Consider the following 55,673-nt stretch of genomic DNA (forward strand, 5'->3'; position numbering starts at 1 on the left):
ACCCCCCCCCTTTAATCCTGTTACAATGCCTTTCCTGAGAAGATTACCCACAAAAGTGGGGAGGAGATCCTGTTCTAATGTCTTTCAGCCCTGAAAAGATGACTCTGCAACTGTGGAAGCAGAGCACATGGTTCCAGATGCTGCCCCCAGAGGAGACCTTCCATTTGTTGGAGCCAGGAATTGAGTTTGAATCCAACCCCCACTGAAAGTCATCACAGCAACCAGATTGGAGCAGACCTTTCCAAACCTGACTGACCAACAAGCATGCCACCCAAAAGATATGAAAGAAAGGACCCTGAGATGTACAAGTAAAGACTAAAAGACTCTTTTCAATTCCCAGAAGACAGCTAGAAAGACTATGGGGGAGGTGGAAAATTCATTGTAAGGTTTTCTTTCTTGTCTCATTTATATTGTAATCAGTCTAAAGTACTCATGTAAGGATTGTATTTGAGTGGCTACCACAGCAAGTTCTGAACACCTTAGATTTCTGTCTAATGGTAGGGAAATTTGTCCAGCATGTTTGTATTGTTTGTATTGCCTGAATTGTAAAAGTAGCTGCATACACAGGCACACACAGAGAGACACACCATTCAAAATTAGTCTATTCCCTTCACTTACCTCCACACAAGACTTTTAGGTTGATTTTTGCTCTGTGGCACTAAAAGCCCAAGGAGTCAGATCTCCCTGCTAATTCCATGGGGAGGCATCCCCTCAGCCATTTCCTCTCTTGAAGAGATAGCAGAAAAAGTGAAAAACCCAAGCCCTGACTATGACTCACAAATGATGCTGCCCAGTTGCCCAGTAAAGCAAGATATGTTGCACTGGTGGTCTCATGAGTAGAAGTCCCAGGGCTCATTGTGTGTAATTTTTTTAAAAAAGAAGAAAGGAAAAAGCCTGGATTGCACACTGATTAACCTCAATTTGGACTGGAAAAAAATCTTGGATAGACTAAAGTAAGAGCTAGGGCAGGTTCAGTAACCAACCCTTGAAATGGGCAGCCTGTAATTTAAAGGAAAACCATGGCTGTGAAAATTTTGGGATGTGTGCTTGCTTGACCTGACTGGAAGCTCTCAGAAAGTGATATCTAACAGCTGAAATTAATTGGCATAGAAAATTGGATACTGTAAAATTCTTACCAGAACTTTTCCCCTGGCTGCTAGACCTTCATGGTTGAAAGCTTTTGGGAGCCACTGAAGGAATCTTTTTTTCTGTTGTCTCTATCAATGGCTTCCTTTGCATCAGGAAAATTAAAAGCACCCACTGATTTGATCAATTTTAATTTTTGCCAAGAGCATGTTTCAAAACTCACGTTTTGAAAAAAAAAAAAAGTAGGGATTGTAGGAATTTAGCACCCGCCCACCTCCTAGAAGAATGAAATATTCTAGGAAATATTTTAAAAGCAGAATATTATACCTTCCTGGATGAGAAATGGAGAAACATATTTTAAAGACAAAGGAGCTCCTGCAACTTCCTGACTCCCCCACCTTTGTCAATGGGCCATTAAAAGCCTCAGCTAAGCTCACTCATTCTCCCCACCTTTGTCAATGGGCAATTAAGGCTTCAAGCAAGCTCACTCAATCCCCCCATGATTTGCAACACAATACAACTGAAACTCACCACATGGCAAGGCTCAAGCAAGCTTGAGAGACAGCCAGCAAGGCTAGCTAAGACCCCCACCCCCTGGGAGTCTGACAACCAATCAGGATACTCTTCCTGTGCCCCAGAAAGGTCAAAGCTCAGAAAAATCATAAAACCAGGGAGCACACAGGATCTCGGGCCCTTTTTCTGTTCAGGAACTCAAGCCATGTGATCCTGACCACCATTAAACCATCTTTCCAAGCAGCCTCCATGTTTCCAGTGTCTTTGTCCCCACTTGGAACTGAACCCAGATGGATATTTCTTCCAACAACATGATGGACAGGAATTTTGAACAAACTCATGGAGCTCTACTAGGTATTGCTGAATCACAATTCCCAGCATCCATCACCCTAGGCAATACTGGCTAGGGCTACGGGGATAAAGAAATCACGGATATAACTTCAGATGTCTCATTTCTAATTAAAATAATTTTTTTCTTCTCACCGCACCGCTCCACTATGTGGATTCCCCACCCCCACCCCCGTATCTTGGGCCGAGGATCTTTTTTTTTCCGGAGTAGCTTTTCCCCTCCGGAGCTTATTCCCTGTAACACCGGAGTTTTGCTTTCTGGGAAGCGCGGTGTGTATTAGAGAAGGTTAGCGATCTGATCTCTTTTTTTCCCCCCGCGGTCTTCTCTCCGATGTTGCTAGCACCTTGTTGCTAGACACTGGGCAGCTTAGATTTTATTTTCTCTTATGGGCATTACTGAAACTCAGTTGCCTTTTCTTACTTGTATTCTCTGTTTGTCTGTAGTAGTAGTTTTGCAGGATCGCTCAGTAGTTCATTTAATGCAGAGGTCTTCAAACTTGCCAGCTCTAAGACTTCTGGACTTCAACTCCCAGAAATCTCCAGCCAGCATAGCTGGCTGGAGAATTCTGGGAGTTGAAGTCCAGAAGTCTTAGAGCTGGCAAGTTTGAAGACCTCTGATTTAATGCATGTAACATTTCTGGTGGGAGGTTAAAAAGAACTTGATCGACTAGACCCGGAGGGAACAAAGTTTATTATCTTTCGTTTTGAGTTTGTTTCCTGTAGTAAAATCGTCTGTGTGTATCTGTGTGACTCCTAGTCTAATGGGAGACCAGACTGGCAAAATCATACTCCGCATAAGCTCGGGGAAAGAGTTGAAAATGAACCGCTGTGCAATATGGGTCCCCAAATTAAGTTTTGTATTCATGAAGGAAGAGAAAGAATTGAATATTTTTTTCTGTCGGGCTGTGTGCGTGCGTGGATGTGTTTATTTTCCTATATTATTATTGTGCTTTTTATTCTTTAAGCTTCTTGATTATAATTACAAAAATGTGGTTATGCAGCGTAATGATCGAGAGATGATAGATGCATGGAGCTCTGAAGTAGTTTGCATGAGAACGGAAAGTCTTTTTTGCTTTGGAAGGTACAGTCCCAAATTAAATCTAATTCAGAAGTATGTTTGTGCTAGGTAAATTTGTCTGCAGATCATCTGGAGACTTTTACAGAATAGATTGCATGGAACAGTCTGTGAAGACCTGATGTTCTGAATCTGATGAGCCTAATGACTGAATGAGGTATATAGCAGCTTGGAACCCATTTGATGAGATGTTATCAGGTTGTGATGTACTGTAATAGGATGTTTTATCAAGATGCAGTAATAAGGCTGGACATATACTTAGGGTACTTAGGAAGCTTCAATGATGCAGTGGAACTTACTTAAAATAAATGCAGACGGGATAACTTTATAATTTGAAGTTTGTCTTGTCATTTGCTCAGGAATTCTTCTTTTCTCTTTCTATTAGTTTAAAGATAATTAGAGTTGATGGTACAAAAATTGGTTTCTTCAAGCATATCCTGAGGCTGTTAACGAAAATCTTTTCCCTTGGAGTTTAATGTGGGAGGATTTGACAGTTAAATGTCTGCATGTGGTGTGTGCATAGAATTGTAATCAGTATTGGCAAGAAATTCTAACGTTGAATTTTATTATCCAACTTACTGTCAGTCTAATCCATATAAAGCACTGATTATTTCTGAATTGACCCTGGTTTTGAGTCTCATCATAAAACTACCGTGTGTTTATAAATATCAGGGGCAGGGAAATGATGTTGAAAATAATATAGCCAAATATTTTGTTCAAAATATAATATGATATACACAAAAATAATCTATCTGTTTCCTAATAAAATAAGATGGTTCATCATTTACTGAGTGTATGAATATATTTTTATATTTATAAAAATGAGAATTTCTGAAAGGTTGAGTTGCTGAAATTTACAAAAGAGAAAAGAAGGATAGATAATAGCTAACATTTTCTATTAACATTTTTGATGTTTACTTATTAAAACATAAATTGCATTTTACCTTGGATGTTTTTGAAAGTAGAGATTTATAAACATGACAATTTTAATAGAAAGGAAAAAGCTGACAATTCTGAAATATTGCATATATATTGATTTTCTTGGGAATTCTAATAAGTAGATTTTAGAGGGAGATTAATGACTTGGCTGCTGTTTTTGTTTAATAAGTGATATAGTTTCATCATATAAAGAATATCTAAGTTGATTTTAGAGGCTTAACAAGAATCAATCCTATTAAAGTCTGGAACTGCTTTCTAAAAATACATATTTAAGATAGCATTCTCATAAGGAATATTATGCGTCTAAAGTTCCCAAAACTAGGCCATGTGCGTAAACTATTTCTGTTGGCTAATATAGGGCATCATCCAGAAGTTCTCAAACTATTCAGTCCAAGCTCCAAGTGAATTTGAAGGGTATTGCCAAATTTGGGGGGCTTGCACTTACAAAGCAGGATTCCTGTCAGAACTTGTTCCTGTTTTATCTGGCAGCTGCTTTTCCAAACAAAATTTGGAATGTATATTGAGAAGATCTCAGCTTTGGGTACACAAGCAGCGTATGCTCTCAAAGCTGTATTGCTGTTAGAACTCACTCCTGCTTTGACTGCGGGAATTGATAATAAAGTCAAAATTGTTTATAATTTCTACTTTTAGTGAGCAAATATCAATATAAGATAAATGTAGAATAAGAAACTGGAATGGCTTTAAAAGAGATATGTCAGAAATTATGCAAAATTAATCAAGCCCTTCCTTCCTGTTAGCGATAATGATTTTAAATTTGATTGGATTGATTATTTTCAATGGCAAAGTTGCATCTTTTAAAGTAAAAATGCCTCATTGTGTAAAAATCATTCACATTCATTTATCATTTTAAGGAATTATGGCATAGCGAAGTTTAAGAAGCTCTGCTACAGTATATATTAGTTTTTATCAAGTTAGTGGTCTCCAGGTGTTAAGGGCTATAATTTTCATTATCCATGAAGATTGTAGTCCAATATAACTAAAGTGCACCATCTTGAAAAAAGATGGTCTATTATAAGCATTGATTGATTGATTATATGGCATTGTCAACTCTTAATGACCATATAAATTTTCTCCATCATAAGCAATATGGTAAGCAATTAATTTAGTGTAAATTGGAAAACACTTGATTAGCCAGCCAAAACATTGAGCTCTTCAAAGTAATGTTTGAACAACAAAAATCATATGTAGTTAGAGAAATGAACTTACTTAGTAAGTTTTGAAGGAAAGCAAAAATTGTAAAGCACATGGATTTCATTCTGGTATGATTACTGCTATTTTGGTACCCCTGTCCCTTACTTCAAAAGAAAGGTTGAATTTGTAAAAAATAATAATACTTCTGCACATTTCAGTTCTTATTTGTCTAAGAGCTTAAATATTTTATTACGGGAATTGAAAAATAGAGTTTTGCTGCCTTCTAATGTAATTCCTATTAAAAACAGTAATATAGTACTTTAGAAAAGAGTACTGGTTTGAGAGTTTAAGGTATTTCACAGCATAAGGGTAGAACAGAATTATGCTCTTCATTAGTAACTAATTGTTCAGTTATAATTTGAGATAATGTTAATTAAAGTGAAGTTGGCTTTGAGCATACTTAACCTTCCTGTTCTCTAAACTATCTGTGATATTTATTTTTTCCTTCTTTCTGATTATTTTTATTCCACCCATACCCCTTGTAGGTGCTCATGAAACTGAGAAGGTGTGGCAGTATGAAATAAGGGTGCCCACTTTCAGCCCATTAGATACTGTTATATGTCCAGGTTTTGTTGTCCATCACCGCTGCCCATAAGTCTAGGAGCTGGTGGAATTAGAATCCAGTAACAATTGAAAGCAACTAGTTTCTCATTTGATAGAACATATGGTTCTATATGAAGAAACAAGTTAAACCAGAGTTGCTCTATATAAGTTCAAATGTTATCAATATGGTTTTTTTTTCTTCAGCTGATTATAACATTCCCATTCTTTCTTTCTTAATATGAGACTGAGTTTAGGGGCAACATACAACCAGAGCTGTATGTTGCCCCTTAACATTTATTTTTGGCTATTGGAGTATACCTTCTAACCATATTTGCTTCAAAAAACTGATAACATGTTTCCATATCATGAGATGGGAAATAGAAGGAAACTAATATGAGCAGTAAAAATGATTTAACATTTTTCAATAAAAAGCCTCTTATCCACAAAATTATTAAATGTATGGCTACCAAAAAGGCAGTTCTCTCCTCCATTATTAGAAATTAAAAAAACAGCAAAGCAATAAAACAATTAAAAATGATAATAACAATTCATAAGGAAAACAATTAAAAGATTATAGTTTTTAAAATAACTATATTGTTGAAAAGTCTTCCAAGATATTCTAGTCCAATTTCCTGCCTATACAGGAAATCCAGTGTTACAATTTTCTTGATAAGTAGCCATCTGACCTCTTCAAATATTCTAATGAGGAAAGCTTTCTTTCCAGTATAGTATTCAAAAATGGCTCAGTCAAGCTCCTCTCTGATTCGCTAGGCCAGTGATGGTTAATCTTTTCCAGACCGAGTGCCCAAGCATGCGCACACGCAAATGCGTGCACGCACGCCCAAACCCCCAAAACGAAATGTGTGCGTTGCCCCACACATGTGGCGTGCATAAGAACATCAGCGTGCCTACCGTCCCTGTCCTAATGTTCCCTTTAATTGTATTCATTTTATGTATTCAATTCATGCTTATACTTATATATATTATTTAATATGTATTCCACAAAATAAAATAAAATAAATAAATAAATTAAAAAAATGTGCCCAGCACTCCGTGCATGTGCAGGCACCCCATGCATGCGTGCACAACCTCCCTGCATGTGTCCCGCCCCCCCCATGCATGCGCAGCAGAGACCCAAAGATCAGCTGGCCGGTGGGAGACACGCAGAGCTGAACTGGGGTGACGGCTCACGTGCCCACAGAGAGGGCGCTGTGTGCCATCTCTGGCACACGTGCCATAGGTTCACCATCACGGTGCTAGGGTGTAAGTGGGAGGGGAGGTAAAGCACAATCAGGCCTGCAGGATTCTATTGCAGGTAGTCCTTGACTTACAACCATTCGTTTAGTGACTGTTCGAATGGCACTCCCAAAAATGACTTACAACTGTTCCTTGTGCTTACGACTGCCACAGAATCCCCATGATCATGTGATCAGAATTTGGGTTCTTGGCAACCAGCATGTATTGACGGTGGTGGCAGCATCCTGGAATCACATGATCACCATTTGCAACCTTCCCAGCCAGCTTCCGTCAAGCAAAATCAAAGGGGGAAGCCAGATTTACTTAATGGCCACATGATTCACCTAACTGCAGCGATTCGCTTAACAACCGTGGCAAAAAATTGGGCCCTAAACCGGGCCATAAAATTTAACTCATTTAACAAGTGCCTTGCTTAGCAAACAAAATTCTGGTTTCAATTGTGGTCGTAACTTGAAGACTACATGTAGGGTAGCTTATCTTAATAAAATGTACCGTATATACTCGAGTATAAGCCGAGTTTTTCAGCACGTTTTTTGTGCTGAAAAACGTCCCCTCGGCTTATACTCGGATCGGCTTATACTCGGATCGGCTTATACTGAGTTTTTTTTTTTTAAGCCTCGGCTTATACTCGAGTATATACGGCTTATACCGAGTTTTTTTTCTTTTTCACATTTTACCGGACGGCGCTGGGAAGCCCTGCGGTGCAGTGAGAGGGCGGGCGGGGAGCCGCCAGCCTTCTCAGCTGAGGGAGGAGGTTTCCCCAACCGGTAGGTGCCTCATTTCCCACCCTCGGCTTATACTCGAGTCCCCAGTTTACCCCAGTTTTTGGGGTAAAATTGGGGACCTCGGCTTATACTCGGATCGGCTTATATTCGAGTATATACGGTAGTTCTGATCTTCCTGTGGAATTGGCTTCCTGAAATGGAAAGCAGAAGAGAGCAGGGATTTGCAGAGATCTCTCTCCCTGCTCTTCTGAACAACCGACAAATTGGTTTTGTGTCCATTGCCACTATTCAATGAGCTAGAGAGGGTGGCTATCCTTACTTTTCCTAATCTCAATATCCCTCAAAGGTAATCTGATTGTAAAAATGCTTTATTTTAAACGGAAAAGGAATAAGATTCAATATTATACTTGCCTTACTCTCTCTTTGTGGGGTCTTAACTTAGATAATGCCGTGCAGCGACTAGCATAATAGAATAGTGGGGAAAGGCAATTCAGCAGTAGAATCTGGTCTAAGTATTTCATTGTGATTCATAGTATCAGTTGGTGTAAAGCCCAATTTATCACCTGCCTTTTCAATTCCCATAGTGATTACCATAGTGATGTTGCTAAAAAGCCTGTGAATCACTGGAACTCTATATGCATTTTGAAGAGCCCTTCTCTGTTGCAGACTGCACTAGTCTTGCCTTGTGCAGTTGAGTGAATTCTGCGTAGAAAGTGAGTTTCATTCCAGACATAGAATGAGTATTCTTGGGTTTAATTCTTCCTATAGCCCCTTTTCACTTCTCCAACCCCAGAGAATTAGGGAACTTTGATTATACCTTGGTAACTGTCAGACTTCTGACATTTCACAAGAAATTGATGCAACTTATTGGCAATTAAATCTACTGACCTCTATAGATTCAGAAATTAGCCTATTCAATATGGGACTGAATCTGAAACAAGAGTTGGACATTTGAATCTTCATATTTCTTGGTGGCTATTATGGAAAGTCTGTGGACTGCATTTTTTTCTCTGTCTCTAGTTTTCAATAAAATTGGGTTCTACTGTCAGGTTCTTATTATATCAATTTTCTGACAAATTGCTGCAGGACTTTCTACAATTTTTATATTCACCCATATGCATATTTACCCATATGCATATTTACCCATATGCATATTTACCCATATGCATATTTACCCATATGCATATAAATTATGATTTTTAAGTTATCACCACACATTGTGTGGAGGTGAATACCCTATGGCAGGGACATCTGGCCTGCAGTTCCAGTTGACTTGTTACTGAAAAATATTCTCATGTTATTTAAATATTGGGAAAAACTTCAGCCAGAGGGAGACATATGGACACATTCACAATTCTGATTTCTGAATTCTTGATTCAGATAATTTTGAACTCATCCTAAATCAAGGAGGCTTCTGACTAGATTTAGACTGCCATGCTTCATGTACTCCTTTTGATTGGATTCTCTCTACATGAATAACAACATGTTCCTGCATTTGTCTGTTCGACCTAGACTCCTTTATAAGTATGATGTGTAGAATTAATGTTGCAAGTTAGGGTTTCTTATGGTAGAAATGATGGTTATGACAGGAGTCAGAAGTAGCCTAGCTCCAAGTGCTATAGGTATAAGAAGGATCTCCATGTTGACAGAGGGCAAGTGATGCTTAAGTGTCTTCAGCCTAGTAAAGTTTTTAGTCTTTCCATATCATTTTGTGGGATTTGGGAGATGTATCTTCCTTGCCATGGTGTTTGTCTGTGGAACAACACACTTCTAAAGATCGTGATGTCTGTGACATTGCTAAAGCTTTGGTCTTCCTCAGGTATTTGGGCCAGGATGGTAAATATCAGTGGTGAAATGTAAAATTCGTTACTACCGGTTCTGTGGGTGTGGCTTGGTGGTGGTGGTGGTAATGTGACTGGATGGGCATGGCCAACTTTTTTTTTTACTTTTAAAAGCATTTTTCCTCTGTCTCTAGTTTTCAATAAAATTGGGTTCTACTGTCAGGTTCTTATTATATCAATTTTCTGACAAATTGCTGCAGGACTTTCTACAATTTTTATATTCACCCATATGCATATTTACCCATATGCATATTTACCCATATGCATATTTACCCATATGCATATTTACCCATATGCATATTCACCCATATGCATATTTACCCATATGCATATAAATTATATAAATTATGATTTTTAAGTTATCACCACACATTGTGTGGAGGTGAATACCCTATGGCAGGGACATCTGGCCTGCAGTTCCAGTTGACTTGTTACTGAAAAATATTCTCATGTTATTTAAATATTGGGAAAAACTTCAGCCAGAGGGAGACATATGGACACATTCACAATTCTGATTTCTGAATTCTTGATTCAGATAATTTTGAACTCATCCTAAATCAAGGAGGCTTCTGACTAGATTTAGACTGCCATGCTTCATGTACTCCTTTTGATTGGATTCTCTCTACATGAATAACAACATGTTCCTGCATTTGTCTGTTCGACCTAGACTCCTTTATAAGTATGATGTGTAGAATTAATGTTGCAAGTTAGGGTTTCTCATGGTAGAAATGATGGTTATGACAGGAGTCAGAAGTAGCCTAGCTCCAAGTGCTATAGGTGTAAGAAGGATCTCCATGTTGACAGAGGGCAAGTAATGCTTAAGTGTCTTTAGCCTAGTAAAGTTTTTAGTCTTTCCATATCATTTTGTGGGATTTGGGAGATGTATCTTCCTTGCCATGGTGTTTGTCTGTGGAACAACACACTTCTAAAGATCGTGATGTCTGTGACATTGCTAAAGCTTTGGTCTTCCTCAGGTATTTGGGCCAGGATGGTAAATATCAGTGGTGAAATGTAAAATTCGTTACTACCGGTTCTGTGGGTGTGGCTTGGTGGTGGTGGTAATGTGACTGGATGGGCATGGCCAACTTTTTTTACTTTTAAAAGCATTTTTCCTCTGTCTCTAGTTTTCAATAAAATTGGGTTCTACTGTCAGGTTCTTATTATGTCAATTTTCTGACAAATTGCTGCAGGACTTTCTACAATTTTTATATTCACCCATATGCATATTTACCCATATGCATATAAATTATATAAATTATGATTTTTAAGTTATCACCACACATTGTGTGGAGGTGAATACCCTATGGCAGGGACATCTGGCCTGCAGTTCCAGTTGACTTGTTACTGAAAAATATTCTCATGTTATTTAAATATTGGGAAAAACTTCAGCCAGAGGGAGACATATGGACACATTCACAATTCTGATTTCTGAATTCTTGATTCAGATAATTTTGAACTCATCCTAAATCAAGGAGGCTTCTGACTAGATTTAGACTGCCATGCTTCATGTACTCCTTTTGATTGGATTCTCTCTACATGAATAACAACATGTTCCTGCATTTGTCTGTTCAACCTAGACTCCTTTATAAGTATGATGTGTAGAATTAATGTTGCAAGTTAGGGTTTCTTATGGTAGAAATGATGGTTATGACAGGAGTCAGAAGTAGCCTAGCTCCAAGTGCTATAGGTATAAGAAGGATCTCCATGTTGACAGAGGGCAAGTGATGCTTAAGTGTCTTCAGCCTAGTAAAGTTTTTAGTCTTTCCATATCATTTTGTGGGATTTGGGAGATGTATCTTCCTTGCCATGGTGTTTGTCTGTGGAACAACACACTTCTAAAGATCGTGATGTCTGTGACATTGCTAAAGCTTTGGTTGTTCCTCAGGTATTTGGGCCAGGATGGTAAATATCAGTGGTGAAATGTAAAATTTGTTACTACCGGTTCTGTGGGTGTGGCTTGGTGGTGGTGGTGGTAATGTGACTGGATGGGCGTGGCCAACTTTTTTTTTTACTTTTAAAAGCATTTTTTCCTACAACCTCTTTGGCTGAAGAGATTGTAAAAAAATGCTTTTAAAGGTTCTGACGATCCCAGCTGAGTTGCCTAATCGTCAGAACCCTTTAAAAGCATTTTTTACAACCTCTTTGGTTGAAGAAGTTGTAGAAAAAATGGTTTTAAAAGGTTCTGACGATCCCAGCGAAGCCGCACGATCATCAGAGGCTTTTTTTTTTAACTTTTAAAAGCATTTTTTCGGTGGAAGAAAAAATGCTTTTAAAAGTAAAAAAAAAAAAGCCTCTGATGATCGTGTGGTTCAGCTGGGCATGGGTGGGGGGAGGGCAGGAATTTTTGCTACCAGTTCTCCGAACCACCCGCCGCCATCGCTACCAGACCGGGGATCCGGTCCGAACCGAGAGCATTTAACCCCTGGTAAACACCCTTGATTGCTGTAAAGGTGAAGATAAAGGTTACCATGTCAGGTGTGTCTGACTCTAAGGCACCGTGCTCATCTCCGTTTCTTGGCCAAGGGAGCCAGCATTTTCTAGAGACAATTTCCATGATCACGTGGCCAGCATGGCTATACGCCAAAGGTGCATGGGATGCTGTTTTCTGTAGTTTCTCAGTAATTGTAAGATGGAATGATATATTTGTTAACCAGCAGAATCACAGTAGTGAGATGGAGAGCCATAGAAATAGTTTAAGTAAATAAAAACCAATGAAAATAATGTATCTGGATAGCTTCTGCTGAATTCAGACAGGGGTCTGACCTGTCCATGTCAGAGCCAGTGCAGCCTCTCTGACCCAGGTTTGTGGTGGAACAATAATAGAAAGTATTTGACAGCAGGGAAGATGTATTTGAGCAGCCAGTTCTACAGGTCAAAGCAGTCCACATAAGACTCAGATCTTTCTGGAAAGTAATGGGGATAGGAAGCAAAACAGTGAAAGTAGTCACAACAGTTTCATCTACTGTAAAAGTGGAATTTCAGCCAGCTTTGGTCCAGCCATGGTGACAAAACTGCATGGGTTGGGACTGGGCCACATATGGTAGTGGCCAAAATTGTGGAAACCTTTTGGGAAAAGTGTATTTTCTAAAACTAGGTAATAACACCACTTTTTTTTTGAGTAGTACCATAAAATAATTTATCAATGGAAAGATAATTTAATCAAGAATGGAATGCAATAATTTTTATGAAGGATTTGCTATTAGAATAGCAGCTACAGTATAAAGAAGAAAAGTGAAATATGTATAAAACACAAAATATACAAAATTTATCACCATAGAAAAAATGAGATATACAAAAATTATAAAGGTAACCTTTATCATGAATTACGGCTTTACAATGTATTCCCATGGAGTGAACCAAGTATTTTAGTTCTGCAGCTGTTATAATGTGAAACCAAGATTAAATGTTTGTTTCCATTAACTGGGTTTTATTGCTGGGTTGCTTCTGACTAAGTTTCTTTAGTTGGCTCCATAGATTTTCAATTGGGTTAAGGTCTGGGCTATTCCTAGGCCATTCCAGCAGTGGAATATGATTAACTTGAAACTCCAAAAAAAAAAAAAAAAAAGTGGTGTTATTAGCCATCAAACCTCAAAAATACACTTTTCCCAAAAGGTTTCCACAATTTTGGCCACTGCTGTAAGGGGAATTTACACCTAGATTTAAAACATTAAACAAAAACAAGTGTTTGTGTATAAAATTATCATTGTGTACAGCTCTCTATAAAAAGAATTCACATAGAGATCAAGTATGGAGTTAATAAAGCTGATTGCATCCTTCCATGCACTCAGTAGACTGAGGGTTCCTATATAATTTTTTCTTCATTGTGTGGATTTGTTTCAACTGATAATAACAAGGGCAGCAACAGTGTAAAAGCTGGGCTTGTTATCGTTGACCGAGGACTCAGAAACCTGCCTGTTCCTAGCATGTTTATCCTTAGCCATTTGCCTACATAGAAGATAGTCTTTGTTTCTCCCCTAATCAGTTCTCCCTATTAGTTTGTACCAGTTTTTGTTACTTCTTTGTTCGCTGTACCTAGGACTATTTTGAGACCTTGGTATTAAGTTGAAGGAGGTGTTGATTTTCTTCAGCTGATCAAGTTGCTTGATTTGGAGAGACATTTGAGAGACACAAGATTGCCACTGCCTGCCTATGTATTCCTTTTCAGATATGAATATTTTATTATGGAAGAATTTCCACAGGGTTCCTAAGAGCAGGTTGTTCCAGCAAAGAATGCTGTGTCTGTATAACAATACTCATGGTTTTGAAGAAGATGAAATAAAGAAAAAGCTTCAGCAGTTTATGGGTGGCTCTGTTAACCTGTCCAAAGAAGATGATGGGATTGGAGTACTTACGCTGAACAATCCAAGGTTTATGAATGCATTTACAGGTAATAACAGGTTTGCCTCTGACAGCAGGCAAACTTAAATGTGAAAAGTGACGCCTATAAATTATGATGGTGGTGGTGGGGAATTTAATTATTCAGTTGTATGGTGGCATTCTGACTTCAACACGGACATAGTAAAGTCTCTCTCCCTCCCTCCCTTCCTCCTCCCCTCTCTCTATGTCTGTCTCTCTGCCTCTCTTACACACACACAAACTTTCTGGAGTTTGCAAGAGCATCCATTTTTGGTTTTGATTTTTAAAAAATTTTTTTTTAGGACAAACCACATACAGCATTTTTTTGAACAAAACATCAATCAGGTACATAGTCAACCCCAATTCCATTTCCCACCACCCTCCATGTATATTTTATCCAATGTAATTCCCCTACCCTCTTTAAATTTCATTGTTTGCATACCACTAACATAAAATTCTTTCTTTACCCTGAATTTAACTCTTAAATACATATTGGAAAAAAGAACCTAAACACTAAGTACAAGCTTGATGGACATTACCTTATAGATGACCCCCCACCCTGTTAAAGACCTTGGAGTTTTCATATCAAATGATCTAAGTGCCAAAGCCCACTGCAACTACATAGCAAAAAAGGCTCTAAGAGTTCTAAACCTAATTTTGCATAGCTTCTTTTCCAAAAACTCTACACTACTAACCAGAGCGTACAAAACATTTGCTAGACCTGTTCTTGAATACAGCTCACCTGTCTGGAACCCATACCACATTTCTGACATCAATACAATTGAACGTGTCCAGAAATATTTTACAAGAAGAGTTCTCCGCTCCTCTGAAAACAACAAAATACCTTATATCACCAGACTTGAAATCCTTGGTTTAGAAAACTTAGAACTCCGCCGACTCCGACAAGACCTGTGTTTAACTCATAGAATCATCTATTGCAATGTCCTTCCTGTTGAAGACTACTTCAGCTTCAATCGCAATAATACAAGAGCAAACAATAGATTTAAACTTAATGTTAACCGCTTCAATCTTGATTGCAGAAAATAGACTTCTGCAACAAAGTTATCAACACTTGGAACACACTACCTGACTCTGTGGTCTCTTCTCAAAATCCCAAAAGCTTTAACCAAAAACTGTCTACTATTGACCTCACCCCATTCCTAAGAGGACTATAAGGGGCGTGCATAAGAGCACAAAAGTGCCTACCATTCCTGTCCTATTGGTTCCTTTCATTATATCAAATTAATATAGTTATTACATACTTTTGCTCATATATATGCTTATATGATATGTAGTTATTTTATGTTGATGCTTGTGTATATTGTTGTGACAAAATAAAAAAAAAATCAAATCTAGTCCCCCCACTCTTTGCCCCTTTGCAAAAAAAGAAAAAGAAAAGAAACAATAACAAGAAATAAAAAACAAGGTAATACTAACCAGCATTCCTTATTTCAAAAAATCTCTCATATATTTAATTCTCATCTTAGTATTAAAAAAAGAGAAAAAGAAATCTCTTATGTATTTAATTCTCATCTCCTTAGTATTTCAATCTCAATCTCTGTTAATTCCCTTCTTGTTCCATTTTAAAATTCCTTGCTTTAAAACCTTATATTCTTGTATTTCAATAATTTCTACTCATACATTTCATTAAACATAAAGATAGTTATTCTTAATTTTATCATAAAGAAAAAGCAGTAACAAAAAAGAAAAAACAAGATAGTTCAAGTGACATTCATTATTTCAAGAAATCTCTCATTCATTTAATCCTCACTTCTTAATATTTCAGAAAAATCTCTTGTATATTTAATTCTCATTTCTTTAATATTTCAACCTTATTTAAAGTTATCTATTCTTAATAAACAAAAAACCAAAGTGAAAAGGAGCCAACATTTCTCTTATTTCAAAAAGTTTCGTGTTTATGCTTATATATTCTCTTAGAAGTATTAATCTCAAATTATTACAGTTTAATTGTATACGCTTAAAAATTCCATATTTTCTTAAATTGTCTATTAACTCTCCTTTTCCTCTTTCCCCCCTTCTTATATCACTCTTAATAGCCTCTGTATATTCTTTTAAGTATATGGTTCAACATCATAGATTCTTTATTTGCTGTTACTGCAAGAAGCGGCTCTTATTCTTTTTTTTCTTATTATTCCAGTCATAGAGTTGTTTCTTGTGTTCCTTGCTTAAAAGTCATTTGTGTATTTCTCTTATTATCAGTTGTTCTCTGCTTTGTTCTTTGAAGTTGTAAGTCTTATTCATTTGAAGGTCAAACATCTTGTTGATAGAAGCCTCCTTTAAAATTCTCACAGTTTCTTGTCTTAGCCATAGAGACTTCAGTGATGACCAAATGCTTGTAGTTACACTTCCACCTTTAGATGTCAGTCTTTAGGCCACAGTTGCAGTTCATAGTTAACAAAGTATCCATTTTGTTTCTTTTGATTAGAACCACGCCTCAATTATTTCAGTTTATTTTCCCTTTTTAACCAATTTAAAAGAACAATTTCAGTTTAATATCTTGATTAATCCAAATCTGTAAAAAATAGAGGAGCTCAGAGATACTCCACTTAAGTTTTGTTTTAAATCCACCTTTATTTTCTTGTTTCCTGTTTATAGACCTTAATCAATTATTAAAAACTTCTAAGATTGTACAACATTCCATTTTTAATTAAAAGTTCTAATTTTCTCTATTTGTTTGAAGGCTCTAGATTTCAATTCCAAGCCAAATTCATGTCAGGTTTTAGGTATTGTTTCCATTTCTTCCTTCCTTCCAATCTTTTTCAATTTAGCCGCTGTTTCAAAAAAATTTAAAGATCTTGTTGCAAAAATCATTTAAGAGCCTCTCATGAGTTGGTGTTCACTCACCCGAATTTAATGTCCAGTCCAGTTCACCGCTTCAACCTCCTACACGCTCTTGAGTGGCCGTCCCAACTTTTGGCAGCTTGTAATGGCTGCGGTCTACCTCGCTGGGTCGAGGGAAACAAAAGCTGGAGCTGCAGAGAATTTGCAACTTCCCTGTTCGGCAAGAGCATCTGTTTTTCATACTCAGATCTCAGCAGTGTCACTTGCTGCTGGCAATATGTTATTTGATGTGTGGATGTAGCCGACAGTTATACTGCTTTGGTGGAGAAACTCTCCTACGTCCTCTGTCCCTTTGATTTAAACTTTGCCTTGCATCTTTCCTTTCCAGAAATAATAATTGCTTTTATAAAAGGATAAATTATAAATGTGTATTCAATTGCTGTTATAAAACTGTACCCTAAAGGTGTTCTTTGACTGCTTCCCCCCCCCTCTTAATGGCAGGAACAATGATGATAGAACTACAGGAGAGAATTACTGAACTAGAAGATTGGAAGGATGGGAAAGGACTTATTATCCGTGGTGCGGGAAATACTTTTTGCTCAGGATCTGATCTGAATGCAGTGAGAGCACTTTCCAGCTCTCAGGCAAGTAATGGCACAAATTAATTTACAATACAGACCTTAAACTTTGGACACATTTTTTTCCTTTAATGAAAGTTGGCCCTGAACCATAGTTCTGCAAAAAGTAATAATAACAGAACAGAACATAAAGATTTTGTGTTTGGTGATAAGTTTGCAGTTGGCATACCAGAAACAAATGGCAATTTGCAAATCTTTGAGTTATTGCCCCTTTTCTTCAGTGTATTTCATTTGGATAGAAACAGGTGGTAGATAGATAGATAGACAGACAGACAGACAGACAGACACAGACTTGGTTTAAATTCTCATACTATTCAGAAATATAAAGCTCTGCATATCAAATGATTGATTTCCCGCGCTGTCAAAGATGATTAAGGGTGGTTCAGTGGCTAAGACACTGAGCTTATTTATTTATTATTATTTATTTATTTGTTCGCTCTTTTATACCGCCCTATCTCCCCAGGGACTCAGGGCGGTTTACAGCCATATAAAACACATATATACAGAATAAAACATATATACAATTTAAAAAACTTATTACATAAGGCCGAATATTTAAAATAGGAAAATAAATAATAAAACCCCATTAAAACCCGATTTAAAATTTAAAACATTTAAAAATTCTAGTCCAGTCCTGCGCAAATAAATAGACGTGTCTTAAGCTCGCGGCGGAAGGTTCGAAGGTCAGGAAGTTGGCGAAGTCCTGGGGGAAGCTCGTTCCAGAGGGTGGGGGCCCCCACAGAAAAGGCCCTTCCCCTGGGTGTCGCCAGTCAGCACTGCCTGGCCGACGGCACCCTGAGGAGTCCCTCTCTGTGAGAGCGCACGGGTCGGTGAGAGGCAATTGGTGGCAGCAGATGGTCCCGTAAGTAGCCCGGCCCTATGCCATGGAGCGCTTTGAAGATCATTACCAAAACCTTGAAGTGCACCCGGAAGGCCACAGGCAGCCAGTGCAGTCTGCGCAGGAGAGGTGTTACGTGGGAGCCACGAGGGGCTCCCTCTATCACCCGCGCAGCCGCATTCTGAACTACCTGGAGTCTCCGGGTGCTCCTCAAGGGGAGCCCCATGTAGAGAGCATTGCAGTAATCCAGACGGGATGTCACGAGAGCATGAGTGACCGTGCATAGGGCATCCCGGTCTAGAAAGGGGCGCAACTGGCAAACCAGGCGAACCTGGTAAAAAGCTCTCCTGGAGACGGCCGTCAAATGGTCTTCAAAAGACAGCCGTCCATCCAGGAGAACGCCCAAGTTGCGCACCCTCTCCATTGGGGCCAATGACTCGCCCCCAACAGTCAGCCGCGGCTGCAGCTGACTGTACCAGGATGCCGGCATCCACAGCCACTCCGTCTTGGAGGGATTGTCGATCGAAAGGTCGGCAGTTCAGTGGTTCGAATCCCTAGTGCACATAACGGGGTGAGCTCCCGTTACTTGTCCCAGATTCTACCAACCTAGCAGTTTGAAAGCATGTAAAAAATGCAAATAGGAAAATAGGGACCACTTTTGGTGGGAAGATAACAGTGTTCTATGCGCCTTTGGCATTTAGTCATGCCGGCCACATGACCACGGAGATGTCTTCGTACAGCACTGGCTCTTTGCCTTTGAAACGGAGATGAGCACCGCCCCCTAGAGTCAGGAACGATGTGGGAGGGGAACCTTTACCTTACAAAGATTATTGTTTTCCTTAAATTGCAATTCAGCTCATGGAAAAGAAAGCATATTGGAGAAAGGGAGATCTCTCCCTCTGGAGAGAGAGATAATTTTTGCTCAAAGAGAATCTTGGAATGCCTTCCTCACCATTGTGGGAACCTCCATAGACCTTACTGTATCAATCAATCCTTGGTGTTCTGAAGTGAGAAAAAAGATGACATAGACAATTTTGGTGGCTGTTTCTGAGATTCCAGTAAAGGAGAATATTTGTAGCTCAGGGTTGAAACGAGGGGTCCTTGGTGGGCTCTGAGCTTGTTTGTTTTCTTGCAGATGTTTCATTATCCTATCTAGGTAACATCATCAGGACTAGTCTGATGATGTTACCTAGATAGGATAAATGAAACATCTGCAAGAAAACAAAACAAGCTCAGAGAGCACCAAGGACACCTCATTTCTGAGATTGCATGGAGTAGCTTTTCAAACAAGAATACTATTAATTCTCCCCAAAAGCATTCAGATTTATGTCTTGGATTGGTGTACATTATTTGTCTCCCATTGCTTGTGGTAAAATAGGATAAAAGAAAGATGGAAATATCAGTCAGGATCTGACAACAAATATAAACTCTGGGATAGGCCAGTAGGGCTTTTAATATTTTGGAACTCCATGGGGCAACATGGTTACCCTGCTAGTTAGAATGTAATCCTGTGACTTTTACTTCAGCTCCACTGAACTGAATGGAACCTGATTTCTGAGTTTTGTGAAGGTTTGTTAATTCTAAAATTAGAGCCCTAAGCAGATCTGGAAATAAGTTCTACCTTGGGGATTTTTTTGCCCCTTTTTGCAAATACCATAAATCCGAGAGAAATTGTTCTTGAACTCAGCAGGTATTTTATCAATTTTCTTTTCAAGCACTTCTTTCTTTCTGCAACTATATTCAGCCACCATCTTTTGTTTACATAATTGCAGGAGCAATGAGGGACCCAAGATGTAGACAGCTGAAAGATACTCTTGCTGTTGATATTCCACCCACTGCTGTAATTTGACAATTAACAATGGATTGCAAGCTATGTGAAAAAGTGCTGTTTTTCCTGAAGCCAGTAATGTTGGGTTGAGCAAAAAGAAACCTGTTCTCTTTATTTGTTCTGATCCCGGCTGCTGTAGGCTCAGTTTGCAAAATATGAGAGTTAATATAAATATGCTCTCTTAACTCATTAAATTGTGCAGTTACCACCATCCACGTTTCACTGAAACACGTGTACGCACACACGCTCTCTTTCCAATGAATGTAACTGCAGGTAGTCCTTGACCTATGATCATAATTGGGACTGGAATTTCCATCGCTAAGTAATGCAGTTGTAAAATGAGACATATGTGACTGTTTCACCTAGCAATGGCAATCTCAATAGCCCTGGTTGCATTCCTACATCCAGACACACAGATGGTTAAGTGGGAAGTAGAGGGAGCGCCAAGTGAGGAGTACAGAGCAGAGGTGGGTTTCAGCAGGTTCTGACCAGTTCTAGAGAACTGGTAGTGGAAATTTTGAGTAGTTTGGAGAACCAGTAGTAAAAATTCTGACTGGCCCCGCCCCCATCTATTCTCTGCCTCCCGAGTCCCAGCTGATTGGGAGGAAATGGGGATTTTACAGTAACCTTCCCCTGGAGTGGTGTGGGAATGGAGATTTTATAGTATCCTTCCCAAGTCACGCCCACCAAGCCATGCCACGCCCACCAAGCCACACCTACAGAACCAGTAGTAAAAAAATTTGGAACCCACCACTGGTACAGAGGGTGGGAGGCATGCAGGAGTATGAGGAAGGGCTTGGGAGGACCAAAACAGGCCTGTCATGACTTGCGGTGCTGCAGTGCGATGTAAGCAAAGGGAGGCCAAGGAGAGAATACATTGCAACTCAAGGACTTTTTGGTGTTCTGTGATTCTGGGGCTGTAAGAATTCCCTAAACAGTAGCCAGCAAAAAGCCGCAGCTGTCCCTGGAAGCTTCAGCTAGCCCAGTCTAGCCCAGTAGTGCAGCATGTGACTGCCAAATGTCATGGAAGCCCCAATGGCATGGTGCAAAGTAGCCTCCTCCCCCCAGGAAGCTCCAACTGCCCTAGAAGCCCCAGCTCAGCCACCCTGGCCCAGCTGCACACACTGCCATGCATTCTGAGACCCCTGCCAGCCTGCTCTCTGCCATACTTCTTCACCATCTTCTTCATCTTGCCACTGTGGCTAAGGCCTGCAAGGCCCGGCCCTTTGCAAAGCAGCTGCTGGCCATGCCAAGCCTCATTTCCAAGGCTGTTAATGCCATTCTTCAAATTGCTTATGGCCTTGTCCAAATCACGTGCAGCTTCTTTGGAAGGCTTCAGAGCCTTGCAAGAAGGATTCATTCATTCATTCATTCCATTCAATTTATTAATAAATTTCTTTAAGGTTCCTTTAAGGTTTGACAGGTAAAGGTAACAAAGCCTGTGAGAAGATTGCACATGATTTGGACAAGGCTGCACATGGCTTCTGGAAGGCCTGGAATGGCCTGCATTTACTTCAGAAAGGACCAGGCTGGACATAATTAGCGTGAGCAAGAAGGTGGCGAAGGTCAACTAGGGTGGCAGAGCCCATAAAGCACAGGGAACCAAAAGTGCTTAGATTGCAGAGAGGGAAGATAAGCAGTGGCAGGAGTTGAAGTGATTCTGCGTTCCTAAGTGAGTGGCAGGCACTCTAATTTTGATTAGGTGACCATGGGTGCTGCAGTAGTCGTAACTTTGGGGGCCAATCATAAGCCCTTTTTTCAAATGGTTGCAGAATAAATGGCTATTAGTTGAGGAATTACCTGTAGAAACCTTAATTCCCTTTTGCTAATTATCCCAGCAACCATGTGAGATTTCCAAAAGCTGCAGGGCATGGAAAGCATAGTTGAAGTCATATGATTTCCCACTTATCGTCTGCTTTGCTTTACGACAGAGCTCCCAATCCCAACTGTGGTTGCTAAACAAGAACTACTTGTAGACTGCTTGGCCATTATGCTCAGAACAGTTTGCCCATTTCAGAGGTAAGGGCAGAATATAACATATTTAATTTGGATTTAACATCAGACCATAGTTTACATAGAAACATAGGAGGAAAAAAAGCATATTGCGTAGAACTCATCCATATCATACACTGACAGCTGACCTACTGGCCTGTTTGACTATTTTGCTAGCCAATAAAGCAATAACGTTACAGGAGTGTTGTTTTCAGGAGTTAATGAGGGAGCTTATAGGTTCATTACTCTTTCTGCAGCTTGGAATTTGACTTATTGCAAAGGAGCTCTACTGCAGCCTTTCTCAACTTGGTTGCCTTCCTGTTCAGTTGGGCTACAGTCCCCATTCTGATTGCTTAAACTTTAGTGCACAAGGCAGTGGTGAACTCCACTTACCTTCGCTACTGGTTCGGGAATGGGCTCACACGTGCCTCTTCTGCGCACACACAGAGGACGTAATGATGTCCCGGCAGGTGGGCGGAGCCTCCTGCTGCCGGTGCTACTGGTTCATGTGAGCCAGATAGATCTGGCTGGATTTCACCATATGGCACCATATGGCACCTGGTGAAGGATGACTGCTGGATAGGGTATGTATAATATGACTGTTCTTAATTTAGGATAAAGATTTCTATTCTAAGCTGCTTAGAGTTCAGTCTGGGAGTAGAGATAAACCCATTATCAAATATTACAATGAAAAGTAGACTTGCACCTTGCATACAGAAAACAGAATGCCAGAGTAGGTAGGACTTCGCTCTGATCAAGTTTCTATTTGTATAGAGTTTCTTTAAAAAGAGAGAGAGAGAGAGAGAACAGCACTATAGTATATGTGAAAATGTTCTGAAATTCTTTGAAAACTGTATTTTTAATATTTAGACTACATAATGTATAGATTTGCATCTTGATTTCACTGCAAATTATCAAACATTACTTTGCAAAAATTAATAAATCCTGATCATAATATTGTCAGGGTTCCAAGGAACACCCCCAACGAAATAAAGCTCCGAGGCTTGAGGTTCCTCAGAGTTCCAATTTATTAGAGATGTCATGTTGGCACAGCTGGGAAAACCCAAAACTGAAAGCTTCCAGGTTTTCCACACCCAGTTGACAGTTCACAGCCCTGCCCCACACCCACAAGTTCATCACATTGCCCAATCAACTCTTCACACTTAATTGGATACAATCTTCAGGCAGTCTCCATCAGACACAGGATGTCCTTGAATACGGAATATTGTTATGACTAACTTTCTACCGCTCCAACAACAACCCTGTCCCTAGCTAAAATATGTGGCAGTTAAGGAGCAAAATAGAAAATTGCCTTCCAAAACTGAGAAATATGGCAGAATTACAAAATAACAACCAAATCAGGGAAAAAGCCAACATCAAAAAAAATATATTAATATTATGAAATAAAATTCAAAGAAAAACAGCAGGGGCTTAGCAAACCTTCATGATAATGTGCCACTTTCTGTACATACTTCTAAAATTGTGCAAAAATAGAGAATCTCTGATAACCGATGGACCTAATTTTTCTCAAATTGTTTGCAATAGGAATAGAAGAAAAAGGGGGTCTCAATTTATACCTCTCTTTCAACAAGAACCCAGTCCTTCTTGAAAAGTTATTCTGGAAAGGATGAATAAATTGAATAGATTGTTTGAGAAACATATTCTTTGCATGTTCACTGGGAATCAAGATGCTTGGAACACTAAATATACCAAGCAGCTTCCATTTTTATTATTAGAATATTTCTTGATATTTTGTTTCTCTGTTTTCTAGGATGGGATGAACATGTGTATGTTCATGCAAAACATCTTAACCAGACTCATGAGGTAGATATGTTCAATGTTTGTTTTGTGTATTTCCCCCCCTCAAAACATATGAAAGTATATATGAAATTTCAACATCATCTAATAATGTTATGGTGCACTTTGGTAGATCCAGGAATATTTGGAAACAGAATAATTGATTATTATAAAAAAAGTCTGATTTGTTAAGAATTTGTTGATTTGGGGTCTTTTTTTTAAATTTCTAGAATATAATAGAATAGAATTTTTATTGGCCAAGTGTGATTGGACACACAAGGAATTTGTCTTGGTGATTATGCTTTCAGTGTAAATAAAAGAAATGATCATCAAGAATTCTAAGGTACAACACTTAATGATAGTCATAGGGTATAAATTAGCAATCAGGAAACAATATCAATATAAATTGTAAGCATACAAGCAACAAAGTTAAAGTTACTACTTGGGAATACGCCCTTTGTAGACATCAAATTCCAGAAACTAAGATGTGTCGAAGTCTTGTAATATATACATACCAACTTCTACAAATCCATCTTCCTTGTCATAGAAGTCAGTCATCTTGAAAATTTAGCAAGCCGTCTTTTTGCAACCTACGTAAATCCATGAATGGAACACAAGCAGAGAATAAAATATGAATTTAATCCACCATCTGTTATCTCCAGGCTTCCACATAAGTAGATTCTAGTCTTCAGCATCTTTTACTATCTACTGTGGTGATCAAGGATCCCTGTTTCTCTTGAATTATACTTTATATCGTATTTCTGACTTCAGTTTTATAAAGGCTGATGGGGAAAGTTTTGATCTGGTCACTTGGGGCTGTGGATAACCTTGTGAGTCTTTGATATTTAATCCCATTCCCATCATTTAGAACATTTCGTTAACAAGCTGGAGGTTTATCACTTCCATGAACTTAATAAAAGTATTGAGTAATTCCTGTTCAAGGTCACACAAGAATTATGAGACAGTACACAGTGGTCCAAAGAAGTACACACAGACAGTACACAGTGAAGAAAATTAGGAGAAAATGCTTAGTAAATTAATTTTGTGCTATGCTGAAGGGCTTGGCCAAGACATACAAACGACAAGATGATCTCCCAAGGACAAAAGCCATCTGAATTGGAAATGGAAAGTTACTTTAACACTGTCTAGGACTGACCCAGTTTCTTTCTGAGAAGTGTGCATTCTTAATTTCTTTCTATGACTAGGTTTAATAAGTACACTTAATGAAACAACCTAAAATTGAATTTTGCATCTGTCGCTATGTCACTTTTTTTTGTCCATTTGCACCCCAGTGATTTAAAAATGGCAGAGGAAAATGTATTAATTTCTGCATATATATTCACAAATAATTTACTAAGTTAGGGCTTCAACAATGGAAGTTCTCTCCTCATATTTATTTACTTGTGCCACAGTATTTATATTCTGCTCAAATTAATAGGGACTCTGAGAAGCACAACTAGAAATCCTTAGAAACTCCTAACTCACATTAAAACAAAACAATAATAAAAAATGGCTTTCTTATAACAGCACATTTTTAGAGTTTTGGGATGACTGGTGAAGAGTGACTATTGGGTTACTACTGGCTTACACTTTGCTTTAGAATTTGCGGGCTGGGATCCTCAGTAGGATCTACTCTATTTATATAAAACCTTGATTGGATGGTTCAAGTGCTCTCTGATGCATTTCCAGTCTTTCTTGGATTAATTAGTGCATACATTAGAATTATAAGTATGTTAAGAAAAATTATGCTTGTTGCAGCATATATTTAGAGTGTATTTGATGAAATAGATTTTTAATGGATTTTTAATCTAAATATATATATAAGCAGGTTTTCTTGTAGGAAATATTACTGAAATGTGAATGCAAGATTTGTATATATTATAAGGATATTATTTCTTGCTATCATTTATCCTATATCAATTAATTAATGTATTTGTCTTCCCACACTGAATAAAATTAATATATCTAATTGCCCTCACAGAACCATGGAGAAGGTTTTTTTTTCCTTTAACAAACACACTCGAGAATTTCTTAATTCAAAATTTCTCTCATAATCTAATTTTGTTGGTTTGGCTTGTACAGTCCCATTCAGACTTTTGGTGCTAATTCTGGATTTCTAGTGGGGTGGGTTTCAACCTCACTGAATATCTCCACAGATCTTGTGCAGTTACTAGTCTTCTGCTTGAATTGCTTGATAATTTATTCGAGATGAATAGGCCAATTTCTGCTCATATAATGTTGTGTGTTTTCAGGCTTGTAATGTTTGAATTGTTTCTTTTTGATTTTTCCTGTTATGTAGATTACCTCTAATCACAGCTGCATTAGTTCAAGGGAAAGCTCTAGGTGGAGGAGCAGAACTAACTACTGCATGTGATTTCAGGTAAGCTTCAAAGCATCACTCATAATTCTGGAGCCCCATTCAGATGCTATTTACTCCCCAAATTGTCCCAAGAGGAAATGTAGCAAATCCAGTGTTATCTTAACTCCTTCCTGTCTAATCCTGTCCTGTTTAGTATTTTTCTTTAGCTCTATCTATCTATCTATCTATCTATCTATCTATCTATCTATCTATCTATCTATCTATCTATCTACCTACCTACCTACCTACCTACCTACCTACCAACTACCTACCTATCTATTATCTATCCATCTAGGTATCTAGCTATCACAACGTATATTTTAATGTATGCACTTTACTTTTTAACTGTTTGATTATTTAATTTTATTTTGTAAAACACTGACCTAAGAGAACTCTAACTTTAACAAGATGTGTATTATTTCATTTGGCTATCATATAATTCAGAACTCATATTCCATTTAGTTATTATTGTTTAAAAATGTTAAGCAATCTCCCCCACCATTTTTATTTGATAGTGGTTCATTCATTGTGGTTATAGGCCTGATCTTTGTTGTTTAAAAGTAATGTACCTACTAATATTCTCCATTACATAAAGTTCCCCTCATATTTCTTAAGTATATACCAGCCGAAAAGTCTAGATGATGATTGTACAATGTTTACTGTTTAGGAAAACAAAAAGAAAACACTATTCCTCTAGGTAATTCATTCCATTGCCAAATTATCTATATTTGTGTATGTTTTAAGACAGTCTCCTTTGAGTCAAGTTTGAGTCAAGCGCACCAACGTGCCTACCGTCCAAATGTTCCCTTTTATTCGTATCTATTTCATGTATGCATAATCATGCTTATACTTATATCTGTTATCTAATACATGCTTGATGTAATAAATAAATAAATAAAATAAACTTCATGGGCACATCCATATACTCTGTGTGGGATAGTAATATAGAAGTTCAGGCAAGCTACATGTCCCTCCACCCACCCACCCAACGCCTATATTATGATCCAAGTTTGAAGGTTTGGGTGCTGTATAAGATATACCAGTTTAGGTCTTAGTTGCTGAACTACCCTAGTAGTTTATTTAAATTCAACAATTTAAATATGATGGGCTGAGGCAGGGACCCATCACAGTTCATACTTCTTCTATAGTACAGAAAATTGCACCTCTCTCAGTTTAAAATGACATTATCGATGTGTACTGAACTAGGGTAGAGATTTGTGTAAGCTTCTGGCACATTCTACTAATTCCCATTCCCAAATGCTAAATTTACATATACTTAATCCCCTAAAATTGTGTGCCCTTCTCACTATCTTTTTCCTGATTTCTTTTTTTTTATTGTGTCTTAGTCTTCCCACAACTGGAAAAAGACCAGGAGGATTTTATGTGCATTTATACATGTGTGTGTTTATACTGTCTATGGCAAATGTACTTGGCAAGAATGGTAGGAAAGGAAGATTTGAATAGAGATGTATTCATTATGTACGCATAGCTCTGTGTATCCATGCCAACCGTAGAAGTGATGCTCAGCATACCAGTGGTTTCTTGTCCTCTTCTGGCCCAATTTTTTATTTATAAGAGGCCGAGAAAAGGGTGCAGGAGACTGATTTTCACTGATTCAATAGAGATACCATTTGTCTTACAACAGTCTGTAAGTGCAAAGCATAGTTCTATGACGTACACTGCCCAGAGTCACTTTTTGAAATGGGCAACTATAGAAGTAGCTATAGATAGATGATAGATAGATAGATAGATAGATAGATAGATAGATAGATAGATAGATAGATAGATAGATAGATAGATAGATGGATGAATGACAGAAGGACAGATGATAGTCTTATCAGTTGTGGCTCTCTGTAAAGTCCTCGGAGTTACGATGCGTCTTATTCGCCTGACAACAGCCAGGCGATTGCTGATTAAGACGTGTGGCTTCGAGGAAGCGGGAAATTGAAGCCCTGCCATTGGGTTAGCTCTCTGAGGCAGCCAGTATATAAGAGCTGTCAAGAGAGAGCCGTTCGTTGCTGTTTTCTTTGCTGTTAAACACAGTTGTTAAATAAAGTTATTCTTGCCGTTCCAGCTGAGTTGTGGTCACGTCTTTGCTGCGGATCTAATACTCTCCTTTTTTTAAAGGCCAGGTAAAATCCACTAGAGGCCTTTAAAATGTAGGGAGATTACCCTATTCAGGTCATTGTTACCTGATGTAGCAGTTAGCATACATTTTAGCCTGCAATCTGTTTTTGTCATCTGGTTCCCATATATTGATATTTTGTCTATTTTAAGTCATCATTATTATAAAATGCATTGAGCTCCCCTGCATAAAAGAAAGAAAGGATCTGAACAAACCAAACAGGAAGTCTCTGGCGAGGCCTTTGAATGGTAAACGTGACAGGATGCAGGTGTTTGTCCTGTCTGACTATTTTGTCAAATCATGCCACAATTGTCTATTCTCAGGCTTGTCTTTTTCCCTGATGAATTTCACACTGGTCCCATAGTTTTATACTTGCCTCCCATGTGTAGCCTCCTCCTGTCCCTTAATGTGTATCCTCACTTTTTTCTGGCCCATATGCCCTTCTCATTTCCCCTTTTCACCATAAAACTGCGCCACTTCACAATCTCAAGCACCACACAAGCAAATGTTGAAGAAGATACGAACTGTGGAGACATGCAGCTACTGTCAGAAGTAGATATTTACACTGGCATGCCTATTCAGGTCTTTGCTTTTATTCCAACACTGTATAGCAGTGTCATCAGCTTTCTAGGAACTGTGCTAATTCTCTTCTGCAGTGTGATATTAGCTTCAGGATTGTATGGTACATTGTATTTTTCTGCCCCTTTTTTTAAAAAGCACAATTAAAAATGAGAGTATTTTTCCATAAAGGTGTGATAAATAGCAGTCTTGACTACAGTTGCAAGTAGCCATTTCCTACTACTTTTCCAAGGTGTAGATTAATATCCCCATCCATTATTACTCTTATCAAAGTTTGCCTGGCCTGTCCTACTTACAAATACTGCAAGCTATCCAGTTTCCTCTCTGAGGTATTATTTGTTTCAGTTAAATGTTTCGTATGGCTTACCTTTTTTTCTATTAATTACATGAATCATTAGCCTTCTTTTCAGTGTACATCACTATCTGGGTCAGTTTAAAATTAATTCAAGACCAAGAAATTATATTTGCTGTTGTGATATTACAAGTCCTGTATTTGTCTGTTACGCACGTAACATACTATATTATGTTGTACTTTGGTTTTATGGATCTCCCCCATGTATGCTGGATTTCAGATGCTGTATATCTGGAGATATTCTGAGACCCTATACTTTTCTGGATATATTTTGCAATACTATTCACTTTCTTAAGTTTATGAAAGTAAATATATTTTCTAATTGTAGCTTTCATTAGTAGGACATGGCTTTTCGTTTGCTGCTGAACAAGTGAGTTGCCATTGCTTTAGTGAGTGCAGCCAACAATGAATTTGATTGATATTTTAGAGTGCCAACTTCTTTTTGAAGAAAGAGATTAATAACAATCTGACTCATTTCCCAAAGTCTAATGCGGTTTCCTTTTTAAAAAACCTCAATGAATAAATAATAATTTCCATTTAATTTTGAGTTTGGTTAGGTGAGAAGAACATATTACTATAGCCACTTACCATTCGTGCAGATGGGGCGGAGCTGATATTTCCATTTGTCTTCCTGCAGCTGTTTCTTTAGCTCAGAGATCAAGGTGATGAGAAGAGCCAATAGAAGTTCTCTATCTCTTGGATATGGAAAGACTGGGAGAGAAGAATCATCCTCACAGTTGCAATTAACTCAAGATTTATATTTAAAGTTTCCAATCTATTTTATTTTGAAAAGATATGCACAGTGTAAGTGTAGTTACACAGGGCAAAGTACAGACATAGGCGTCCTTCAGCACAAGTGGAAGATCACAGGTTATGCCAGGAATGCTTTAATCCTGATTGATTTAAGCCTGTACTGAACGTGATGATCTAAATGGCTTCTCCCAATTCTGTGATGACACTTACACAAATACATATACTAAACCAGGGGTCTTCAACCTTGGCAACTTTAAGACTTGTGGACTTCAACTCCCAGAATTCCTCAGCCAGCTTTGCTTTACTGGCTGAGGAACTCTGGGAGCTGAAGTCCACACGTCTTAAAGTTGCCAAGGTTGGCGACCCCGGTACTAAACGATTGATTGTTTAAAAGCATAGCATGCTTCTGTGCATGAGTTTTGGTGGAAACACAAATATTAGAAGAAGCTTTTGTGGAGTAACTGGATAAATGTGGACTAGAACAGGGGTCTCCAACCTTGGTCCCTTTAAGATGTGTGGACTTCAACTCCCAGAATTCCTCAGCCAGCTTTGCTTTGCTGGCTGAGGAATTCTGGGAGTTGAAGTCCACACGTCTTAAAGGGACCAAGGTTGGAGACCCCTGGACTAGGTATTACTAAAGTCTGGTGGACTTGAAACTGTTTAAACAACCACATCCAAAAAGGATTCATAAATGGATCTGCATCTACCTGAAGGGAAGGACTCTTTTGAGTTTTCCAGAGCTTTGTATTCTGCCCAATGTCATTCAACATATTTAAAAATGGTACCTGATACAATCAAAGGGATGCTTATCAGATCTACAGATGACATTTGGGGGAAGCAAGCTAATGCATCAAGAGGGCAACAACGCAATTCAAAATCATTTTGACAGATCTGAACACTGAGCCAAATTGACCTGGTGAGATGATGTTCAGCTGTGATATGTGCATGGTCTTTTATTTTTAAATGCATACATACAGGATTGGGAAAATCTGGCTGTCAAGGTTCCAAGGAACACCCCCAACGAAATAAAGCTCTGAGGCTTGAGGTTCCTCAAAGTTCCAATTTATTAGAGATGTCATGTTGGCACAGCTGGGAAAACACGAACTGAAAGCTTCCAGATTTTCCACACCCAGTTGACAGTTCATAGCCTTGCCCCACACCCACAAGTTGTCCAATCAACTCTTCACACTCAATTGGATACAATCTTCAGGCAGTCTCCATCAGACGCAGGATGTCCTTGAATATGGAATGTTGTTATGACTTTCTACCACTCCAACAACAACCCCTCCCAACTTTCCCAGCTAAAATATGTGGCAGTTAAGAAGCAAAAAGAAAATTGCCTTCCAAAACTGACACTGGCTTAATGAGAGTGCATGTGAAAGCAGGAACAAAAAGTGCTAACGGGCCAGCAGCAGAATATGAGTAATTAGTCTATTTTGGGGTTTTATCAGAAGCATTGCATCCAGTTCGTTGGAGGTAATAGCTCCCTTGGACTATATTAATTTATTTATACGTTGCCTGATTTCTGATAGCACTAGGTGGTTTACAATTGAAAAAGTATTTTTTTAAAAGACCATGAGTAGCCCAAATTTAATATAACAAATAAAAATCAATTACCTCCACTCCCATCCCCAAAGCAGGGATTTAATCTTCAGCCAGTCTCCAAGCCTAGGAGAGCAGTCAGATCTTTGATAATTTTAACGTGGACATAACGAAGTTACAGTAAATTCAAAGGAGAGCTACCAGAATGATAAAGGGTCTAGAAACCAAGCAGCACAGAAACAGAAAAAGCTACTTAATTCATAAAAGAGAAAATAATGGATTGCTTACTGGAGATTAAGAGGTCTACGTGGCTACATGTCAGAGATGGTTTAGCCTTCAAAGGGCAGGTTGTTTTAGTAGATAAGGTTTTTTCCTACTTTTACATTTTATTAATCTATGATTTCATATATTCTAAGTTTAAATCTGGAAGGGAAGGGTTTATACCTGACTTCTCAAGATACTTCATGATGACCTGTTTGTTTGGACTTACTTTGGGAGTAAAACAATAGTGGATTTGTCAAGAGTACTTGAGTAGGTTTTCTTTTAGGTCTTCACAGCTCCACTGCCAACCACAACTTCTGACTTGTCTGTAAGATCAGCCAAAACTTTTGGGTATTGTGTATGGGTATTGTGTATGCTTTCTTCCGTTATTTCCAGCATATCTTTTAATTTTTACTTGAAAAAGAGATGATAATATTGTAATTTTCCCCCATACCTAATCATCACGTTTGTTATTAACAGTGTGATATGTGTTTGTCCACTGCAATTATAATTTTTAAATATTTGCAAAGGTAAAAATAAAGCAGGAGGGAAATATTTGAGCAAGATATGCTATGATGAACATGAACTTTAAGATCTTTCTAATTTTTTCAGCCAGAATGTCAACATTAGATCTAAAGAATATTTAGATATTCTGGATTAGGGGACACTTTAAAACTAATCTTTTTGTTTTGTATTACTTAGGGTAAAATTGCAGCAAATCACTTTTCTGATAATTGATTGTGTCTAGTATTAAAAGGTGTTCATTGTCAGGAACTTTTATCCAGAACTGTGCTTTGCATTGAAATGACACTAAGATGGTATCATCGCAACACTTTTAAACAGAATCTTTTTTTTTTTTCATTGACAGGTTAATGACTCCAGAAAGTGAAATTAGATTTGTCCACAAGCAGATGGGCTTAGTGCCAGGCTGGGGGGGAGCTGCCAGGCTTACCCAAATCCTTGGCAGCAGCCCTGCCCTCAAGTTGCTGAGTGGTGCTGTGAAACTGGATCCACAGAATGCCCTTCATATTGGCTTGGTAGATTCCATCTTGTCCTCATCTGATGAACATGAGTCTCTGAGAGAAATGCACACATGGCTTAAGCTATATACCACAGGTCCTGCTGAAGTCATTCAGGCTGTGAAGAAAGTTGTTTCAGCAGGAAGAGAGCTACAATTAGAAGCTGCCTTGAGGAGAGAAAAAGAGATATTTGGAACAGTTTGGGGTGGTCCTGCTAATTTGCAGGCATTGGCTCAGAGAACAAAACATAAATGAGACAATTTTCATCTTACTTTCTTCAACTAAAACAGCTGCTGCCAAAGATGACTGCTGGGAAACCTTCCAAACATTATGAACTCAGTAGGTGTTAGCCTTATTAGGACAGCTCTCCTGGAATGCCATTGGCACTGCACTGACAATTAACTAGAGGTGCCACCCCAGGTTTTTTTTAAACAATACTTTCATTTTCTGGGGTTTTTTTCTCCAAAGACTCCCACCCTGATGGTACCACCTGATATGAACCCACTTGGAAATTAATGTGCATAAAGTGGCATGTGTAAGCACCGTAAGACTTGAGAAAATAATTTTCCTCAGGATTTTTAAATGCTGGCATGGCTTGAAGTCTGTGCAGCACAATAGATAGTACCAACTATCTAAAGATAACATTCCATTACCTTACCTGTGCTAATTAGCTTGTATGAAGCATCTTGGATGAACCAGTGTTTTTCAGATGTCCATATGCACACATATCTCATGGTAGAAGTAAAGTATCTGCTTTAGTTCTCAGTACATTCTACATACACCATGTTCTGCTTACATTAGCTGGTCAGACATAATATTGTAAACAAGGCCATACAACATTTCTGATGCACTTTCCAAAATGCTTTGGAATACACGTCATAGTAAATAGAGCACTTGAATATGAATTTTTCCAACAGAAGTTCATTTTCCCAGTATAGTGCAGCAGTTGGGTTCTGTTTTCTGAAGGACTATTTTGAAATCAAATCCAAACAACTGCATAACTTTAAAATTAATTCTGATGAATAAGCTTATTAAACTATAATAATACATTCAACAATCTAGGCACCTGTTGAGGGGGCAATGTCTTTGCTTATTAGCTGACACAGCATACAACACAGCCACATAAATATCTACTCTGATGTATCAGTATATTCCATTGAACTTCCTCCTAAAAGGTAAAACTGTGTGTGCTCTACAGCTGTGCTCTAGTCCTTAGATGTCGAAGTTTGAAATAGTGGTGAATTCATCAATCTAGATTGCCTTAACAGATCTCTGTTAAACTAAACTACTTTTGCTGAAGAAAAGGACTTCTTTGCTGAACTTGCCTTTATTAAGGACCCAATTTCTATACTTTTCTTGAGATCAGAGGTGTTCTTCCCAGCTGCAGGCAGAAGCATGAAGAAAGTGCAAGGCCTCCGGAAGCAGAACGATTTTGTTCTCTTAGTTTTACAAGATGTGATACCAAAATAAAAAAAATATAACCTTCCCTCTGGACGGTGGTGGTGGTGGGGAAAAGGACTAAATTCCATCATTCACCATGCTAATTAAAGTTGAACATATAGTTAAGGACATTAGAGCAATTTGGGAACATCTACAGCTGAGAACTGATCACTTCATATTTGCAGATTTGCGTTTATTGCAGTAGCCTTGATGAATCTGTTGAAATTAAGGCCTGGTGCTATCTTGTAAGCAGATTTGAGCATCTATTTCTTAATTTCATACTAATTCACTGGTAGAAAATGAGAGATGGGAAGGAGAATTTTTTAAAATCAAGTTAAGCACATTCAGTTGTTCACGAGTCAGATATTTTCTTCAGTAAAATACATAATTGGGATGTCTTTTAATTGTAGTTCATTATGTCTCTAGTCTCATAAAATTATTTCTAATGATGTGTATTAATTAAACATTATTTAAATATTTAATATTAATTAAAATTTAAGTTTCTTGTGAATGTGAGCAAAAAAAGAATATGAATTATGTAATTATTCAGAACCTTTAAATGTTTTGCTCAATTCTGTAAAGGAGATCTATTTTTGTATGTATTGCAATATATCTCTGTAAAGCAACTATAACTACAGTACTTTGAGATTAAGCTATAATCAGGTGGCCCATTGCATGCTAGGACTTCTCAACTACATTACTTCTTTTAAAAAAATATTTAATTATGTTGCTAAAGTATTACAGGTGTTTAATTTATTTTTTAGTTTGCCTTTATTATTTTTATAAATAATACAAGGCAGTGAACATATCTAATATTTCCTTTTTTCTTTAAAATATTAACAACCCAGTGAGGTGGGCTAGGCTGAACTGAGACAGTGTGACTGTCCCAAATTAGCTAGCTAGCTGGTGCCTAGCTATACGTAAGGTAGGACTATAACACAGAATCTTCTAGTTTCCAGCCTGGTGTCTTAACCACTAGACCAATCTGGTTGTATTTCTCTATTGGAAATACATGTAAAAAAATTCCTGCCAAAACATAATTTAAATCAGGGGTCTCCAACCTTGGTCCCTTTAAGACTTGTGGACTTCAACTCCCAGAGTTCTTCAGTCAGTTTTGCTGGCTGAGGGACTCTGGGAGTTGAAGTCCACAAGTCTTAAAGGGACCAAGGTTGGAGACCCCTGATTTAAATAACACCCTAAGTGGAAACAAAATTCTGATAACTTCAATGTAAAAATAATTTTCTAGCATTCTGTTTTAGAGAAACTAGGAGAAGCAAATGTTATAGTGCCCTCTCTATCGTTACCTTCAACTACTGTAATCATCTTTCTATAGGAGTTTATTGTGCAAGCATCTTTATTTTTTTGCTCAACATTTATTCTAGTCATCTTGTTCTACAGTGCATTTTCTTATTCTATTAACCAAATAAAGGCAGTGCATATACCGCTTTCAAGACGTGTCTTTAGTGTGACATGGGTTCAATTAAGATTGTTGATAAAATGTAGTTTATTAAATTATAAATCTTGTAACAAAAACGACACAAGAAAGACGCAAACAAGCTACAGGGACTAGACAGAAAGCCAATGAAGACACCATGACTTTTTTTACAAGTAAAACTCTGCAACAGAAATTATTTTACATTTCATTTTCAGGATGATTCATCTCTCAGCTTTAGTAAAACATCTGAATTTCAGGAGTCACAACTATTTTATGTTAAAATTAAGCATCTTGCACATTTCCAAACTCTTGATCATTTCCAGTTTTAATATTCCTTCCATACATCAATCCATGCAGATAGTTACTTAAAGATACTTAATGCAACAAATAATAACAGTTCCAAGTTGTACAGTGAATATACATTTGTCAAAAAAGGAGGATGGGTTTTAATATGGAGGGGGCATATACTACAAAATAATAGCAGACATTTTACAAAACTGAGTGTTGCTAAACAGCTTTCAAACCATTAACACATGCCCAGATTTTTAAATGTTCAGTGTTCCAGACAAATTAAGAGACAGCTTTTAATGTTAGATGATCAGGTTTCCTTTCTTCCCCTTCTTCTCATACGGAAACACTATAAAATAAGACTGCTAGGCTGGAGCGCAATGTCAATACAGACAAAATGTACAGGTATAAGACTGAATTTTAAAACCATGGCTCTAGATTTAGACTTCTGTTATTGTGCACTGTCCATCAGGCCTTCTCGATCTCACAGTGGTATTTCCCACCCCACTGTCTGCCACTGGTCTATCCAAGGCTGGCTGATTTCCATTCAGATGTCTCTGCTGAGCAGAGGGTACAGGCAGCTGAAACTGGGCAGACAAATCCTCACTATCACTGCTAGCATCCGATTCTGTTTCCTCTATGGAGGTGTCAATAACTCGCATCCTACCAGAAGATAGTGATTCATGGTCTTCCTCTCCCTCACCCCTATGGCTCCTTTCAACCAAACTGTCTCCATTGATTTGCAAGTTGGCAAAAGAGTTCTCTAGAGTACTTTCCTCAGGTGATGGTGTTGCAGGACTCGTCAGCTGACCATCTAGTGTAGGAAGGGGTCTAACAGTTGCTGGAGGTTGCCCAGCAGCAGCAGCACCTAGTGGTGGTATACTGTCTGCACCATCTGCAGAGCTCTCTCTTGCTAGATTGATAGCAGTAGAGTCACAGTCCAACCTAAGCCCAGCCACTCCCTTCTTTGGAATATCTATTATGTCCCGTTTTATTTTCCTGCGACGTCCATGCTCATTTCTCCTATACTGAACCATGTTCTCAAGATCTGCCACATATAAGAAACCAGCAATTAACATTTCAGTGCTCTTTTTACCTTTAGAAAATGCATCTTCCAACTCCCTACTGGTACGTTCGTCATATTGCCACCAGCCATTTCTGCCTTCATAATACCAAGCATATTCCCCATTGCCTCTACTGGCTGCTTTGAGTTCCTCAGGCGATAGCAAAGTTGGCTTATCAAGAAAGTCCTCTGGAATCTCCTGCCGACAGAGTGCACACCGCTTTCCCAACCAGGATGCTCCTTTTACACACAGATAGCAGAAGACGTGTTTGCAGGGCAGACTCACAGGGTGGACGCATGTTTGCAGGCAGATAGCACATTCAGGAACCATAAGAGATGGGGTTGCATTTGAACATGATTCATTTGCCTTTTTGTTCGTTGGAAGCATATTGATTGAGTGATCAAGTTCACCACAACCAGCCATCCTACAGAGAATCAAAAATACATTAATTTGATGAGATACAACATCCTTTGTTTATCCTGTTTTAGAATACCTGAATAGTTTAAAATGATTGAAAATGAAGCAGAACTTTCTAGATTGTGATGTTATCTACCGGCAAGGAGAAAGCTGTTACAAATAATTCTTGAATAACCACCAGTCAGCAATCATTCAAAGATAGCGCTAAGTGAGTGGTGGTGATGACTGCTCCTCAAAGTTCCAGCTTCCAGGTCCACTTTCACACAATCACAAGGTGGGCAACTGGTTTGCACTTGCGACAAGTTATGGAGTTTAGAAGTAACATGATTTCAATTTGCAACCCTCCCTGTTGGCTTCCCCCAAACAAAGTCAATAGGCAAGTCGGTAGCGGAAAGTTGTAAGTTGCCACGATTCCCCACCTAACCACACACTCTCTTGGCAGCAGCGATCCCTGTGCTTATACCATGCCTCCCTAGCCATCTGCACCACCAGGCACTCCCTCTCCCATGTGACAGCTTTGGTCGTTGAAAGCCAGAAGATAGTTGCAAGGAAGTGGTCACTTAGCAACAGCAATGGAGGCCGCAGAGAACTGTCATTGCTATACAATGCAGTCATATGTCAAAGTGGTGTACAACAGCATTGCTTAGCAAAGGAAATCCCAGCCCTAATCGCCATCGTAATTTGAAGACTACCTGTATATTGTGGGCAGTGGTCCAAAAGATGGGGGGGGGCATATACATTTCTTTAGATAAATAGACAAATGAAAAAATTACTTAATGCTAGTTTATGCCTTTCTCTTATTGGTTAACTGTTTTAACTCAGCACATTTAATTGTTATTACCCAGTTCCATTTATCGTTTCCCTATTTGCTTCCTTGCATGTTCACCAATTACTCAAAATCAAAATCAGCCATAGTAACGCTTATGTTTGTCTCTTTCTATGACAGCAAAGATTGCTCAGCTACAAGATGCAGAGTTCCTTCTGTGAGATAATATCATTCATTTACACAGAGACTAATTTTAGTATGAGGGGGGAAAATAGTGTTCACTACAGAATGTTGAAAGCAAACTGCTAAAAAGAAATAAAACTTCAGTTTCTGTTTTCAATGATAGGTGAATTCAGAAAAGAAAAACAGGCAGAAGACAAATATTTAATCTGCTGTAAATGAAGTCCACTTAAACCGGAAAAGAAAGAGCTTTTAAAGCAGGAATCAACAATATTTCAGAAGCTGCAACATGGCTACCAAACCTTTCAGTGGGACACAGAAGGGTAGGGATAATGATATAAGAAAGGATGGCACGGACATCTTTTTGCTTTGTCAGGGTAGGGAGGAGGTAAACGTGGCAGTGGACACTTCTAATAAGCAGACAGTTTTCAAATGCTAGCTCTGAAAACTCTCCCCCCCTCCCCCCCCAAAAATAAGCTAACAAAATCTGGAAAACCATGTCACTCATTTTGGTAATTTTGGCACATTTCGAGATTCTTTTCACACTTTTAAGACAATGAGTTTTCTTCCTAGAAACTCCCTATTCCCGTTCTTAATGTTTGTCTCAAAGACATTATGGAAATATGATTATTCAATATCATCAACGAAGGTGATATTAAATTAATTTGGCACAACAGTAAGACCAAGATGTTTTCTCTAGCAACAAAGAGCTAAGGTAGTCTTAATCATGACAAGTAACAGTATCACTAATATTTCTTCAATTTTTGTTTTACTAGTTGAACAAATTCTATTTGGAATCTCAAAATGTTGTCTTATAAAATAGTGAGAACTTTTACCTGAACATTATTAAATATATATACTGGTATAAAAATTGTTACTAAAATTAACCATTTCTTTTATCATAACATCAAATTCTTTTAGACGATATAATTACCCATTTTTACTTGAGTTAAAGAACTAGTTGGCCCTATTTTTCCTTACTCCAGTTAGACTGGTATTTTGAAACTTCTCAGGACCTTTCAGCATATATTATTTAAGTGACAACAATGCATATTTTTATGTGGTTTCAGTATTTGTATGCCTAATAATAGGCCTAGGGGAGTTACACTATGGGTTGAAAAGGATTTCATCACCCTCCACATTATTTTTTAGCAGGTAAATGTAACCTGAAGGTGAAATCAACAGGAATTTTAGATTCAGATGAAGTAGAAATTTCACATTTTAAATGTATGCTTTAGATAAAGCATGGATATAGCATAGATAAAGCATGGATATAGCATGGATAAAGCATAGATAAATGTTGTTAGTGGATAGTTCACATAGGTAGTACTGAATTGAATTGAATACTTTATTTGGCCAAGTATGTTTAGACACACAAGAAATTTTGTCTCTGGTGCAGAAGGTCTGAGTACATGCAAAGCAACCGAGTAATGATAATCATCACCCTAATTGTACTAATAAGAGAGGGGAATAAAGAAAATAATAAGAAAGATAAATATATGAATTAGAGATCAAAATTTAGATGCTTTGCAATTGTTTTGTATTTATGACAGTTACAGTGTCCCGGGGTCACGTAATCGCCTTTTGCAACCTTCTGACAAGCAAAGTCAATGGTGAAGATTCCAGATTCACTTAACAATAGTGTAACTAACCTAACAACTGCAGTGATTCACTTAAGAAGTGTAGCAAGAAAGATCTTAAAATGGGGCAAAATTCATTTAACAAATATCTCAGCAACAAAAACGTTGGGTTCAATTGTGATTGTAAGTCAAGGACTACCTGTAATACAGCCATACAATATGGCTAAATATACTAGATATATATTAGACAGCACTATGAGAATTAGGTGTTCAGGAGAGTGATGGCATGAAGGAAAAAATTGTGCCTACATCTAGTCATTTTGGCCTGCAGTGCCCTGTAGTGCTGTCCTGAGTGGAGGAGTTGAAACAGTTTATGTCTGGGATGTGAGGGATTTTCAGGTATCTTTTCAGCTCTCCTTCTGACCCACACAACATATAGATCTTCTATGGAAGGCAGTTTGCTTGCAACTGTTCTATCTGTTGGAGTCTGTAACTGCTGAACAGATATAAACTAGTCCCAATTTTCCCTGTGTTGGTAGTATTTAGGTTAGACTATTATAGGTATAATGCATTTGGGAATTTATTTAAAAACTGCTCAGAAGTTCCAACTAATAAAAAATACAGCAGAAACTAGGACTGATTAGAAACATTCTTGCCTCTTCTAAAAGGTTTCTGCTGATTAACAGTTCATTTAAATGCAATTTGCAGTATTAATCTTTGGAGACCTACACAATGTTGAACATGAAAAAGTATGTCATTCCATATTCATTTATGAGTGCAATAAAATCTTCAAAGGTCCTTTTCTTAGGTAATGCTTCTCTGAGATGGCAAACTAGTCAAAAGCTCCTTACCCTTGCTTCGGGCATCGTATTTATGGACATGTCTCCTCAGGAAGGCTTGCCAAACACCTTAAAGTCCTTTCAGATCAGGGGTGTTTATTTTTGCAAGTTTATTGTCTTTTAATAATTTGTATTTATTCTGCAAATTATCTGTGTGATTATACTGAATGACAGAACATACAATAAAAGATGGAGAAATAAATGTGTAAGATGGCTAAGCAAGCTATTCATATTGTTTAGCTGTCAATTTGGAAAACAGCTAGCTTGAACATTTTTCTTGCCTGTTGTTGGAAAAAAGGATGCATCGTTTGTCTTTATGCTGAGGATTCTAAAGTTTTCTTTATATCAAAGCTATATAGAAAAACACTGTAATTCCATTTGTAATTTACATTAGAGGACAACAGATTATTGTCTGTGGTGGTGATCTCCAATAACCCTTAAGAACATTTAAAAATAAGTACAGATGGATAAATACTAGAACTATTTAGTCTCCAAATTCTATTCCAGTTCTACACAAAATATCATTTTCCAATGGCAGGCTCTATTTTTTTTTCTAGAAAAAGTAGTGAGCTTGAAGTTCTAATATATATGGATGTCAATATCCAGATCAACTCAGGTCTGCTGCTTGCTTTCAGCTCAAGGACTGTTTAGTATCTGGATTTTTGTTCCAAGATTGATTAAAACCTGAGTAAGTGTAGCTAAACAATGAGCCTATGAACACCTGTTTTTTCTGAAAAAATCTAATTTTGGCTAAGTGTGCTCCTGTGCTGGAGCAATATACCTTTAATGAGAGTAATATAATTAGCCACTAACTCACAGTATCATAAAAAGTCACAGATGAATCCTCAAGTCTTTTGGGGTGAAAAAAAAAACCACTGAACAAAAAGTCACAGCCCTGGCAGATAATAAATGCAGTGTAAACCCGAGTTCAAACAGCTCTCTCTCTCTCTCTCACCCTCCCCTCTATCTATCTATCTATCTATCTATCTATCTATCTATCTATCTATCTATCTATCTATCTATCTACCTACCTACCTACCTACCTACCTACCTACCTACCTACCTACCTACCTATCATCTATCTATTTATATGGTAGTACATCATAAATATTAGAGCTGTTTATTTAAGCAATTAAAATTCTAAAATTCTTCAAATATGTCTTTTGAGATATATTTTTCAATTTGCCTTTCTTGCCTATATGAGTTTTCTTGGTACTTGTCATCCAAGTACTAATCAGGCCAACACTAACTAATTTTTCAAGATCAACCAAGACAGGACAGGTGTTGCTATGTGCTTTGACACACTCTCCAATTCACATACAGGACGTTTTTCATTCAGAAAACTGAACTATCCATTACTATATTCTATCCTCATCATATTCCCTTGCATCCGTGGGATTTTTTTAAATTGAAATCTTGAAGCCAATGTTTAATGGTTGATGTTTGAAATCACCAATGAAAATCTTTTTTAACAAAAGAACAGGAAAAATGTTTGAAATAAAATGTAGGTACAATATATTGACATTCTTACCTTTTCTTACTATTATTGCTATTCTTGGAACATGTTGTAAAATTAATAGGCCATCCTTAAATGCATTAATCAAAGCAGAATGTTCTGTTTTCCAATTATAAGTTTATTCTTGCATGCTGCTGCAGTTCGACTGAAAAAGAATACAAAAGTAACCAGTTACTTATAAATATATTTATATTTCGTCTTCTATGCATGTATTCACAGTGGTTTGTATTTTATGGGTTATAACAAAAACCAGGCAGAAGAAAATTTGAATAAAGAAAAAAATAAAAGTATCAGCAATTTCAATATTGTTCAATTATAATTAGGTTGCCTGTTCATTACAGAAGCTCCATTTTTTAACATACTTTACTGTAATACTAAAGCAAGAGACCTCAGTGCCTGCATATTTGGGAACAGAAATGTACAACATTCATGCCTTTTTAATTTGATTACTACTTATCTTTCATCTGCTTTACCTTCACAATATTCTTTTGGAAAACATGATAACCTATGCTACCAATTGAAACGTTTGCTGTTTTTTATAGCACTTATTTTTAATAATACAGCTAACTAAAAACAGTACATTTCATTTGCATCTCTCTCTCATCTATCTATCTATCTATCTATCTATCTATCTATCTATCTATCTATCTATCTATCTATCTATCTATCATCTATCTATCTGATGAAGTTTTTCAATTGCCTTATCAGATTAGTAAGTGAATTTTTACTGCATAAATTAGGCTTATCTCATATAAAGGTAAAGGTAAAAGCTCCCCTTGCACATATGTGCTAGTCGCTGCTGACTCTAGGGGGCGGTGCTCATCTCCGTTTCAAAGCCAAAGAGCCAACGCTGTCCGAAGACGTCTCTGTGGTCATGTGGTCGGCATGACTCAATGCCAAAGGCGCACAGAACGCTGTTACCTTCCCACCAAAGGTGGTCCCTATTTTTTCTACTTGCATTTTTACGTGCTTTCGAAACTGCTAGGTTGGCAGAAGCTGGGACAAGTAACAGGACCTCACCCCATTACATGGCAGCACTAGGGATTCGAACCGCCGAGCTGCCGACCTTTCGATCAACAAGCTCAATGTCCTAGCCCCTGAACCACCGCGTCTCATATGCAGGAGGCTAAATAAAGTTAGGAAACTGATGAGTCTTACAGAAAGGTTAATTGTAATATATATATAATTAAAAACACCCTTTAATACTGCTTTCCATATTAAAGTCTCTTGTGTACTACATGGAACTACTTAATAATCATGTATGTGTATGTGTTTTAAATAACTAGTATGAATGTTATATATATATATATATATATATATATATATGTATTTCTTGATGCATTTCTGTTCTAAAAAAACCCCTAACTTAAATAATCCAGTACCACTTTTATACAATTAAAAAGGACCTACTGTTATGTTATTTTTTAATGCAACACTTTATGTTCTTTATGTATTATATAATTTACATTACTCTCTTTTTTAAAATTCAATTCTATATTATTTTCAGCACAGACAGGAGGTACAGTATTTCTAATTAATATTTAGCACTTTCTCAATGATGCATTGTCTAGTACAGTTATATCTCTCGGTTGCTGTTTTGTTTTTCTGTCTCACATTGCTCTCTTTTTAAAATCTCTGTGCTGGAGATTCAGATCAGAAAAACACATTATTACAGAATTTCAAAGTAAATATCAATCACAGTTGTGAAGTTGAGCAAATCAGTAATGACTTGTTTAGCCAATTCCTAGTTTTTCATCCTTTTATAAATTGAATATGAGATATTTAAATAATACTTTCAAACCTAAGGTTAACAGCTTAGGAAAGGAGGATACTGGAAATAATTCATTTTTTCTTAATAAGATTTATAAGACCACCCAACTGAAACAATATAACCCTAAGTGGCAAACAGCATAAAAAGCAAAAAATACCCTCCCCAACTCAAATTGCATTAACATTAAACATCTGTAACGTGTAAAGTAATATAAGGTTGACTAAGCAACAGAACACAGCAATCTCTCACTAAACTGGCCACTAATTCCTCATGGAAGAACCAGGTCTTAATGACTTTTCTAAAGACAAGCAAAATTGGGGCTTCTCGTGTATCAGAGATCGTTCCAGAGAACAACGGCAATGACAGAAAAGGTGCGCCTCCTAGGTTCCATAAAATCCCAAGATTTCAAAGAAATCTTAAGTAGTTCTTGACTTGCCTCCTGCATCTGTGGCTCACCAAACACTCAGCAAATCTGCCTGCTCAATAGCTGAGGATCAGCAATCTTTGCAAACCAGATGGAATCATGAAGCGCTTGAGACAGACCATTTAAATCAGTGGTCACCGTGGTGGTCACTGGTGGTCCACGAGAAAATTTTGGTAGTCCATAGAAAAAGTATCTGCATTTTTATATTGCACTAAATATTATTTATCTTTTATAAAAATTCATATTAGTGGTCCGCAGGATTTAAATTTATGAATTTAGTGGTCTCTGAGGTCTGAAAGGTTGGTGACCCGGTTTAAATCACTCCTGCCCCACATAAGTCATGGGAGAAAAACTAACTTGAATCAGGATGTGAGATGACCATAACAAAAGCAAAGGACATTTTCTTGCTATCTAAATCATTTAACACCTCTTAAGGCTAATATGAGATCTAATGTATGATCACTTACATGTTTGGGGCCATGCAAGTCCACAATTGTGATATATGCCATAAACTCCTAAGCTTAACCAGATCCAAACAGCAAGATCCTTATCTTCTTCCTGACCCATTTTCACTCATAAGCACTCTTACTCTAATACCTCAGGAGTATTCTTGATCCCAGAAAAGGGACCCTAATTATCAATATCATCACTCTACCCTGCCACAGTATGGAGTGAAGGGCCCAAAACTTGATGGTGTAAATTTCTAAGAGAAAGTGATGCTCCCTAACCCAACCAGATTTTGATAATACATGCCAGATTTACCAGTTCATCCAAACTGTGAGACTTTATAGACACATCTGGCATTCACCATCAACACCTTGAGGTCACTTGCCCCAGCAGTCCAATAACCTGGCCCCTAGGATGGGCCTACAGGATTAGAAGTAGATTGGCACTAAATTGGATTACTTTCTTCCTGGAACAGCTCCCCCTCCTCCCTCACACTACTATAGAGATATTTTAATGTTCTAATGCGTACTAACAAATGGTTCTAGTAACTAACGCTAACTCGGTATTATCCTATCTATATTTTTAAAAAGATAAGAGAATATAAGCCAAACAGCCAAGTTACAAAATTGGGAATATTAAACTAAAGGGGAAATTTAGTAGTTCTTCTAAATTCTATTTTCATAGTTCTGTAAGGATATGGCCATCAAAGACTGGAACTAATTTGCGCTTTGTAATCCAGCAATACTATGGAACTTCTATTAGCATATCTGTACTGCATAAACTAGGAAAATGGAATACTAAGAATGAACTAAGGCATATTTTCTACAGCTAAGATCCAAGTAGGCATGCAGATGCTTTCTATTTTTTATTGATCTAGTTGATAATAATCTGCATTTTTATTCTGTTAAACACTCAAGTGCCTTACAATATTTAGTCTTATATAACCATTTATAAAAAGATAGATTAAAAAATAACACTAATACAAGTACTAAAATTGTTCAAACCTAGAGTCTGTTGAAAGAGATGCAGCTTTATAGATCTCCTGAACAGTAGATGAGGACCGAATAGGAGTATATTCCATAGCTGAGGAACCACACACATGAAGGTCATTTCCTTCCTTTCAGACAGACAAACCTCTCATAGAGGCTTCTTCAATCATATAGGTCAAATCTATGATTATGGATTCAGGCACTTCCATTTTTTTTTTCTTCAGCCAGTACTTCACAGGGCATAATAAATCATTTTAATAGCTTCCAGACTACATGATAACCTTCTCCCTGTTTAGTATTTAATTAATTTGATACTTAAGCACTTATTTTCATTACCAATGGAAGCATGGTGGGGTTTGCAAATGATATAAGGTAGTTCATCTTATATCAATCTTTATTACTGAATAAACCACAATAGCTATGTATACCTAAACCTAGAACAGTATTTATAAATCAGAGAGGCTGGGTTCACCCCAAACTAAATCCAGAGCAGATTATGTTTAGGTCAGGCATGTACAATCCACGGTTTGCATTTGGCCCTAGACAGCTAGTCTCCACAAGATCATAAACTTTTAATATTATGTGATTTATATATATTAATTATATTTTATATTTTAAATGCGGCCAAGACCATTTCTCTTCACTCAATGCAAGCTAGGCAAAAGGTTGGACAACCATGTTTAAGCAGGGTGTATACCCTGTCTACATGTCCAGTGTGCCCATGCATATTTAAAAAGTTATGGCAGTCGTCCCCATCCTTCATAGTTACTCAACTACAATATCAAAAATGTCCAACTTTGATGCACACTCATTGAGTTAATTTGACAATTATATGGAGGATACCACATCATGGAGTAGTCTGATTTCTTCAACAAATGTATATGTAAATATAAAATCAAATATGCTGTTGCAAAGAGGGAGGCAAGGGAGGGGGAGGGAATTCTTATTATATATGTATTTCAAGTCATCCCTCCCTATGATGCTTTCATTTAACTTCTAGACACTTAGGAGAAAATGGATTTATAGAATGCTGTTAAGTATTTTGTTACTTTTACCTAATATTTACTGCTTAAGTTTCAAACAGCTTTTCAATCGTAGCTCAACTTATTTCATACAAATACCAACTGGAGATGCACTCCAGTTTCTCTCAACCTGGGATGTTTCCAAATACATATATACCTACATGACGGCATTATTTCATATTGCAAATATTTTCTAGCATTAAAAGAAAAATACAAATGTAGCAAAGCCATAAAACTATTTTCTAAAGGCAACATACTACCCTCAATCTTAAAAGTGGAATATCAACTATTCTCGGTAATGCAGTTCTTTGTTCTATCCTGTTTCACTAAGGTGGTGCCAGGGATAAAGGAGAATCAGGACATATTTCACACACACACACACATATACACACACTATTCAGGTGAACTACCTCTCATCTCTTTTTAATGTACCAACAATAAGAAAAAGGTTGGGAGGTAAAAGCTTCTCCAATGAAATTGCACACAGTCAATCATCGGACCAAGTTGCCACTCTTGCTTATCTATCTATCCTATCTTATCTATCTTATTGCTATCTACCTAGCTTATCTATCTATCCTATCGTATCCATCTTATCGCTATCTATCTTATCTATCTTATCGCTATCAATCAATCAATCTATCCTATCTTACCGCTATCTATCTATTTATCTATCTATCTATCTGGCTATCTATCTATCTATCTATCTATCTCCATCAATATACAATTCTCAACAAAAGCTCTTTACCCACCATCCGACTCTTTTCTTCACCACCACCACCCCCAAAAAAACACGCCGAGAGAAAAAGAGTTGCAAATTCGCCCCTGCAAAGTCAAAAATTAAGACGGGCGCAGAGGGAGAAGAAAAACAACCGCTGCCCAGAAAAGAGCGCTTGGAGGCGGAGGAAGAGCCCGCCCTTCCGTCCAGGTTCGCTTGGCCGGAGGGATGGATGCAGCAGAAGCAGAAGGGCAGGTTGGACCTCCCCAATCAGCGACCCACAAACTGGAGGGGGGGGAGGCGGGCACTCGGGGCAGACTCGCGCGGGCCTGGTCCTCTCACTCAGGGCGCGGAGCGGGGCGACGACGCCGGGGCCTTTGTTCGAGTCTGTCTGCCGCTGCCCGGAAGGACTAAGGCAAGGGGGGCTAAGGCAGGAGCGAGAAGCGGCTTTCCTTTCGAAGGAGGCCTCGGCTGCCCCACAGCGGTGGTCGCCTTCGCCGGAGTCCACCCCCACCCCGGGAAATTTTACCTCCCTCCCCCCCACGAGGCGGCCATTAGCTAATCAGTCCCGCACTCATCTGCCCTCCTTCCCCCCTCCCCTGCGGTCTCCTTTCTCTCCCCCCCCCCCCGAATGGCAAGCCTCCAGCTAATACCTCCGAACCTGCTGCCGCTCGCTCGGTGATTAGACTGCGCCGCTGCGCGCGCGTATGCCCTGCCCCCCACCCCCGTTTGCGTGAGGACGCGAGCAAACGTTTGAACCCGGCTGACGTCAGGACGCAAAGGAGGGGCGAGCGGGGTGGGGGAAGGCGTGGAGGCGGAGCTGGGAAGATATCTATAGCTCTATATAAATGGCTCGGAGCGAACGTTGGAACGGGTGGTGGGGTTTTGGCGCGAGCTTTCCCTTCCCTCCCCTCCCTGGGGAAAGCTGCCGCTCGTGCTTGCGGGAAGCCCTTATTATGCGATGCGATGCGAAGCGACCCGGGGAGGGTGGTGGTGGTGGTGGTGGTGGTGGTGGTGGTGGTGGTGGTGGTGGTGAGGGGAGGAAGGAAGGAACCGAAAGCCTTCTTTTCTTAAATGCAACCTAGGCCAGGGCTCTCCAACCTTGGCAACTTTAAGACTTGTGGACTTCAACTCCCAGAATTCCTCAGCCAGCTTTGCTTTGCTGGCTGAGGAATTAGGAAGTTGAAGTCCACAAGACTTAAAGTTGCCAGGGTTGGAGACCCCTGGCCTAGGAGATGTAATAACTTTTTAACGTCGACATCTCTGCAGGTATCCTTAGAAGGACCCGTGAGTTGGACAAGACCAGCCTTCCAGGAAGGGTGCATAAATTGCAAATTAGCTGTGACGTGTTGAAAGCAGATGTGTGTGCCGGCGTGTTGTTTTTCCAGCTCTTGTCCCAAAAAGGTGCTTTTTCAAAGAGGCAACTGGACTTTCTGATTTTTTTTTTTGGAAGACGTTTCACTTCTCATCCAAGAAGCTTCTTGGATGGTGTGGGGGAATGAAACGATTAATGCCTTATGCATTGGGGAAACAGAACAACTCCAAATGTTGGGCTTAAGACAACTTAGAACTACGCTGACTTCAGTCTGACCTAAGCATAGTACATAAAATTATCTACTACAATGTCCTACCTATCAATGACTACTTCAGCTTCAACCACAACAATACACAAGCAAGTAATGGATAAAAACTCAAGGTAAACTGCTCCAACCTGATTGCAGAAAATATGACTTCAGTAACAGAATGGTCAATGCCTGGAACGCATTACCTGACTCTGTAGTTTCTTCCCCAAACCCCCAAAACTTTAAGCTTAAACTGTTTACTGTTGACCTCACCCCATTCCTAAGAGGTCTGTAAGGGGCGTGCATAAGTACACCTGCGTGCTTACTGTCCCTGTCCTAATAATCCTTTTTACTTACTCTTTTCGTGTATCCAAATTATGTTTATACTTTTACCTGTTATATATGATTAACTAAATAAAACCACAAATGCGTGTGGAACAACATGAGAGAATAAACCCATCAGGACTAGATTCAGCAGGGTGGGAATAAAGAAGATTTAAACAAACAACTGCCACTTAGATCTGAGGGTGAAAATTGTAAGCCGGTTACCTGATAGGGAGGGTATCAAATCTGAACCAGAGAGGATCTAAGGTTGGGACTTGGCCTCAAGTATAAGTGTAGGAACTGCAGTTGTAGGCAACAGTTCATTTCTGGTCTTCCCCTAATGTTTTCTTGTTGTAGACTTGCTGTATCAGGTTACTGAAAAACTTCACCAAAGTTTAAGTCTTTCTTCAGGGAACCTGACAATCACTAGAACAGGGGTGTCAAACTTCACCAAAGTTTAAGTCTTTCTTCAGGGAACCTGACAATCACTAGAACAGGGGTGTCAAACTGGTGGCTCGCAGGCCAGATGCATCACACGCAGGCCACACTTACCCCAGCTCCGCAAAACATCGTGAAATGTCACATGGCAACGTCAGGCTGCGAGTTTGACACCAGTGCCCTAGAAGGGAGTGTGAGTTTATTAATCCCTGAGTCTGCTAAGAAGTGAGGAGGCTTTCTGTTGGAAAAGAGTTCTGATGAGTTGAGTTCTTGGTTTGATTTTGTATTATTATTCATAGATTTATGTATAAGAAGATGTCAAGAGAATGAAATGCTGTAAGATCTTAAATATACTAGTCCCTCCTTTTCCAAATTGATCTCCCTGCCTCCCTCATCATATTTCCCCTTGGTGTCTCATAATTACTTTAGCTGCCATAGTTACAGATATAATTTGGTAGCACAGCTTTTGAGTCACATTGATAATTGTTGATGTGCCAAGGAGAGGCAACTTAAATGGTTCTCTATCTGTCATACCAACTCTTAGGGAAAAATAGAGCTACATTGTTAAGAGAATGAATATTTAAAACTTGTAATGGGATAAGAAGCATACATTATTTAAAATTAGCTCTTCTCTGTGACCTAAAGATAATATTAGTTTTAAGTAATCTTCATTAGTAAATGCAAAGTAAAAAAGCTGTACATTTTCAGAACCTGATTGTATTACCAATAAATAAGAATATTTGTAACTCAGGGTTGGAATGAGGGATCCTTGGGGCTGTCTGCATCAAGCACTAATGATATTACCAGAAAAGTCTGCAAGTAAACAATCAAGCTCAGAGAGCACGAAAGACTCCCCTGATTGTATTACATAGTGTTTTAATTATGAAAATACAGCATCTACCAAAATGTCACAAAAGTTTACTTGACTAATCTATTATACAATAAATAGTAACATTGATACAAATGATTATTTTGACATTGCTAGGAAGGATCTTCTATGCCACTGCAACAAATCCAAGAAGGAAGGTTCTACAATTGCTTTTTATAGTATTTTCAAAGATTATATGTTTCTGTGGGAAGTCGTCTTAGTGACCCAAGCTGTATCTTATTAGGTTGCTGCCATGTCCATTATCAGTCTGACTTTTTTGAAAATATTATGATTTCATCATTCTGTGGTAGGAATTGTAACTGAGTGCAAAATTAGAATTGTTTTTGTTTCTATAGTCACTTTCCACTCCTATGTGGTTTAGTGCAGGAGTGTCAAGTTTGTGTCGTCATGGCAGTGTCACATGACATATCATGACTTTTCCCCGTTTGCTAAATCAGGTGTGGGTGTGGCCAGCGCATGACCCATCCGGGCTGTGGGCTGCGAGTTTGCCGGCCCTGGTTTAGTAGTTTATCGGTTTACCAATCAGATTTTGATTTTGGTGTTTTTTTTCAGTATCAAAATCACAGAATTAAATACCACTGTAGAAACATTTTTATTAAACAAATAATACTATATCAATGTGAGCTGAATATTCATTCAACTCTTTTCTCATAATAGATTTGGCAACTGACTTATGATTTTGTCTCATCTACATTAGTGTCTTTGTTTACAAATACATATGTATGAAAATATCCATTAACATTTTTAAGTATCTTTTTTGCAATTCAGATATCAGTACTCTTGTCTTTTAGATCTTTATTTGGCTTGTAATTCAAGTTATATTTGTAATTAGATGTTTCCAGGAAAAATAATGAGCAAATAGTAATAAACAAGAAAAATGTTGTTGGCATATGTCTAATTTTAGACTTCAGCTTACTACCAGTAATTTGCTGATGAATCACTGATTTGTATTGTAGAATTAGTAGTGGTACAGATTTTGTTGTTGGTGGTTGATTTGTTCCTAATATACATGAGATATCAAAAACTTACAGATAGAACAATTCTGGTTTGTAGACTCAGTGACTTGCTGAGGAAGCTTGTCCTTTTATATTAAACTTCACATATTTCTAAGTGATGAGAAAAAAAATCTTCAAAATTTATGTAGCTATAATTACAGTTAAAAAAACATGAACAGAATTTGTAAAAAAAATATCTTCAGTGAAAAGCAGTGTGAAGAACAGAAGAGATTGCACATAATGGCAACCTCTGGTTCTTGGCCATTCTAGCTATACTGTGGAATCATAGCACAGACAAAATGCTTCAACCTCAAAGTGCTATTTCACATACTCCAAGCTTGAAATAAAACATTCATGTTCAGAGAGTTTTCTTGTACAGTTGGGACAAAAAGCAGATTTGTTTAATCTCTGAACAAATCCCAGCTATTTCAAACAGCATCATTCCACTGTTCCAAGTGCTATGATTTGTAAGTTGTTGCATTATTTCTCCCCCAAAAAACTTATCCAACCTAGTCAGTACAGCAGCAGTAGCAGAAAAAAGTTGTTGCTGTTACTTAAGTACATGGCTGAAGGCTAAAAGACCAATTATGCCTTATGCTTTGCTGCTGGAGAAAGAGGACCAGGACTTCTGAAAATGATTGCCCACTTGCTATTCTTAAATGTGTAAGCCGGAAAGACCATTATTAGTACTCTGCTGAAATGCTTTGAGAATGGTTTGCTAAACATCACAGTATGAAATCTCTTCTTGCTTTTATTCCCTATTGGTGAGTTTCAGATGCATTTAAATATGAATATAATTATGCTTCTTTGGTTAATTTGTTGAATGTTGGTTGTAGTTGATGAGCCTATAATAATTATAGCAATTGAGGGAGTTAGCCATGCAGTAATACCTCTACACACCTTTTGGGGAGAAAGTAGCTCCTTTGTTTCACAAAATGTTAGGAACCGCAAAGAGATAGTAGTTGCTAGAATGTACCAAAACAACCACAACAAAAAGATATGGTAGATATGTGACTGGTTTAATACGAAGGAAGATTAGGGTCCATATTTACTGCTGCAGACTGTCAACTCATAGGAAAGTTGATTGTTTAAAAACATAAAAGCTATTGGAAACAATGAGTGTTTGACTAAGACTTAAAAGCTGCTTCCAGTTTTCAGCCCAGGAAGTAGTCATTGAAAAGACAGATTTTTATGATTAGTAAATAGAAAAATGTTAATGTGATTACTTGAGACTTCTAGTTTATTTTAAGAACTGAAAAGAAAAATCCAGAAGGCTTTCTGGCAACAGATTCTAATTTTTAATATCATCATCATATCATCATCAGTCATCATAATCTTATTTCATTTCTTTGGCCATTTTCTCATAAATTGGGTGCAAAGAAATAATCACCATACATTTTTACCCTATGTATTCTTCTGGTGAAAAATAACAAAGCAAGAGAGTTGTTTGGATTTCCTTTGCCTTTTATGGCAAGAAAACGTGTGTGTATATTTGTGGGTGGGTGTGGAGAGGGAAAGAGAGAAAGAGAGAATTTTGTGTAATAGTTAACGTGTTGTATAGAAACCAGGAAACTGAATTCTTGTCCTACCTTAGGGACATTAACAAAAATGAATGGGTGCTTTTGGTCCAATTATTTTCTCTCAACTCAGCATGAAGGAGTAATATATGTTTATTATTGTGAATTACTTTTATGGTAATAAAGATGGGATTGTAAAGCAATAAATTTTAATAAAAATTAATCTGGCATTGCTGTTGAAAATCATCTGAAGGTTATGATTATGAAGATCAGTATGAATGTGTAACAAAGGCTTTGTGTAGAGTGTTGGTCTACTTACTTTCCTTAGCTATATATACATCCTATATGTGCTTCTCTGGACACCTGTCCAAATGCCATACCAAAAGCCCAACTCCTTTATATTGAAAAACCTGACACTTTGGTTTAAACATAGTTTGCTATGAAATAAGAAACATGTCTTCTATAGTATATGAACTAATGGATAAGCTGAGAATTTTAGATGCCAAAATACACCTAAAACAATACTTTTGTTAAGTATGCATGTTTCCTGTATATATTATAAGTCATCTGTGGATAAGCAGACCCTCAAATTTTTAATCAAAATGTGACAAAAAATTGTCAATTTCTCCACAGATGATGCGTTTTTCATTGTATTTCAGCTAAAAATTCAAGGGTTGGCTTATCCATATTTATAGAAGTATGTATGCTAAAATAGTAAATTAGCAAAAACTTTTTTTTTATTCTGCTATATATAGAGCTGTTCTTTTGTATTGGTACAGTAGCAGGTACATTGCAAAACGTGGAAGATTAGGGCCTTAAATTTTTCAGATTGTATAAATTCCAAATTTGAAGATACAATTCTCATATAAGAGCCGTTCCTCAAATCTAATATAATATAACAACAGAGTTGGAAGGAACCTTGGAGGTCTTCTAGTCCAACCCCCTGCCCAGGCAGGAAACCCTACACCATCTCAGTCAGATGGTTATCCAACATTTTCTTAAAAATTTCCAGTGTTGGAGCATTCACAACTTCTGCAGGCAAGTCGTTCCACTTATTAATTGTTCTAACTGTCAGGAAATTTCTCCTTAGTTCTAAGTTGCTTCTTTCCTTGATCAGTTTCCACCCATTGCTTCTTGTTCTACCCTCAGGTGCTTTGGAGAACAGCCCGACTCCCTCTTCTTTGTGGCAACCCCTGAGATATTGGAACACTGCTATCATGTCTCCCCTAGTCCTTCTTTTTATTAAACTAGACATACCCAGTTCCTGCAACCATTCTTCATATGTTTTAGCCTCCAGTCCCCTAATCATCTTTGTTGCTCTTCTCTGCACTCTTTCTAGAGTCTCAGCATCTTTTTTACATCGCGGCGACCAAAACTGAATGCAGTATTCCAAGTGTGGCCTTACCAAGGCATTATAAAGTGGCACTAACACTTCACGTGATCTTGATTCTATCCCTCTGTTTATGCAGCCCAGAACGGTGTTGGCTTTTTTAGCAGCTGCTGCACACTGCTGGCTCATATCTAAATGGTTATCCATATCTTGCGCCTGCGAGGTGCCCCCGCCTCGCAGGAATGGCCCGTCTCACTACCAAGGGCCGGCCTCAATGACGGGTCTTGGGACCCACAGAGGTGGCATGCGAAGAGAAAGAGCCTTTGGGGTTTTTTAGATAGGGCATTTTTAAGGGGTGGGAGGGTTAGGGCGGGTGTTGGGGGTAGCCCGTCGGGAGGGAAACCAGTCCCTGCGCGCGCTCGTGGCGATTATTTAGTGGGTTCGGAGGTTATGGGGGGGGAATGTGTTCCTTTTTGTGAGGGTTGTTCCATTTGCATGGTAAGTGGGAGGGGCAGATATGGCGGAAGGGGGGGATCGTATCGGTCTAGGGGGTCACGCATTCGATGTCTGCAAGCGATCGTGTGCCCCAATCCCTCTGACTTTTCCCGTTCCCCGGATGGTCAAGACCCTCAGAGCCTGGGCCTTCGTCTTATGTTATGCAACGCACGGTCCGTGGCCAATAAAGCCCCCCTAATACACGATCTTATCCAGGGGGCGCCATGATCTTATAGGCGCATGGAGACCTGGTTGGGCACTGAAGGCGTGCCCTGGCCGAAATGTGCCCACCGGGTTCCCGTGCATCCCATCAGCCGAGGGCCCAGGGTAGGGGTGGGGGGGGTTGCTATTAAAGAGAGTCTAGAGCCGAGGGAGACCACTGTACCTCAGATCGCCGGGTGTGAATCCCTCTTTGTGAGATGGGGTCATAGGTGTCAGATGGGCTTGCTG

General features: G+C 38.3%; 2 protein-coding genes across 5 annotated transcripts; one reads left to right on the forward strand and one right to left on the reverse strand.

The window, feature by feature from the left end:
• The first annotated feature begins 2,183 nt into the window (after window positions 1-2,183).
• Window positions 2,184-35,689, forward strand: ECHDC1 (ethylmalonyl-CoA decarboxylase 1). 3 transcript variants are annotated; one of them, XM_058172236.1, is made up of 6 exons: window positions 2,184-2,233; window positions 13,705-13,926; window positions 17,199-17,341; window positions 23,765-23,817; window positions 26,090-26,170; window positions 32,630-35,689. In XM_058172236.1, exons 2-6 carry the CDS (start codon window positions 13,707-13,709, stop codon window positions 33,033-33,035), a joined length of 903 nt encoding a protein of 300 aa, XP_058028219.1. In that variant the 5' UTR covers window positions 2,184-2,233; window positions 13,705-13,706; the 3' UTR covers window positions 33,036-35,689. The 3 variants fall into 3 exon arrangements, with proteins under 3 accessions (XP_058028219.1, XP_058028226.1, XP_058028209.1); XM_058172243.1 differs by lacking the exon at window positions 2,184-2,233 and adding an exon at window positions 2,533-3,179; XM_058172226.1 differs by lacking the exon at window positions 2,184-2,233 and having other exon boundaries at window positions 11,835-13,926.
• Window positions 35,690-35,784: 95 nt separating this feature from the next.
• Window positions 35,785-48,444, reverse strand: RNF146 (ring finger protein 146). Of its 2 annotated transcripts, none has more exons than XM_058172205.1 (3): window positions 48,327-48,444; window positions 42,321-42,450; window positions 35,785-37,431 (listed from the first exon to the last, which is right to left on the reverse strand). In XM_058172205.1, the coding sequence occupies exon 3, from the start codon at window positions 37,428-37,430 to the stop codon at window positions 36,384-36,386; it is 1,047 nt and encodes a 348-aa protein (XP_058028188.1). In that variant the 5' UTR covers window position 37,431; window positions 42,321-42,450; window positions 48,327-48,444; the 3' UTR covers window positions 35,785-36,383. The 2 variants fall into 2 exon arrangements, with proteins under 2 accessions (XP_058028188.1, XP_058028198.1); XM_058172215.1 differs by lacking the exon at window positions 48,327-48,444 and adding an exon at window positions 45,952-46,015.
• Between the last annotated feature and the right edge of the window lie 7,229 nt (window positions 48,445-55,673).

This window comes from Ahaetulla prasina, chromosome 1 (assembly GCF_028640845.1).
Source record: "Ahaetulla prasina isolate Xishuangbanna chromosome 1, ASM2864084v1, whole genome shotgun sequence".
Classification (NCBI taxonomy): Eukaryota; Metazoa; Chordata; class Lepidosauria; order Squamata; family Colubridae; genus Ahaetulla; species Ahaetulla prasina.

Coding starts and splice junctions, on each gene's coding strand:
- ECHDC1 (XM_058172226.1), top strand. CDS start 13,689: ATGTATTCCTTTTCAGATATGAATATTTTATTATGGAAGAATTTCCAC. Junction 13,927..17,198: donor GTTTATGAATGCATTTACAG/GTAATAACAGGT, acceptor TCTTAATGGCAG/GAACAATGATGATAGAACTA. Junction 17,342..23,764: donor GAGCACTTTCCAGCTCTCAG/GCAAGTAATGGC, acceptor TCTGTTTTCTAG/GATGGGATGAACATGTGTAT.
- RNF146 (XM_058172205.1), bottom strand. CDS start 37,430: ATGGCTGGTTGTGGTGAACTTGATCACTCAATCAATATGCTTCCAACG.